This window comes from Solanum stenotomum, chromosome 5 (genome assembly GCF_019186545.1).
Source record: "Solanum stenotomum isolate F172 chromosome 5, ASM1918654v1, whole genome shotgun sequence".
Lineage (NCBI taxonomy): Eukaryota > Viridiplantae > Streptophyta > Magnoliopsida > Solanales > Solanaceae > Solanum > Solanum stenotomum.
In genome coordinates, this window is record NC_064286.1 from 30054922 (window position 1) to 30127010 (window position 72089).

The 72089-nt window shown below is 36.9% G+C and overlaps 1 protein-coding gene across 1 annotated transcript; it reads left to right on the top strand.

The window, feature by feature from the left end:
* The first annotated feature begins 24501 nt into the window (after positions 1-24501).
* On the top strand, positions 24502-31924 carry LOC125863846 (uncharacterized). The gene is made up of 3 exons (XM_049543829.1): positions 24502-24839; positions 25008-25256; positions 31855-31924. The coding sequence occupies exons 1-3, from the start codon at positions 24502-24504 to the stop codon at positions 31922-31924; spliced, it is 657 nt and encodes a 218-aa protein (XP_049399786.1).
* Positions 31925-72089: the final 40165 nt, after the last annotated feature.

Genomic DNA, 72089 nt, shown 5'->3' on the forward strand with positions numbered 1-72089 from the left:
TATTCCGGTAGTACTTGTCATTTATGACTTGATAAATTGGACATGATGAGCTTTTATGTTGTCCTTAGTATGCATGGGTTTAATTGTGGTTATATGTGTTTGATAATAAAACCCAACTGAGCCATAATGTGTTTTATGGTGTGTTGGACGATTTAATGAATAGTGGTGTTTAAGCGATGGTTAGAGATGTTGAGTGAGTAGACTCATTTGAAAGAGGATAAAAGTGTAATTCTCCGTGGTTTATAGTCCCCTTGTGTGATGGATGTGGAAAAAGTTGAGTGATAACTTGCTCTAACCTTAGAATTGCAAGAAATGTGCTTATATAGCAAGGTCGTTGAGTGTTTTAGATGTTCAAGATTTGGACAGGCTTGAAAATCTCACCTTAAGAGGTGTAGTGAGTTTGAAAGCTTTAGTCCCGGTTTGGTAGGCTCATATGAGACCTTGAGTGGGGTAATAAGGTTGCTTGTCAGCAAGAGTGCTTTAATGAGAACCTCTCTAATTTAGAAGTACCAATTGGGATCTTAGACTGGCAAGTTAAGAAACAGAAGAGTAAGAAAGTGCTTCCATGAAAATATTGATGAGCGGTATTTTAGTAAGGGTTTTAGTTGAAGGTGCTTATTTGGGAGGCCAAGGGCCAATGAGATGTACCAATATCCCTATGTTGCCTTCTATTTCTCCTCTAGCTTATGATGATAAGCTCTCCTTGACTCATTTCATGATTGTGGAGTCTTGGATGTTATATGCGTCCTATGATTTCCTTGTCCCATAGAGTTACTCTTGTTAACCTTGGTAGGATTTGGATGCATGATTATTAGACCTCTATTGGTTTTAGAGCCCGGTAAGGTTATAATGAGCCTTGGTAATGCTTTGAGTTTGTTTCAAAGGAGTAGTATTTGAGGTTTTAGCAAAAGAGGGCTTACTCACAAGGGGGAGATCATGTGCTTAGATAGAAATATTGATTGAGAGTCCCGATATCCTCATCCTTTTCTTTTATTCCTATTCTACCTTGAGACTAAGAGTTCCTTTTTGGGCTTGTTTTATGTCTAGGAGTCATGAGTGTTTTAAAAATTTCCATGATCTCCTTATGTTATGCATGTTTTTGAAAGATCCTTGTTTTGTATAAAATGGGTTTTTCATGATTTACATGTTCCTCATGTTGTTGTGCATTTTAGTATGGTGATGGCATATTTGACTTCATAAGATGATGTGATGAACATGCTTTGTTATGCTTATGATGAAATGGCACATTGGCTCCATATTGTTATGTTGAGCTTGCTTTTAGTGAGAAAATGCAAATCCTCCTATGATTATGTTATTGATGATGTTTAGAAGTGTTGGTATAGGTTAACTCCTAAGGGGGAGATGGTGTGCCTAGCTAGTAATGTTGTTATGTTCTTATATGTTGCCATGACTTCCTTAAATGATGCATGTTCATGAAAACTTGTGTTTTGAAAGGAAATGAGTTTATGTGAATTGTTTCCCTCAGGTTGTAGTTCTTTGAGTAAGAGTTGCCTATTGTATTTCATGAGAAGGATATATGAGCAAGCTTTAGTTGGAGTTGAGAAATTCCTCCTTGAATAATATGCATTGTTTTGAGAAGTAATTGCATATGAGCTCCATGAGAGTATGTTGAACATATTATGACTAGGAGATGGAAATTCCTCCTTGGAGATGACAAGTTATGAGAATATCATGCATAAATGGATTGTTAGAAGTAGTTCATACTACATTGTGTTGCATTGAGTATATTGAGATGGAGTGATATTTCCTCCTTGAGTATGTGCATTATTTTGATGTCTCATGCATGATGAGATGCTAGTCTTGAGTTTTTATTACCATAAGTATTTAAATTATCATTCGAGGACGAATGTTCCTAAGGGAGAGATAATGTAACGACCCAGAAATCTAGTAGGTGAAACTAGAGCCTCACGAGTGTGTTGATGAGTTTGATGTGGGGTTTAGGAATGTAAAATGACTTCCTGAGTTTTGGTTGAGGGGTTAAACATCCAAATACGACCCCCCAAGGACCAACCACGGGTCCTTGAGGAGGACCCTAAAGTCTAAACCCCAAGGCTGTTTAGGTTCCAAAATTCTGCCTAAAATGTGTGACCCACGGAGGGGACCTACTCCACGTAGGGTGGTCAACGCCCCGTGGGCCAAAGGGGTAACCAAGCAATCTGCAAGATCTACCTACATCCCACTAGTACGAGACGTGATCTGACCTACACCCATAGGTGGTGGCCGTAGGTCATCACTGCAATCTGCCCAAAGTCGGCTTGTTTAAGAGGTCCTAAGGTAAATTCCTATTTTAATTATATTAATGTGTAGTCGTTTTAATAGACTTATATAAAGTGTTTTATGCCATTAAACCCCTAATTAATTCATTATATTTCAAGACCCCAATCAAATCTGTCACGACCCGAGAGTACCCCCTAGTCGTAACATGGCGTAGTTGACCCCGAAGGGGCACATACAAGCCCTTAGCACATTCATAATATAAGACAATAGAGAATACGAGAAAATTAAAAACTTTTACAATCAATGCCTTATTTCATAAAATCAAGCAAAAGTCTTTACTAGAACCATTGTCACAAACCATCTATTTAAACTCATGAATAAAAGTCTTTGGGTCGCATCCCATACAAAGTCTAAAACATATAAATAAAGACATAAAGGAAATGTCGTTGTTGTCCTCGAAGCTATGAGGACTCACAAAATTCTTCAACTCTTCTAACTCCTTGAAACTCTAGCCTCCAATAGTAACTCAAAGCTCCAACCCTACATTTGGTTAGAATGTAGGAAATATGTGTTAGTACAAAGGTACTAAGTATGAAAGCTAAATAACATCATAAGAGCATCTCAAATGGTTATTTAACATAAGACATAGCATATGAGATAATAACATAATCATAACATAACCATCATAACCATAGCATAGTTTCCCATATAAGCATCATATAAACATAAGTCAACATAAGACATAGTTACTAAGCATAGGAGATACATCAAGTTCATAACATAGCCTCTACCTCATAGTCACATCCTTCAACCTTAGGTCTTTTCATACTACAAGAGAACTACTTCTACAAGCCACCTCCAAGTATACTTGTGCTATGCAAGGATCGCATCTCATACTACCATCCAAGCTAAGTACTACTCTTTAGTCATTCTTGGTCATAGCACACTATTCATATTCAAAACTTAGGTCTTCTTGTCATCTTAATTATAACCTAGGTAGATGATCATATTTTATGATCCTTTGTGCCATAAGGATGTCATACTTCTAAGTAACCTCAAGTCACACTTGTGCAATGAATGAAAGGCATCCCATACTACCCTTCACCTTAAGCATATTATTGAAGTCATCTTAGTCATATTCACCCTACCTTGGCCGTATTATTAGTTTAACTCTCAAACTAAGAAACCTCTCATATTTAGTCAATTATAACTAGGAAAGGTAACTCTAGTCCAATCCTATCTCAAAGCATTTCTTTGGTAACCCTAGGTCATACCTTGTGCAATGCACTCATAGCATCCCAGAATACTAATCATGCTAGGTATTACTTTTAGGTCATTTTTACTATTTCTTCTTGGTTTGGAACCTAGTTCCTCTCTTAGATTTAGAACCTTATAAGGCACTCTATCTCAAGCACATTCCACATTAGATTAACTCCAGGAGATACTATTTTAAGTATGTCTAAGTTAACTAAAACAGATGGACACTATGAGATACTTCCTTAAGCATGTCTAAGTCCATATATTCTCATGAACACTATGAGATACCACTCTTGGTATGTCTAAGTTCATTACACTCATGAACACTACGAGCTATTTCATTAAGTCTTAGTCCATTATGCTTAGGAAACTATGAGATACTTCTCAAGCATGTCTTAGTCCTTAGGATATGAAGTCCTCTACTAGGAAACCTTGACTCAACTACGTGAAGGATCCCGTCTCATGAGACCTAACTTTGGGAAAACCCACACTCTACTACGTAAAAATTCCCCTTTTTTCTTGGATAGCCCTCACATCTACTAGGTGTGGCTCTCCTTTCTTCTTGGAGTCTGGACCCGTGTGGCACTCACTCTCATTGTCATATCCACTTGGAGCTAAGAATACACCCCAAGGTGTACTAGTTAAGCCTTGCTTAACACTTTTATCGCATGGAAGGATATCCTTGACAATCCATCCATGCTCAAGTGATAGTCAACACAACAACCTAAGAACACAATATACCATTTTTTTGGTGCGGAACTGGTAGTTAGTGGATTCATGGAAGTGATGATGTGGTAGCTGATAGTTTGGTAGGTGAGTATTTTATTTTAAAGCTTTTACTATAGTATTTTTTTACTAAGTGTCTTAATCTTGATATCTCTTTAATATTATTTTTTGGTAGTGCTAAATTCATGGTAATATGTAATAATATTTATTGTAATATTCTTCCGATAGTTGTTTTAATCTGAATATTTCATTAATATTATTTATGATATATTCTAAATATGACATATCTTGGGTTCTTTGATACATACATAAATTTTCTTCCATTAATTGTTCTAATAATTTCATATCTTCCATAGCTTCTGTCCAATATTGTAAATATTCGTATTTCATTTTAGTCTGAATTTATTTCTAAATCGTACCATTCTATTCTTTCATTATCTAAATATAGATCTTGTAAATCTATTTCATACCATTCTTGATTTAATATATCTTCTGATTCGTAATCATTAAATATTTTTTCCCATATTATTCTTCTTAATTCAATTATTTTTATATCCTTAAGTACATATAATATTAAAGTTTCATAATTTTTTATCATTTCATCATGCATATATGTAGTCATGTTCGTTGTCTATGCAGATTTTATTTTCAACTATTCCTTCCTATCATATTTATAATTGATTAAATTCATATTAAATCATTATGAACTAGATTATCTTTATCATGTTTTCCTGTCACTACTAGCATCGTACTTTAGCGGATACTTCCTTCTTATCAGCGCCTCAACTTTGTTTACTCCCCTAAACGGCTTTCCTCGCCTACCGGTTTCAACATTAGGATGGCATAGTATAGAAGTTTTCTCCCTGTTTCCAGTGTGCTAATAAACTAGAAATCATGATTCAAATAATTCTAATACATAATAACTAACATAAATTTATTCAATCACATATATGATATTCAGGAATATATGAAATTAGTTCCGCATATATTTTGAACAAAATACCTTTGCTTCTTGCTTTGCCATGCTATCTGAAATATCTGACTGGATTTCAGATTTCTCCATATTAACTTTTAAGTGTTTAATATCTTAAGAGAGTATTTTGAAAAGAGAGGATTTTTATGTAAGAAGAGTTTTATTGCTTTAGGCATTGCCTGCCTTTTAACATTTACATCCGATTCCTTATATAGACATACAAACTAAATACTTATCCTAACACGTTTTTTACACTTGTCCTCTACTATTTACTACTATTCATGACTACTATTCATGAATAGTTTCTATTTTATCTTATTAAGACTTATTTACACCTAACCTTTACACTTGTCTAATATGCACATGCATGCTACTTTGCTTTACGACTTATTTACAATCTACACTATCTACATTTGTCATTATTTGACAAAAGACCCATACCTACTTCATATCTACCTTATGACACATATCTTGACAACTTTACATATCTTGACAACTTTACATTATTACTTCCGTTCTTATCTTTGACATAACTTTTTCCGCTCCTATCTTCTTCTTGTTTTCTTCCTCGTTAATTATTCCAGCTGGACATCTGGAATTATATTATCTTCTCCGTTGCACTTTGAACATATATGGTCCGGATATTTATGACCAATTAATTTACAATATCTGGTTAATAATTCTGCTGAAATAAATCCTTCTTTTAATGCTCGTGTCGTAGGTCGTTCTTCTGGCTTTAGTAGTGATAAAATCCATCTTTGGACTTCATCCATATCTGCTTTCCTTAGCTCCCTTGAATTAGAATAAATCATTAACTGATCTCTTGCATAGTAGCTCCATATAGCATTTCCATTTAAATAATTGTTTGCTAACTCTTGTATGATAGTTGATATACCAATTATTCTTTTGTTGGCATAAAAACTTGGTATCTCTATTTTGCATATCTCTTCTTGTTGTCCGATATCCTCGGGTATAATCATATCTTTGGTTAACCCTATCTTGATAACTTGTATTGGAGGTTTTATTTCCTCGTATAATATCTCTGCTGTTGCCGTATAAAACTTTACAAAGAATAGATTTCCCTTAGTAACTCTCTTATAAGTAATAAATGCTCTATATAGTTCCGGTATTCCGCTTAGTTCTTCTCCGTCATATGTATATACAGTATTTAGTAATCCATAGTTATAACATGTCCTAACTAAGTTGGCGTTAGTTTTTGGTTGTGCAATTAGTTTATTATAACCTTGCAGTCTTTGGGTTAAATAATCTTGGTTTGGTTCTTTTGTAGTTGATCTGGGGTTGCGGTTTAAATAGGTTTGAATTTTGTGGATATTTTCAATATAGGTCCGTGTGATGTAATTATATGTCTTTTTCTCACTTTGGTTTTGCAAACTATCTGCGTATGTAGATGTTTGTGGTTCTATGGACACATGTTTAGGTGTTCTTTGGGTAAATGGTTTTGCAAATAGCTGGTTTAAGTTAGCATTTTTATGTTGTTTATCGCTAACTTGTTTGCTTGTACCTGCAGCTGTATTTAAACAAACGTTATGGGTTTTAAGGAGTTTCCCATCGTCTCCTTTTAGCTCTGGATTTTTTCCGTCTTCCGATCGACGTAGCTCCGCATTTTTATAGTCATGCTGCTGACTAGCTTTAGACTTCATATTATCTTCATTAATTTTTAGCTTTTGTATCTCGTTATCCATACTGTCCACTTTTATACAAAGTGTAGTTATGGCTTTGAGTATCTCTTCCATTGTATTTTCGTTCTCAGTCTGAGTAGCTTTGTCTTGATAAGTAATCTGCAATAACATTCTTATCAGTTTTTATTACTTCAATTGTAAATGTGAAATTTAATATATTTAATACCAATCTCCTTATTTCTTTTGTTGTTACCGAATCTTGTATTTTTCTTGTTAGCCACCATTTTACTTGTGTATTATCTGTTCTTATAATAAATTTGTTATATACAATATATGGTTCAAATGATAATAAACACTTATATACTGAATATAATTCTTTTCTATTTATTTCCCATTTTATTTCTGTATTATTAAACGTTCCTGAATAATACCTGCAATGATGTTCTATCGTAGTGTCATCATACCTGTATTTTAATATTCCTCCATAACTTTTTTCACTTGCATCTGATTCTATTATATAAGTAAATTTTTTATTTTCATCTGGAAAGTATAGTTTAGGTAAGTTTTTACATAATAATTTTACCTTTTGTATTTGTATTTGGTCTTTTTTATCAAACTGATATTCTATATCTTTCTTTAATTTTTGTTGTAATGGTTTTAAATTCTCTGCTAATTTTGGTATGTATTCTCTTACTTGATTTACTAGTCCTAAGAATGATTGTAATTTCTTTTTTGTGTCTAGTTGTTCATTTGAGTTAATTATTTTTTGTACTATATGTGTTTGCATTTTTATTCCGTTTTTATCAATTTGTATTCCTAAGAATTCTATTTGATTTTTCATTATATCAGCTTTCTTTTTACTTAGACTTATACCTGAATATTCTATGATGTGTATAAATTTTTCTAATAATCTTATATGTTCATCTTGTGTCTTAGAATATAATAATATATCATCGATGTACACTACACAATTTTCTATTTGTTTAAAGTAATTGTCCATAAAGTGTTGATATCTACCTGGTGCGTTTTTATATCCAAATGGTAATACATTCCATTCATAAAATCCTTGTGGTACAGTGAATGCTGTTAGTTTTTTAGATTCTTCTTCTAGTTTTAAGTGGTAAAATCCTGATTTACAATCAAATTTGCTAAAATAATTATATCCTTGTATTTGTCTTATCTTTAGTATTTTATTTGGTATCGGATAATTATATGTTTTAGTTTTTGCATTTAAATTTCTATAATCAATAACCATTCTACTTTTTCCTCTTTTTTGTTCACTATGTTTATTTACGATAAATGCCGGGCTTGTATGCTTACTATTGCTTTCTTGTATATATCCTTTTTCTAGTAATTCATCTATATGTATCTTAAATTCGGTTAAATCATTAAAATTATACTTTAATGGTTTTTGGGTTATTATACTGTTATTATCAATTAGCTCAATTTTTACTTTTGTTTTATGTTTTTCCCATCCTTGTAAAGGATCCTCACTATATAATAATTCTAACTTATCTTGAATTATTTTTACTTTATCTATAGAGAATATAATTAATTCTATTTTAGGGTCTTCTTCTTTTATATTTTCTAATTTTTGTGTAATTTTTTCACTTCCTTTTATCCATTCTGTTGTTTTTCGTTTTTTATTATTTACTCTTTTTGCTCCTATTTTTTGTTTACACGGTGTCGTGAACCACCAGTGTGTTTTTGTTATTATATGTGGGTATAATTTTTCTAAAAATGGCATTCCTAATAGCATATCTTTTGTAGTTAATTCAAAGTTATATATTTCTTCTATAGTTAATATCTTATCCCATATTTGTACTTTTATATTTTTTGCCTTATATGTGATCATGCTTCCTTCATTATTAAATCCTGTTACTACTATAGGTGTTTTTAATTTTTCCCACTTATCTTCTGGTAAACAATTATATTTACATATATTAGCTTCTGCTCCCGTATCTATCATTGGTGTATAATATCGGTTGTAATATCCTTCTATTATTATCTTCGCAAGTATATATATTTTCATATTTTTATCATACTAAAGTCCTTTTTATTATTACCCTTTTATTTTCATAATTTATTGTTAATTGTTTGTCTTCTAGATTATATGGTTTTACTTGTTCTAACCATTTTATTCCTAAGATGATATTTTCATTTCCTTGATATATTTTGAATTTTATCACTATTGGTACTCCTCCGATGATTATTTCCTTTTCTGTAGTTTCTTCGGTATATATTAATGCTTTTGGTAGTTCGGAGCATGATTGTTCAATAGTTATTATTTCATCTTCCGTCACTAATTCTCTTGTAATATAATTTTCTTCTCGTCCTGTATCTATTAGTATTAAATATTTTCGTTGTTCCATTATTCCCGTGATGTAGTAATGATATGGTTTTATGTCTTCTTCCATTGATTTTAGTGGGGTTTTATCTATTCTCCTTGAGGTACTCATTTTTGATGATATTTGGGGTATCTCATTGTTTATTCTTTTCGATGTGCTTAGTCTTTCTTTTACTATTTCTAAATCTTCTTCTATATCAATTTCATTATAACTATAATCATTTTTATCTATGACTGTAACTATTCTTTCAAAGGGATCTTCTATTTTTATTTTATTTATTTTATTTTTTGCTGTTATTTTGTGTTTTGTCGTTAAAACATATAAGTTTTTACATCTAGCTGTAAATATTTTACTTCCCGGGGCTAGTTCTATTCCTGACATTTTCCAATATAATACTAATGATTTATCTATATTTCTGTCATTTACTGCTACTGAGTAATTAGCACTTATTATAAATTTAAATTTTTGGTATATGAGGTTACCTTTTACCGCACTTATTATGCTTTTTTCTATAGGTTGTATAATTCTATCATCTGCTAAGTATATTTCTATGGGTGTATCTATTCCTTCTCTAAAACATGCTTTTATTAATATTTCTGTTCCTCCTAAATGTACATATTTAATTGGATTTTTAGCCTTAATATCTTGTATTTCTTTATTTATTATTCGTTTATTTATTATTGGTATTTTAGCTTTTCCTTTAGTGTATTTGCAATCTATGATATGTTCTCTTTGACTTACTACGTAATATTCTTCTTTTTGTCGTTTAAACCAGTTTCTTATTGTTGGTATTTCGAATATTTTTGCTACACTTAGGTCTAATTCTTTTCCTTTTATTTGCTCAAATATATTATTATCAAATATTATTTTTTGTTCTGTCGATTCTTCATCTTGATATTTTTCTTTAGTTATTATTTGTATATCTTTTTCAGTCATTGATATCGTATTCATTATCCGATTCTATTACTGAGCTATTTTCTATTTCATTTTCCGATAATTCATATATACTATCATTGCTTTCTAATTCATAATCTACGTACTCTATTTGTGTATATTTTTCATCGTCTATTATTATTTCTGATATTTGTTTTTTCTTTGGATTTTTAGGTAATTTACAATCTCTAGCTATATGTCCTAATTTTCCACAATTATAACAAGTACATTCCGTTAGTTTTCTTTTTGGTCTATATGGTCTTTTGGTTTTGTAGTTTTTTACATAGTACCTTCTTCTTGGTTTTTTATATTTATATTTTGATCTATATTTTTTATTATATTTCTTTTTATTTTTATAATATCTATCCGTACAACCAAATTGGGGTGCTGTCTTATTTTTGCAACATGCCAAGTTTTTTACTAATATTTTTTCCATTTTTATTTCTTCTTTATGTTTTTCACATAGTTCTATAAACCATCGTTGTAAGAATTTTATTCTAGCTCCTAAGGTATCTGTTAATTCTGCTTCATTCCAACTTTTTATTATTTTTGAATTAAAAGGTTCTGGTAATTTTGTAAAATATAATTTTCTTATTTCTTTACCTTCTTCTATGCTATATGTTCCTTTATAATAGTATTCTCTAAATGCACATGTATATTCATCTATGTAACACATATTACATATTGCTAATTTTGTCATTAGATTCCGATTTATGATTTTTTCTTTATTTTGTTCTTCTACCTCTGTTGTCATACTACTAAATTCATTTCTTATAGCTATTTCGTATTTATATAATATTTCCATGGTTGTAGTGGCTATTTCACCATCAAATTTTTTATTATTTCTTAAAGTTGTTAAGCTTTCATTTGTTAAATTTTGTAGCCATAATTTTACTGTTCCTATAATTGTTCTTTCTATGTATCCTGGTGCCTCTGCTATTACTATCTTGTTATCTATTAATTGTTTTGATATGTATCCTACCCATAATTGGATTGTTTTATTTATGTCTGCTACACAGTCTAAATCTAAAAATTCATGTTGTCCAGTTATTGGTTTAGGCGTCCATTTTTTATTTAATCTTTTATCCCATGTAGTTTTTTCTTTATTATATTGTTCATAATTTTTATTATAATATTTTGGATTAAAATTTTTTGGGTTTTTTACTCCTGATGTGCTAGGTTTTTCGTCCATGTCTACGTCTTCTGCATTTACTTCTAAATTCTTTGTATTATCTATATTTGCTAAAAGTTCCGTATATGTTTCACTTGTTTCCGAATGTTGTTCTAGATCATCATCGTTTATTTCATCAACTCTTATTTCGGGTAGATTATCTTGGTTATTTTCTTCTTTTTCTTCTAATTCATCTTGTAATTGCAATTTTTCTTTAATTTTAATTATCTCATTTGCTAATTTTGTTTTTTGTTCTTTTTCTTTTTGTTTAATTTCATACATTTCTTTTAATATTGCTAGCTCTTTTTCTAGCTCTATTATTTTAGTATTTTTTACTTCTTCTAATTGTTGTACTTCCTTTTTTGCTTGTTGTTTTATTTTTTCAATTTCCGTTCTTCTATCTATTTCTTCATTTTCTTTTGTTATTCTTACCATAGCAGTTAAACTATCTTCTAGTTTTACCGTTTCTTTTTCTAACATTAAACTTATATTATCACCTATTTTCTTATATCTTCTTCCTAGATTAGAAAATATTATCTTTATTTTTAATCCGTCATAATTTTCATATGTTTTTTCATCTATTGCGTATTCTTCTTTATTCATTTATAAATTATGTTGTAGTTTATATTCTAAGTTATTTATTTGTATTTCTAGATAAAAAATAGTCTTTCTTTGTGCTAGTATAGATTTGTGACAAATTCCTGCAAATATATTACTATTAAGTCTATTTTGCCTATGTTCTAATTCTTGTCGTTTTTCTATAATTACTTCATTAAGTTTTTGTCTATATTCGCTATTCTTGTTATTCATTGTATTTTTAGGTATTGAATATATTTATGTTCTATTTTAGATATATTATTTATTAATTGATCTAATTTTTCATTATCAGTCTTTGTGATATTAAGTTGTTTATATTCCGGATATAATTTATTTAATTTTCTTCTTATTTTTCTTAATTTTCTACTTGTATGTTTCTTACCGTGTTTCTTATTATCCATAGCTCTGAAATAAAATACTCACCTACCAAACTATCAGCTACCACATCATCACTTCCATGAATTCACTAACTACCAGTTCCGCACCAAAAAATGGTATCAGAGCTATGGATAATAAGAGACACGGTAAGAAATTTTTTGATGCGAAACTGGTAGTTAGTGGATTCATGGAAGTGATGATGTGGTAGCTGATAGTTTGGTAGGTGAGTATTTTATTTAGAACATTCAATGTTGCCTCTAATGGCCTAAATCCACAGTGATCACCTTCAAAAACTTAGATTGGGGTTCATCAAGTAATTCACATGAAAACATCATATAATCATCATAAAAACATAAATCAAACATAATTTAATGCTATCCACTACTTTGGAATCACAATCAAGCCTTACCCATAGTGTGATCACAACCCTAACTAGATTGGGGTATTTTGGATTCACAATTGAGGGGTATCTATGGGGGCTCCATGGGTGGAAGAACCCATGGATGAAGGAGATTTACATACATTAAATAAAAGCCTCAAAAAAAGCTTGAATCCGATGGAGAAATGACCTAGATGCTGCCCCTCTTCTTCTTCTTCTTCTATTCTAGAGAGAGGATTTCTTAGAGAGTAATTTGGGGGTCTTTAGATGAATGATTTAAAGTGATTAGTTTGGGGGGGGGGTTATATTATACTTATATAGGTGTTAATTTAACTCATTAACTTACCTATATTAACCCCTAATTAATAACTAACCCAACCACTAACTTCTAACTCAAAACAAAAAACTGAAAAACTGGCTGCATCTACGTTTGGCCGTCCACGGACCGTAGATTGATCTACTGTCCGTGGTTTGGTCTCGTGGTTTGAATCTGGGATTCTAATTGTTGCAGGCCTCTAAAAAACCTAAGTATGGACCTACGTTCTTGACCTACGGGGCGTCAACCAACCTACAAGCCGTCAATGGCCCTCCGTAGGTCACCTCAAAACTGTCTTAGTGAACTGTTTTGGGGGTCTTGGTCCCAAACGATTCCATGACTTAATTTAGGGTATTTTTAGCTTAAATGGGTGATTAAGTAACTAAATAACCAACCCCATAATCCTTTAATAAATCAACCAACTAAACATCAAATCATCAACTTAAAACTAATACTCCAAAAGTTGGCAGCATCTATGATTGCCCATCCACGGATCGTGGATGGGTCTACGGGCTGTACTGTGCCTCCGTAGATTGGGGATGGGGCTCAAAATTGAAGAAAAGCCTCCCTAGTCTAAGTCCTCATCCACGCCCATGACCTACGGGGCGTGGATTGATCTACTGAACATAGATAGCAACCGTAGACCACCAAAGGCTGCTTTAGTAGACTGTTTTTGGGGCCATCGTCAAGGACCCTTCGAGTGGTCTTTGGGGAGTCGTACCCAAACGTTTAACCCCTAAACATGTCCATATAAGAAGGGGAACCATTTATACAAGTTTTAGTCCTGAAACAACACACCAAATTTCAACGACAAGACACTAGAACACACTAGTTCAAATGACTAGTTTCCGGACGTTATAGTAGTTTCTTGACGTTTGACCTCTAAAATCACGAAACTAAATTCAAAAGCCATAATTTATCATTTAGAAAAGTTTCCAACTATAAACTTACATGTGAGGCTCTAAAATCACCTACTAGATTCTATTAGATCCTAGCTTGGTCCAACTAGTTTTTACGGGGTGTAACAAAATCCCAAAACAGCCTCCTCTCCAAAAACTTCTCTCTATAACCTCCATTGAAGAACAAAGAAGGAGACCATGTTCAAGTTTGAAGAAGGGTGATTTTTCATATGAATTTGGTTGGACTACACCTAAGGTATGGCAGTTCTCATCGCTATCACCCAAGGAGTCCCTTCAAAAGCTTTTATCTCAAATCTAGAAAACCAAAATAGGTAGGGTTTCAACTCAACCCCATGGATTCCTTTAAAAGTTTCTTTTAAAGGTTTAATTATGATTTTTTATGAATATATTATCTATTTTACATGATTTTAACTTTAATTCCTCAAGAATCCACGAGTTCCCCAATCCTAGGTATGGTTTTTCATTACATTATGAATGTTGTTGCAAGTTGGTCTAATTGATTGGATGTGAGTAGATTATGGTGATATTGCATCATTTTAGTATAATTGAATATGTATACTTGATTAACTTAAGATCTTATGATGAAATTGATATAGTCTAGGGTTATGTCATGAAAGAGGCGAATTGAGGGTTTAGATGCGACCTTCTAAGATTGATGAACTTCTTGATGAATTTCCCAAGATTAGATCACCAATACATGAATTTATTATGAGTAAAGCTTGGGGACATGAACTAATTGATTAGCGCTTATATGATGGATCATGGTTGTGTAGTATTGAGATTGAGATTATATGTATTCTACACGACTATAATTGATCAAGAATGAGTCATGTGGTTAGGTTACCTTGAAAATTAGGTATACATGATGATCATGTGAGGCATTGCTTGACTGTAAGGATTGTAACATGAAGATGAGCTTTAAGAGTAAAAGCTAAAATGAATAAACTAAGGGTGTTAAGGCTTCAAGAAGGAAGCTATTATGTATATTGAGTTATATATGGCCCTATTGTGAAAAGAATTCACCCACATGACCTATAGTATGATCACATGAGTTTATTCATGAAGTGAATGGACTACTTGAGGCATGATTGTATCTATGTTTCATGTATTGAATGATAGATGTGTTGACTCAATATGACCCTTGAATGCAAGAAATGAGGTGTATGCATTATTATGATATTATGTGGATGTATATGAATACTTTGAGAATAAAGTGTTTATTATGATAATTTTGTTGTTGTGTCATTGGAAGGACAATCACACACACATACACACCCATGTATGAACATGACTAACATAACTAAGATGTTGATTGTATTATTGAATCTTGATAGTCCTCTTATCTAATGTGCTAATTCTAAATGTTTGGTTTGAGTTGATTCATAGCCCTTGAAGGGAAAATTATGAGGGTTTGAACATGTTGACAAGAATTGTGTATGAACTCATGATTCAGTTAGAAAGTGAAGATCCTATGACTATTGTGTAATTGTGGTAGTTGTTGACAGGTCATTCTCCCCTTACCCTTACACATGACTATGAATGAATTGTCTAGGACTATGATAATTTTGTTGTGTTGATGGAAAGGCTATTCTCTTTAATACTATGAACATGATGTGAAAAGTTTACTCACATATTAATGATTCTAAGGTTGAAAAAGCTATTCTCACCTAATGAATCCATGAGCTACCATGATATTGTATTGGATTGTGTGTTAAGTCACCCTTCCATAAACAATGAACTTAAGTAAAGGATTAACATGAATATTAAAGGGAATTATGCCTAGCACCAAATGGATATGGTAAGTGAGGTGAAGGCCCTCCCGTTAATGCAATAGGCCGAGTCATCTAAAGTAAACTCATGAGATGGAAGGTATCCCCTTAATGCAATAGGTGGGGTTTCTAGGAGCAATATCCCTATCCCATAACTATATGCCCACATAGGCTCTTCGCTAATGGATCCACCTATAAGCTTAACATGTTAGGTCTAACTTAGGCAAGTAGGACACCTCTTTTCAGTGTAGGGCATGACACAGGATTCCATGTAGCTCACATTGTCTATGTCGGTTAAGGCTTATTCTGTACATGACAAGAACATGAACCATGACATGAACAAGTAACATGAACAAGAACAAGAACATGGGTTATTTAGTATAGTTCCCCAAGAGGTACTACTTAGTGTGAATGGGGGTATGTGACTTCATTCATGCATTGTGCAAGTAGGCTTTGAGAGTGGGCATGGTAGGTTTCCCTTATGACATGATGATTATGAGTTAATGCATGCTTTATATGAACTATGAACTATGAACATGAACATGAACATGGTCTATACTTATGACCTTTTCATGAGTTTACTTAGTGTGAGTGGGGGTATGGGACTTCACTTATACATTGCACACGTAGACTTGTAAATGGGTTATGGTATGGTTTCCTTATGCTATGAAGATATATGATATATGTATTATTGATATGGATTGATGCTAAGAGTAACTTTAATTATTATAAGATATGAAGATGAATGTTTCCTTGTCTATGATTGTTGACTATGGATGAGAGCAAAGCATGATAAGTATGAGCGTGGTGTCCGTAAGGTGGTACTTAGTGTAGATGGGATTATGGGATCCTGTCTATTCATTGCACAAGTATAGCTTAGGGTTGCCTATGTGGTAGTTCTATTATGATGAAATGATTTTGGTATTTGACTATGTGTATGAACTATGTCTTGTGAAGGTTGGGATATGTATTATGTTTATGTTGGAGACTATGCCTGTGTTTATGATGATATCCTTTATGTTATGATGAATTGTACATGATTAGTATTATGAGCTACATTCTCCAACTATTTCAAAGGTAATGTTCAAAAATGGCATATAGCATGGTTCCAAATAAAATGTCCCTTTTATGCATGTTTTAAGGATTTTTATGTACATTTTGTGCTAACCCCATCTTTCTACATTTCCTATAAGTGTAGGGTTTAGAGATATTCGATTCCATCTTTGTGGCTAGGACCAGAGTAGATCAAGAAGAAGAAGATTGGTGAGTCCTCATAGTATTCGAGGACTTGACCATATGTCCTTTATGTCTTTATTTTATGTTTTAGACTTATGTAAGGGCTACGTCCCTAGTATTGTATTCAAGAGTTCTAATCCAAGTATTATAGATGGTTTGAGACATGGTGTTATAGACTCTCTCTCATTTTATAAAAGAATTCAATTGTAAAGAAAAGTTTTAAATTCCGCATTATTTTCCTATGCTCTTATGTTCAAGATATGCTATGAGGTTTGTATGAGACCCCTTCGGGGTCGAGTACGCTGTGTTATATCGAGGGAGTATCCCTGGGTCGTGACATAACTAAGCCTACACAGGTACCATGGCTCCCAAGAAAGCTCCGACTTATGCCGCATAGGGCAAGTTGAAATTAGTGACACCAAATGTTTGGCTTATCGATGAGGATACTGATGCGGAGACTGATCCTGCATATGTCCCACCTACTACTAGGACATCCCCCTCTGCACCACCCACTATACAAAATCAAACCTGACAGGTGATTTTAGATGTGGTCACTACACCCAGTCTGATGAGGGGGATACACCGATCAGTTCACTGGCTGGCTCTGAGTCCGCTTCTCTCTACAACTCCGGCTCTGCATCCTGCTCCATTTCTAATGGTGCCAACGCCTTATCCTCTAAGGCTGATAGTGTAAGAGATGTCACCACACGTCATAGTTCTGAGACTCCAACAAATCCAGACGAGCCCAACTGATGGTGTGTGAGTAGCATGTTCCAGATATACAGTGATGCCCGCATGCTGACTGAGAAGGAGAGGATGCATCGACTGGTCACCGTAGAGCGTCAGGTTCTTACAGGCAGCCTCCATACTGCACCCGCCATCTATGATCTCTTCCAGATGCACAAGTTTAAGTGGATGGCCCGTAGCCCAGGGTGTTTCATCGAGGAGATCATCAGGGAGTTCTATGCTTTCTACGCAGCCACCCTCAGAGGTTCGATTGATAAATAGGCCAAGCCCGCCGCTCAGCCTCTATTAACATCTACACTAGTGCACGGGGTTTGAGTTGACATATTTGGGAGCACTCTCCTCAGGTTTCTCTATGGCTTGGGCTACACTCTACCAATCAACACAGCCGAGTTTGACTATCGTGGGGACAATGTTTGGAGTGGGGTATTCTAGAGGAATGCAGATCATTGGGAGACTCTATTGCACTGGTTAGTTTGTCACCTTGGTACAGACGGAGAGTGCACTGAGTGGGTCAGCACCCCGAGCTTGAATATAAAGAAGGCCACCCTGACTTTTGTGGCCAAATTCTTTTGGTAGTTGGTGCAGAACTGGGTGTCCCCTACTATGGCAGACAATGTACTCACATGGGACCGCACAATTATGGTTGCATCCTTAGTTGCTGAGTTGGAGATGGAATTTGTTTGCATGTTGATTGTGGAGATACACGAGAGGGCCTTCAAAGCCACCACCATCTTACCTTTCCCATGCCTCATTTTTTCAGCTGCACAGGGATGTTGGAGTACCTGTTTGGCATTGTGACAAGCTGCTTTAGGCGACCAAGACGCTTGATATCGGCCTGATTCAAAATGAGGCCAATGTAGCTGCACCTTACAAAGAGCAATATGCCACCATTAGGAGTTGACTTGGTAAAAGATGTAGAGCAGATATAGGGTGAGGAGCCTGCCCCTCAAGCCATTCTCCGGCCACCAGTAATGCCCCAAGCTCCTCCAGAGCCACTCACTCTTCAGGGTCTGCTACCCTTCCTCTAGACCGTGTCCAGAAGCCGGAGGCCTAGATGGCTACACTACTTCAGCATGTGATGCCTTGGATGCAGCGTGAGATTGAGGAGTCCGTGACTAGAGTTGAGCAGCAGATGGAGCAGATGTTGGACCGTAAGATTCAGGCCGTTCACCAGCGCGTTGATGCATTTAAGTTGCGCTTGTTAGAGCGACCAGGCCCCACCAATAATGTCTTAGTTTTCTGGACAGAGTTAGTGAGTCTCCGAGTTGATCTTGATGCCCTCCTAGCTCCACCAGAGAGTGAGCCTGAGCCTGCCCCTACAACACTGGTTGATAATACGGTGTTGGATGAATTATTTAGAGATTAGATGCTACCTTCTGATTCTTCTCATCATGTTGGGAAGTGCCCCCGCTCCAGTCAGACTTCTGATGACACTGAGGCTGGGACAGCGAACAAGAGGGAGCGCTAGGAGTTTGAGGTGGCCCGGAGAGCATCCATAGTTGAAGAGGAGACGCACCAGCAACGGGCTAGGGAGATTGGTGTTGGTGCCTCTAGCAGCATGAGCACTACTGATGGTGCGACGAGAGTAGATGGTAGCACTACTGAGGGTTCTGAGATTGTAGATGCGGGCACTACTGAGGGTGACCCAATTTTTAATCTAGTAGGCTCTCAGAAATCGGACCCACCAACTTGTTGAGAGGTCTTCGACGCATATGTGATATAGGTTTGCTTCACCTAATCCTTTCTCTTTTACATTTTGTGCATTGGGGACAATCACACTCTATTTTTTTTGGGGGGGGGGTTAAATGGATTGTGAGTGATAGGGCAAAGTCTAAGTAACCCAACTCATAATCCTCTCTTGGGGTTTTCTTGCCTATGTTCTTTTTCCCCAAGCGACTCTTTTAATATCTATTGAACCGACATGTTTAGGAGTTACTAGAAAAATTCAAGCATGATGGCATAAAAAGCGTAAAATAATAATCCCTGTCCAAAAATGATGAAATGTTCTAGATCGATAGTCTTGATAAGTTGAATGTGTTGGATCTCAATATGACTTGATAAGAAACTGTTTTGACCTTTTGACTTACGCTAAAACTTGAACTGGGTAATATGATAATCCGATAGTGAAGCAATGTGCCAAGGGTGTGTAAGAAAAGTTGAATGTTCAGAGAGTTTGTGCCAATCTAGAACTTGCCCCGTTGGTCCTGCTATGATGATCTAGGCTAGAAGTTGGGAAGTGATTATAGGTCATTGTTCAAATTAATCCACTTAAGAGTAAAATGATCTAACCAAATGAAAGAATTATTCCCTTTTGATCTAAATATTTGAGCCTTAAATAGACCATTTCTTTTGATGCACCTAACTCACCTTCCCTTAAAATATTGTCTTGGACCTGGTCCCTCCTTGGACATGTGCACCTTGACTTACGCCAAAATCCTTAGTTGAGGGTGTCTAAGCCAAAAGTTACCTTGATCTTGTCCCTGGTTCTACATCGGACATTGTGCACCTCAACTAATGCAAAATCCATAAGTTGAGGGTGGCTATGAAAGAGGAAACCAAAATAAAAAAGGGTATGGAAAGAGTTGTGTGCTGAAAAGAAGAAAAGAAATAAAGAGGATGTGACTTTGTGCGAAAAAGAAAAAAATATGATAAGTGAAAGTGTGGAAAGAAATAAAGAAAAATAAAGGGAAAGAAAAAGAAGAAAGTAAAAAAAAAATAACAGTCACAATGTCAAAAGTCACATCCATGTTGAAAAGAGTAAAGGGAAAGAAAGTAAAATAAAAGGATGCCAAAAATAGGTCAAAGAAGAGGTAAAAAAAGCCAATGTAATGTCAAAGAGGCCAGAAAGTCACTAAAAAGTATCCAAATGTACCACACCTAACCCCGAGCCTACGTTACAAGCTAAGAAAGTCCTATAGTAATTTTAGCAAATAGTTTGGAAAGTCTAAGCAGTGAAAATAAGGGCAAACCTATGGTATTGAGCACTAACTGTACTTGAATTCACTTCTGAGCGTGAGTGTTGAATGAATCCTAAATCTCTTCAATTCATATCTTCTATGTGAAAAGTATTTCATTTGAAGTGAGGGAACTAGTTTCATTGTCGGAAAGTTGGTATCTTTGTGATTATGAAAAGTGTATGTTAGGGTGTCTATCGGTTGATCTTTGTCAGATATTGAGTTAGCTTGTTGAGTCTAAGAGAATGATTTGCACTAAGAAAATGGAATGGATTGAACTAGCCATGTGACTGCTTGATATTGAATGTCTGCTTCTACACAGGTGTCGTTTAGAGTCTTAGTGCGTCGCTTGAGGACAAACAACAAGTTTAAGTTAAAGGTGTTGATATACCGTGATTTTAGGGTATTTTTAATAAATTTCACTTAAGAGTTGTGTGTGTCTAGGGCCATTTTGTATTAGAATTAATGTTTATTCTGTCATATTTGAGGGAAATAGGCTTTGATGTGGTCGAGAGAGATGACAACTGAATTTCTGCAGAAGGATCCACCCATGGAGGTGACCTACAGACCTTAGGTCAAGTCACGGTCCATCATGGGTTGGTGTGGAATGATCATCATGGAAGTCTAACTTAGTGTGGAACAACAAAGGCCAATGAAGAAGTGTAGGTCGACCCACGAGCCGTCTTGCGCATCCGTCGATGAGTGATATACCATGAGTTTACGGTATTTTTAATACATTTTCCTTAAGAGTTGTGCGTGTCTAGGACCATTTTGTATTAGAACTAATGTTTATTGTGCTATTTTTGTAGGAAATAGACTTGGACGAGGTCGAGAGAGACACATCAGAAATTCTACAGAAGTGGCCACCCACAGAAGTTACCTAAGGACCGTAGGTCCACTCACGGTCCGTCGTTGGGTTGGTGTGGAATGATTGTCAGGGAAATATGACCAAGTGTGGAACTATGAAAGAGAGTGACGGACAGTAGGTAGACCCACGAGTCGTCCTGCACAACCGTCAATTAATTTAGAGATTTTGAGTTCCAGTACCTGAGAAAAAGTTCTATGTGTGGAGCCACGGAAGGGGACCCATGGACCGTAGATAAACCTATCGTCTGTACTGCACGTTTTTATCGTTTGTGCCTTAAAATTGAAGGTTCCAGCTTCTGAGGAAAAGTCTGAGTCTTGAGCTACGGAAGGGACCTATAGACCGTAGGTCGATCCATGTTCCATAGGTCAGTCTCGTCGATCGAAGCCAAGTCCAAAAATTTATTTCCTTATTTCGTTTACTTTTTGGTTAGGACAAATTTTTCTATAAATAGTGTATGGAAACCTCATTTTTGGGGGTTAGACATTACTGTTAACTTTTAGTTCTTGGGAATTAACTTGCAAACATTAGGAATTTGATTTCCAGATTTCGGTTAATAAAGATTTTAATTTGAATTTATCTTGGAGATTACGACTTTCTTCTACTCACATGAATTCTTCTTCTAAAAATATGAATTGTGTTCTTCCAAGCATGAGTAACTAAATCCACAAATAGGGTTAAGGGAACCATGGGCGATTAACAAAGTATGAATAATAACTAAGTAATTCTTTAATAGTGTTGATGCATGCATTGATAAATCTTTCGTTTAGAAGTCTTTTTAATGAGTGCACGCATTAGAACTCACCTTGTTGCTACGTGCCGGACAAAAGAGGTAGTTAATAAGAAAAGAATTATCAACAGAGATTTAATGTGATACTATCTAATAGTCTAATGTCAATTGGTGCGAGGGTGAAAACTAAGTCATACATTGATGTGATGTCTAATATGAGGTAAACAAATATAATAGTGAGTTAAGTTTAAGTCTAAACGATGTTCCTCGTGGGATCAACCAGAACCTACTAGTTGGGTTCTTTATTTGACAACGATTGCTTATACTTCTTAAGGGAGGTGTAATTTGAGCATATCAAATTTTGGCGCCATTGCCATGGAATAAAGCTTTTAGATATAGTTTAACTACATTATTGAACTTTAGTTAATTATTTCTTAATTTTACTTTTTCATTTGTTTTTGTTTCTCTCAGGTTCTTACTCTAGTGTATGCCAAGTACACGAAGTTGAGCCGCACCACTGACTCCATACAATCAAGAGTTGTTCAAAACTTTGCGAAAGATCAATAATCAAGGGATCCAAGTCAATCCTCTCAGAGAAAATCTATATGATGGAGTTGAGTTGCAGCCTCTTGGGGTTGTATATGAGCATGATGAGGATTATGGTGGAAATCTATTGGGATATGTATTTAGAATAAAGAATCCACCAGAACCAATGTTGCGTGATAACTATAGGGTCGACTTCAATACCATTGAATCCGAAGGACCTATTGTTCTACCTGATCAACCTCCGGGGCATACATTCGTGGTGACTAGTAGTCTGATGCAGATGCTTACATCGAGGGGTTTGTTTTCTCATATGGCATCGGAGGATCCGCATGGGCACATGGCCAAGTTGAGGATTGTTTGTAAGGGTTGCATGGGTCGACTAGAATTGGACATAGATGTCATAGGGTTGAGAGTTTTCCCTCTATCGTTGACCGGTGATTCTGCGGTATTATTTTTTGAGCTCCCATATAACTCCATTCATTCATGGGATCAATTGCACAAGGGTTTGTAGTTTCCATTGTCAAAGAATCTGAACCACGAAGATAAACTCAACAACTTCGTGGCACTACTTGGAGAGTCTGTGAGTAGTTCGTGGGATAGGTTCAACGCATTCATAAGAAGTGTTCCAAATCACCGCATTGATGATGAGTCGCTAAAAAAATACTTCTATAGAGGTCAAGATGACAATAGCAAGGTTGTGCTTGATACTATCACAGAGGAATCATATGGTGAGTGCACTTTTGAGCAAATCGCTGAGAAATTGGAGAAAATCTCCTGAAACAATAAAGCCTAGAGCAGCAGAAAGTCAGAAATCGGGAGAAGCACTTTTCCACTTCAATCTGCCGATGATATTCGTGAGGAGATGTCTCAGATAAGGACAGAACTGGGTTTGGTATTGAAGCATGTAAGCGGAGGTCTAGAAAAGTTAAATGTGGTGAATTACGTGACTAGGATTCTCCCACCACCGGTTGAGGAATGTTACTATGAAATGGATGCTTATTTGGTGAATGATCAGACGGAGGGTTTTCGAGCCAATGCCTAAGGTTCCAACTTGGATAATTGGCACCAAGGGAAAGGAATCCAAGGTCAAAACTATGGCAACTACAATCGAGAGGGCCAATATGTTCAGGATGGGAACTACAATCGCGACAACAACTACAACCAGAACAACTATGGCAACATAAATAATAGGGTTGGGCCTTATGTTCCTACTCCAAATCAACAATCTGTAAATAGGGAAGTTGGGGGTAGTATGTCCCGTACTGAGGATATGATGTAGAAGAGGATGAAAAGGATTAATTCGACTGATGAGAATGTGAAGGAGGTGCAGAATGACTTGTCTGGTATTGATTAAAAGGTTGAAGCCCATGCAGTGTCGGTCAAGAAACTTGAGTTGCAGATGAATCAGTTGTCTACTACCGTAAACCCACGTCATCTTAGCACACTTCCTAGCAACACCATCCAAAATCCGAAGAATGTTGGGGCATTGTATGGCAGTCACTACTCTAGGGGGTAAACAAACCATTGATCCACCTATGTCGTCTAATGTTGAAGTTGTGGTTGAGAAAGATGATGATGAGATTGAGGTTAGTGGAGAGTCTAAGAATACTATAGAGAAGGAAGCAGAGATAACTCAAACAGTTGTGCCCATGTCTAGACCTTCACCTCCATTCCCACTAAGGTTGGTGAAGAAGAATGAGGAAGGAAAATACCATAGGTTTATCGCTATGTTGAAATAACTTTTCATCAATGTCCCGTTGATAGAAGCTTTGGAGCAGATGCCTAGGTATGCGGAATTTATGAAGGATTTGGTGACTAAGAAAAGGATCGTTAGTTTTGAAGATGATGATAGGTTGCTAGATTTTAGTGCTATTGCTACGAGGTCACTTGTGCAGAAGAAGGAGGATCCTGGTGCCTTCACTATTCCATGTACCGTGGGGTTATTGCATTTTACTAAGGTGTTGTGTGATTTGGGTGCTAGCATTAATCTAATGCCACTGTCTATTTACAAGAAGTTGGATTTAGGGACTCCAAAATCGATTGCAATGCGATTACTTATGATCTATAGAACTGTGAAGAGGCCCATTGGTGTGCTCCAATATGTACTTGTGAAAGCGTAGTCGTTTATTTTTTTTGTGGATTTTGTGATACTTGATTATGAGGTTGATTTTGAGGTTCATCCTTGGGAGACCATTCCTTGCTACTGGGCACACCTTGGTCGATATGAAAAAAGGCAGATGAAGTTTTGATTGAATACTAAAGAGGTAACTTTTAATATCTGTAGGTCCATGAAACAGGAAAGAGATCTCAAGTCAGTACCAGTGGTAAATCATTTTGTGGAGCAAGGTTCTGATGTGTCTATTGAAGAGAGGTTGGGTGTTGATGAACTGGCAGCGGTAATGATGAATTTTAAGGGTGATGGTATTGAAGACTGTGATGAATTGGTCGCCGCATTTGATAAGTTCGAATTTCGTTCCAAACCAAAAAAGCTTGAGTTAGATATGAAGAATCGCGACTCTCCACTCACAAAACCGTCTGTCGAAGAGGCTCCAAAATTGGAGCTTAAATCTCTACCATCACATTTAAAGTATGTATTCTTGGGGAAAGAACGTACTTTACGAGTCATCATTGCAGCAGATTTGAATGACATACAAGTAGATGCATTGGTTTTGTCTTAAAGAGGTTCAAGCAAGCTATTGGGTGGACTACTGGGGACATTATTAGGATTCCTCCTGGCATTTGTTCTCATATAATCCAACTCATGCTGGATCACAAACCTAGTATTGAGCACCAAAGGAGACTGAATCCACCTATGCAAGAGGTCATGAAAAAGGAAATTATCAAGTGGTTGGATGATGGAGTCATTTACCCCATTGCAGATAGTAGTTGGGTTTGACATGTTTCGTGTGTGACCAAGAAAGGTGGGATCGCTATGGTTCCTAATGTGAAAAATGAGCTTTTTCCGATGCGGCCAGTTACTGGATGGAGAGTATGCATGGACTACTAGAAACTAAATACTTGGACAGAAAAGGACCAATTCCCAACGTCGTTCATGGATCAGATATTGGACCGCCTTGCTGGTATGTAATGGTATTACTTTCTTGATGGGTATTGAGGCTATAATCAAATCTCCATAGCTTTAGAAGACAAATAGAAGACCACATTCACTTGCCCTTACGGGACTTTTGCCTTTAAACAAATGTCATTTGGGTTGTGTAATGCTCCAGCGACCTCCAACATTGCATGATGTCGATATTCTCTAATATGGTGGAGAACAGTATTGAGATATTTATGGATGATTTCTCTATGGTAGGTTACTCATTTGATGGTTGTTTGGATCATTTGGTCGAGGTACTTAAACAGTGTGAAGAGTGCAATCTTGTGCTCAATTGGGAAAAGTGCCACTTTATGGTGAAAGAAGAAATAGTTCTGGGTCATTAGATTTCTGAGCAGGGTATTAAGGTTGATAGAGCAAAAGTCCAGGTAATAGAACAGCTTCCACCACCTATCTCTGTTAAAGGTGTTAGAAGTTTTCTTGGGCATGCATGCTTCTATAGGATGTTCATCAAGGATTTCTCCAAGATTGCACATCCATTGTGGAAATTTCTCGAAAAATAGTGTAAGTTCGATTTTGATGATGCTTATATGAAAGCATTTGGAGAGTTGAAGGAAAAGCTAGTTTTCGCACCTATTATTATTTCACCGGATTAGAGGCAACCGTTTGAGGTAATGTGTGATGCGAGTGGAGTGGCGCTTGGTGTGGTTTTGGGACAGAGGCGAGAGAAGATTCTTCATCCTATTTACTATGCTAGCAAAGCTCTAAATGTGGCTCAAAAGAACTATACAATGACTGAATAGGAACTCCATGTCGTGGTTTTCGCATTAAAAATTTTTGATCCTACTTGCTTAGTACTAAGGTCATAGTGCATACTAACCATTCTGCATTGAGGTATTTGATGGATACGAAGGATGCAAAACCGAGGTTGATCAGATGGGTGTTGTTGCTGCAAGAGTTTGATTTTGAGGCGAAAGATAGAAAGGGGATAGAAAATCAAGTTGCCGATCACTTGCCCAGATTAGAGGAAGAAGTTATGCTCAAGCTAGGAGATCGGGCTGAAATTGATGACTCTTTTCCAGACGAACAGGTAACTAGTTGCCAAGTGATCTGGTTCCATCAGATTTATTTTTTCACCAAAGGAAAAAAATTATGCATGATGTGAATAAGTTCTTTTGGGATGAGCCTTATTTGTTCTTTATTTGTGCTGATGGGATTATTCGTCATTTTGTGCCCGAGGTTGAGATGATGAGTATACTAGAGGCGTGTCATTCATCATCTGTTGGTGGGAATCATAGTGGTATTCGGACGCATAAAATCTTGCAGTGTGGGTATTACTGGCCTACCATCCACGAAGATACTCATGATTTCACCAAGTCTTGTGACCGTTGCCAAAGAGAAGGAGGAATTTCAAAAAAGCAAGAACTTCCTATGAATTCGATATTGGTGATTAAGTTGTTTGATATATGGGGCATTGATTTTATGTGTCCATTTGTGAGCTCTCATGGGATGAAGTATATTCTTGTTGCGGTTGATTATGTCTCAAAGTGGGTGGAAGCAATTGCACTTTTCAAGAATGAAGGTAAAAGTGTCACCATATTCCTGAAAAAGAGTATCTTCTCCAGATTTGGTTGTTCAAGACGCTGCTTGAGAAATATAGTGTCCGGCATAATGTAGCCACTCCTTACTATCCAGTCTAGTGGGAAAGTTGAAGTGTCTAACAGAGAGATCAAGCAGATTCTTCCTAAGACTGTGAATGCTAGTAGAACCGATTGATCAAGGAGGCTTGATGATGCTCTATGGGCCTATTGCACCGCGTCCAAGACTCCCTTAGGTATGTACCCCTATTCACTTGTATATGGAAAGTCTTGCCATTTTCCGATAGAGCTAGAGCATAAGGCTATGTGGGAGCTAATGAAGTTGAATTTGGATTGGGGCTCCATATCGAATCAGAGAGTAATTGACATGAATGAGCTCGATGAGTTTTGCTTAAGAGCTCAGGAAATTTCAGCCTTGTACAAGGGGAAGATGAAGAAGTATCATGATCAAAAGATTGAAAAACGTGAATTTGTTGTGGGTGATCTGGTGCTTCTATTCAACTCCAGGTTGCGCTTGTTTCCTAGCAAGCTCAAGTCTAACTCTTGAGCTACGAAAGAGACTAAGGATCGTAGGTCGATCCACGGTCCGTAGGTCAGTCTCGTCGATCGAAGCCGCGTCAAGGAGTTTATTTCCTTATCTCATTTCCTATTTATTTAGGACAAGTTTTTCTATAAATATAGTATGTAAACCTCAGTTTTGGGGGTTAGACATTATTCTTATCTTTTAGTTCTTGGTATTTTCTTGGGAATTAACTTGCAAACTTTAGCAATTTTTTTTTCGGATTTTAGGTTTATAAAGATTTTAGCTTTGAATTTCCATTGGAGATTATGGGTTTCTTCTACTCATTACGTAAGTTCATGAATTCTTCTTCTACAAATAAGAATTGTGTTCTTCCAAGCATGAGTAACTAAATCCACAAATAGGGTTGTGGGAACAATGAGCAATTAAAAAGTACGAATAATAACTAAGTAATCTTGAATAGTGTTAATGCATGCATTGATAATTTTTTCATTTAGAAGTCTTTTTAACGAGTCCACGCGTTAGAACTCGCCTTGTTGCTACTTGCCGGACCAATGAGGTAGTTAATAAGAAAAGAATTATCAACAGAGATTTAGTGTGATACTATCTAATAGTCTAATGTCAATTGGTGAGAGGGTGAAAATTAAGCCATACATTGATGTGATGTCTAATATGAGGTAAATGTAAGGGTTAGTAAATTATACACACGTAGCCAGACTAAGATGATGAGTCAAATTTCCTATTTGGCGGACCAAGCACTTAGGGATACATAGCTTACCAATTTGCATATGATACACTAGGATATGATTACTATTATTAGGATTACCGCTTTATGAGCTTATGAGGAACAAATACACCCTAGTTTCTCTCTCTCATTGATAACAACCAAAGTTTGAATCTTGCTCACTTGTTCTCTAAAAAACAATCAGTTATTTGTTACACAACCCCCCCCCCCTTTACTTGTCTCGGAAATAAGTTGACTAAACGAATATAATAGTGAGTTAAGTTTAAGTCTAAACCATATTCCTCATGGGATCGACCCCAACCTACTAGTAGGGTTCTTTACTTGACAACAATCACTTATACTTCTTTAGGGAGGTGTAATTTGAGCGTATTAATGAGATCAAAGATTTGGAGTTCTAGTACCCGATGAAAAGTTCTAAGTGTGGAGCCACGGAAGGGGACCCCTACAGTCTGTACGACACACCTGTCGTGTGCATCTGAGAGTTGAAGGTTCCAGCCTTTGTGTAAAATGTTCTAAGTATCAAGCTACAGAAGGGACCTACGGACCATACATCTAACCACGGTCCGTAGATCGGTCTTGTCGATCGAAGTCGCGTCTAGAAGTTTTATTTCCTTATTTCATTTCCTTTTTGTTTAGGACAAGTTTTTCTATAAATAGAGTATGTAAACCTTATTTTTGTGGGTTAGACATTATTCTTAACTTTTAGTTCTTAGTATTTTCTTGGGAATTAACTTGCAAACTTTAGCAATTTGTTTTCCGGATTTTAGGTTTATAAAGATTTTAGCTTTGAATTTCCATTGGAGATTACAGGTTTCTTCTACTCATTATGTAAGCTCATGAATTCTTCTTCTACAAATATGAATTGTGTTCTTCCAAGCATGAGTAACTAAATCCACAAATAGGGTTGTGGGAACAATGAGCAATTAACAATGTATGAATAATAACTAAGTAATTCTTGAATAGTGTTAATGCATACATTGGTAATTCTTTCGCTTAAAAGTCTTTTTAACGAGTGCACGCTTAGAACTCGCCTTGTTGCTACTTGCTGGACCAAGGAGGTAGTTAATAAGAAAAAAATTATCAACAGAGATTTAGTGTGATACTATCTAATAGTCTAATGTCAATTGGTGCGAGGTGAAAACTAAGCCATACATTGATGTGAAGTCTAATGTAAGGTTAAAGTAAGGGTTAGTTAATTATACGCACGTAACCAGACTAAGGTGCGGAGTGAAATTCCCTACTTGGAGGACCAGTCACTTAGGGATACATATTTTACCCATTTACATGTGATACACTAGGAAATGATTACTATTATTAGGATTACTGGATTAAGAGCTTATGGGGAACACATACACCTTAGTTTCTCTCTCTCATTGAAAACAACAAAGTTCGAATCCTTCTCGCTTGTTACTTAACAAGAATCAAGTTATTTATTTCACAACCGCCCCCCCATTACTTACTCATCTCGGAAATAAGTTGACTAAAGGAATATAATAGTGAGTTAAGTTTAATTCTAAATCGTATTCTTTGTGGGATTGACCCCAACCTACAAATTGGGTTCTTTATTTTACAACAATCATTTATACATCTTCAGGAAGATGTAATTTTACCGTATTAGCCATTCGGTAAAGAGGAATAGAAATAGGTTGCGTATTTGGGAGAAGGTCAATACCAAAGTCTATTTCCCTCTCGAGAGGAATACGAGGTAAGCCATCTGGGAACACTTTCGGAAGCTCGTTAACAATGGGGACCAACTGGAGAGTAGGGGTTTCAGAATCTACATCCCTCACCGACTTTAGGAAATTTAAGAGGGAATTCCCTCGCAGATAAACTGTTGGTCAAGTTCAGCAGCAGAATGGAGTAGTGGTTTAGCGGGTGGAAGTAATCATGGTAGAGGACGTCCATAAGATGGATGATAAGGTAATCAAGGAGGCTGTGGAGGCCATGGTAATGGTCAGGGAGAGGAGCAGCGCATCCAAGAAGGTGGGTTCACCATAATAAGGACGAAGCTTAGTGAAGGCATCATATGTTTTCACTAGGTTTTTGTCATTTCATGCCCCTATATATGTTGCTACCCCTGTTGGAAAGTCGGTTGTACTAACCCATGTGCATCATGATTGTTCTTTGTTATTTATTGACCTATAAACTTGAATAGATTTAGTCATTTTATACATGCTAGACTTTGATGTGATCTTGGGTATGCGTTAATTATCCCCTTATTTTGATGTGATAAATTATAATTCTAAGACAATGACTCCAGATATGCCAAGGAGGGAAATATTGGACTGGGAAGGGGTGTACATGCTTAATCCATTGAAATATTATATCATTTATTCAGGCTAGAAAACTAAGTAGGGTAGGGTGGGTTGCCTATTTGGCTCTTATTTGAGATATTAGTGCAGAGTCTCCTTCCATTGAGTATGTCCTATGGTTTTCGAGTTTTTAGAGGTATTTCCTATAAATCTTCCTAGCATGCCCTCCAAATAGGGATATAAAATTCTGTATTTAGTTGGAGTCAAACACTCAGACAATCTATTTTCCTCCCTATCGCATGGTTCTAGTAGAGTTGAGAGAGATTAAGATTCAGCTTTAGGAATTTCTTGATAAGGGTTTTTTTCATCCTAGTACTTCTCCTTGGGATGCTCTTGTATTGTTTGTGAAGAAAAATTATGGTAGTATGAGGATGTGTACGTATAGGCTACTGGCAATGAATAAGGTTACCATTTGGAATAAGAATCTCTTGCCTCACATGGATGATTTTTTTGAAAGTATGGTGCGTCTATCTTTTCTAAGATTGATTTGAGGTCAAGGTACCATTAGTTAAAGATTAGGCATGGGTACATACCTAAGTCATCCTTTGGGACACGGTATGGGTCGACTAATGCTTCTGCAACCTTTATGAGTTTGATGAATAAATGTCTAAGACATTCTTGGATTCTGTTTTTATTGTTTTTCTCTATGATGTTTTGATTTACTCCAAGAGAGAGGTGGAATATGCAGACCGTCTTTGTAATTTTCTAGGTATCCTTGGAAACATAAATTGTATGCCAAATTTTATAACTATGAATAATTGATGCCTTCACATGCCTTTCTTGGGTATGTAGTTTCAAAAGAAGTGGTGATGGTTGATGAATCTGGGATTTTGACTCATTTAGGGCTTGTTTTTCATAATATTAGTGTCATCGATGCCTTTGTGTTAATGCTAACTTGCAGATATAAAGGCAAAAGAGCAAGGCAAGGACATTATCGAGCAAAAATGAGTGGAAAAGATGAAAAAAGCTGAACATAGTAAATACTAATAATCACCAAATCCACTCGGTGACTCACCGAGTGGAAGTTCAGCTCGCCTAAAGTTAAAGACTGCCAACCTCGGGGAGAGGCCAACTAAGCGAAGGATTTGGACCTTTGGCGAACCGTCGACTGGATCGATCACAAAGGCTTTGATCGCCTAAAGTTATAGGGTTAGAAAGATGAAAAGTCAAGACAAACTAGCGATGGAAATGAGCCATTGGTGAATCGTCGACTTGGTCAGCAATGGTCGACTAACTCCGCCAAGTGACCCTGAAGGCTTTTGAAAGTGTATAAATTGTTTTCCAAAAAATAGGAAAGGACATTCTGAAGATCCTGAGCAATCCTACCATTGTCGAACTTAGCTCTTTTGTTTTGGACATTAATTTTCTTAGTTTTTAGGAGTTTTCTAGTAGTTTGTAGTTGGGTTTTGCAATTGAAGCTAAATTGAAGCATTATAAAGATTTAGAGATTAATACCCAGCTTATGGAGAACATAATTGGTATTGATTTCTTACTTTTTATGACGTGTGGCTAAAACCCCCATTCTTAGGGGTGTGATTATGTGATTAATTGTCTTAATTAGCTTATAGGCATTATTTTTTACTGATTTAATTGCAGATTTGACCTGGGTTTAATTAATAGTTGTGTATTAACGCATGAATTGTAGTTTCAAATGCAATTCTAACTTAATGTTCTAGTCTTGCTTTAGAAAGAGGTTTTAGAACTAAGGTTATTGATTGATGATTGTAGTGATTGGGTATTCATTGATTCAATTCAAGAGAGTGAATCTAATCTTGATCCTACCAATCTAGCTCGAGAGTAGATTAATTGAGGTATTGGGCAGTTTATATTATTTTGCTTGTCGAGGTTCGAGAGAACTCGCTTTATTCGTAATAGTTGTATGAGAGAAAGCTATTGCATCTATAGTCTAACTATCCACTATGATTCAGTAATTGTTAGTAAAATATAATTACGCGTATAGAAAAATTAACCTTTAATCGATCTCATCCCCAAGTATCCCTTATCTACTTGATTACTCTCATGTTTAACACAGTTTTTAACTAACAAACCTTACCCTCTCTTTAGACACTTGTTGTCAATCCCTTTGATTTACCTAAATGATTTCGATAATTTCTATTCCTACAATCGATTAGAACATGTCTTTCACTTCGTAATTGAATTATATACCGTATCACTCCATGTGGGATCGATCCCAACTCTTTCTTAGGTTTACACTAGATTACGATCACCTACACCTTGAATTGGATGAGGTATAATTGAGCATTTATCAATGGTAGATCCAAAAATATAGAGGTAGTTAATAATTGAGTTCGTCCTAGAGAAGTCAGATGTTTTGGGGGATTGATAACAATTATCACAGGTTTCTCAAGAACATTTCTTCTATATCCACACACTTGAATAGGTTGACTTAATAGGAGGTAACTTTCGAGTGGTCAAATAAATGTGAAGAGAGCTTTCAAAAGTTCAAGGATATTTTGATTACAATGCCAATCTTGACATTGTTGACAAAAGGCAATGATTCTATTATTTATTATGATGCTTCACATTCGGGTTTGGGAGGTGTGTTGATCTTGGAAAAGAATGTCATAACTTGTACTTCCAGAAGATGGATGGAGTTTCTCAAGGGTTATGATTTGGCCTTACAATATAATTCGGGTACAACTAATATGGTGGAAGACATATTGAGCTGGAAGACAGTTAGCATGGGCAGTTTCACTTGCTTCGGAATATCAAAACGACCATTAGACAAGGAAATTCAGACTTTGGAGTCTAAGTTTATGTGGTTGTGTATCGTTGAGATTAGTGGGGTGCTAGCCAATATTGAGGTTAGACCCACCTTCAAAGAGAAATTCATGACTAAATAATTTGAGGATAAAAAGTTGGCCAAGCTCAAAGTTAAGGTGGTGTATGGGGAAACCCAAGATGACACACTCAATATTGATGGGGTGTTCTAGTTTAGAGGAAGGATTTGTGTTCCTCGAGTTGGTGATTTGATCCAGAGTGTGTTGGTAGAGGCTTATGGTTCTCACTATTTTATTTATCTTGGTGTGACCAAGATATATAGGGTATTGAGGCTACTTTATTTGTGGAAAATATGTAGAAGGACATTGCAGAGTATATTTCCAGGTGCCAAAATTGTCAATATGTAAACTATGAACACTAAAGGTATGAAGGTTTACTTTAGAGGATGCTCATTTTCCTAAATGGAAGTGGGAGAGGATAGCCATGGATTACTTTATGGGACAACCCAAGACTTGGGGGAAATATGGTTCCATTTGGGTTATTGTTGAGAGGTTGTATAAATCAACCCATTACAGTTCAGTCAGAGTAGACTTGTAACAACCCTCAAAATGAAGTAGGATAAAGTAGAGCCTCACATGGGTTTTATGCATTAATAACTTGTTAAAATAATGAATAATAGCCGTTTTAGTCAGTTTTAAAGAGTTTGGAAGTCAAATGTCAAGGGACGACCAAGATGTTTGGAAACTAGTGTTTTACGTGTTGGTGTGTTCTAGTATGTTGTTCATCTTTTTATGTGTTGTTTGGTATCTAAAATCAGTGGAGGCGACCCAAGTGTGTTAATAAATGTTTTTAGGGTCAAAATGTTCGGGTACGACTCCCTGGGACCACCCTAATGGTCCCCGAGGAGGACCCCATCCATTGGCCAATCAAGCTGCCAAGGCAGCTTGAAGTTGTGCATGGAGGGAGTGGCTCCACGTTGCGGACCTGCTCCACCAATGGCCAAAAAGTGGTTTCGCATCGCGGAGATACCGTAGACTCTACAGTCTCAAAATTTAATTTCCAGAAACTTGTGGGAACACCTCTGCATCGCGGACTAATTCCCCGACCAAATCTGCGAAAATAAAACTCAAGTTTGACTTGTTTAAAAGGTCTAACTAAGTGAGGGGTAGTTTGGGGAATTATTATAAACGGTTATTCTACCTATTTTAGGGTATGTTAGGTTTGGTAAAACCCCAAAACTTAGAATTATACCCCATTCTTCAAATTGATCCTTTCCTCTCAAACTAAATTCTCTCAAAAACTCCATTGAAGACCTTGATAAAGCTCAAGCTAGAAGATGGGTTTTCAACTGATTTGTTCGTCAATTTCACAGATCTTCAATAATTAAGGTATGGTAACTCTTGATTCTTGAATAACCTCTCATTCAAGGAGTTCTATCAAAGATTTTCAAAACTGATTCGAAGACCAAATTCCCAATTTTCAATCTAAACATGGGTCCTTTGTCAAACGATTTTCTAAATAATTCTATTGATGAATTAATGTGGATTAAGCTTTTTAAGATAATTTTCAAAGGAATTCTTGATGAACCCATGATCCCCAAATTCTCGAAAAATCGCTTATGATGTGGGTCTTTGTGAATATGATTTTTATTGGTGAAATTATGTTTAGATTAGATTGAATTGATGTTTCGTATGATTATCTATACTTATTCATGTTGAATTGTTGGTATATTGATGAGTTTAGAATTATGGCCTTATGCGCAAAGTTATGGGTTGATCCCTTTGTTTATAGAATTGTACTTGGATTATGTTTATGTTATTGAATTACATTGTTGGTTCCTATTGCTATCTATGTCAATTGGTTATGAATTGGTCAGGATTTATCCATGGTTATCAAGGATTGGAGAATTGGTAAGTTAACCTAACTTCTAGTCTATAGTATGAGAATTGATGTTGTGTGGTTTGGTCCACTTATGATGGCGGTGTTTACTTCTTGTCTAACTATGCATGTTGAGATCATGGCCTTGAAGGCAACATATGTGAAGTGAATTGATGATCATGATGCATATGCTTATGAAGTTGTGCTATGAAGGTTATGTATGAAATCCTCAATGCTAGCATGATGTTTAAAGTGTGTTGATGATGAGGAGTATAATGTGAATGATAATGTTAGGGATAAGGTGTGGTCTACATGATTGATTATGTTAAGTACTATTGTGGAATGACCCCTACTTATATGACCCCTATATGAATGTGTGATCATATGCATGTTAGGAGTACCTATTCAATGTTGAATGTGTTCTTGTCTCCTATGATGAACTGTGGGTGTGTGGTCTAGAATCCCTAGAGGGCTTTATATGTAAATTGCTCATGATTTGGGGACATTGTGAATGTGTTGTGATCCATTGAAGGGAAGTGCACTAATATCAATATTGTTGATATTATGTCACTATGAGGACCAATATGCGCACACACACTCTACATGTATAGCTATGAATATGATGTGTTATGGTGTCTATTGAAAGGTTAACTCTTATATGCACCCTTACATCTTATTATGCATGCAAAGTGTATGATTAACAAGGTGTGAATATGTGTTGTATAAAGGTGTTTATGTGAAAGGCTTTCTCACATATGTACACACACATGAATGAATGAATGAATAAGGTTTATGATATTCTAGTGAAAGTGAGTCTCTTGAAAGGTTTCCTCAATTGTACACTTAACTAGACTATGTTATGAATATGGCGTGACTATGTGAAATGTCATTCTCACATAATGTAGGTTCTATGATGAAAGGTCATTCTCATCTTAGAAACCTTTGAGCTATATCATATGAGGGATTAAGTCCCTCAAGCCTATTTTATGAACTAAAGTTAAATAAAGGGTTAAAGATGTTTAAAAAGGGAGTTAGAGCTTAACACCGAGTGAATATGAAAAATGAGAGTGGGGGCTTCACGTTTAGCAAGTCCATCTTCCCACAAGAGAACCTTCACGTTTAGCAAGTCCGAGTTCCCAACATAGATGTTGTCTCATGAAATGGAAACCTCCACGCCTAGTGAGTCAAGGTTTCTAGTTGCAATCTCCTTATTCAATAACTACGTGCCCCCATAGGTATTAGCTTAGTGGATCCACTAGATAGATATTATGTATGTAGGTCCTACTTTGGCAAGTAGTACCCTCTCTTATTATGTATGTAGGTCCTACTTTGGCAAGTAGTACCCTCTTTTGTCGGTGTGGGAGTAGAACACTGGATTCCATGTAGCTCACATGGTCTATGTCTGTTATGGCAATGTCTCCCAAAAGTTAAGAAATAAACTAAGATAAGAATATGAACTCTAGTCATGATTTCTTCAAGAGTTATTTAGTGTAGGTAGGACTATGGACCCTACTTATGCATTGCACAAGTGTACTCTAAGGGAGGTTTTGATTAGGCTCTTTATGTAATGAAGACTATGGTCTATGTATGTTAATATGAAAGAATGTTAATGTTGACTTTACCTATGTCAAGACATGAAATTATGCATGTGAATTACACTTATGACTTCTTAATGGGTTTGCTTAGTATATGTGGGTGTATGGGACTCCATGTGTACATTGCACAAGTGAGCTTGTGAAGGGGTTGCGAGGGTGGTTTACCTATGATATGAACTAAATGGGTTATAACTAATGATGTAGTAAAGGAATGAGTCCTTATATGATGTTATGAAGGATGTTGGTCTTATGTCTAATGTTAAATGAAGATGTTATGACTTGTTGAATATGATGTTCTTAGTCTATGGTGGCTTCCTAGGAACACTTGGTGTGAGTAGTGTTATGGAATGCTACTTGCACATTTCACTAGTGTGACTTGGGGGTTGTCTTAGGTGATGGTTCCTATGTGAAGACTATGTCTTATGGTGTGCTTATGACTCTATGAATATATGTAGTTCGATTGATGAAGACTATATGTAAGTTCACCATTGGTAACCTTAAGGTGATACATTGCACCAAGTATTCCCTAAGGGTTGCTTGAGGAAAGGAGTTAAGATAAAGAGGAAGGTAATGTATTGTATGCATTGAATGTGCCTAAAATGTTATAAGTGGCTCTATGTGCTATTATGAATGGTTTCCATGTGTATGATGATGTATGTGGTTTATATTGTGCCTATTGTACAAAGTGTTCTTGAAGTTTCTCTAAAAAGGCATGATGCATGGTTTCCAACTATATGTCCTTCTAAAAGCATGTTTTTCATGGTTATCATACTTAGTGCATTCTTGTACTAACACCATTCTTCTTCATCTTTTTACACCAAGTGTAGGTGGTGGTGGCTAAAGGGCCTTTCCTAGAAGTGATGAGCTTGACTTACTATTACCATGTTCGGGTGTGTCCTTAAAGATTCAGGGACATTTATGTTAAAGAGTTTCCTTAAGTTCAGTGTACTAGATAGTAGTTTCTTTTGTATTGTAAGGGCAATCTCCCTCTTGTGTTGTAGTCGTGTTTTAAGATGGCTACCTTGGGACGTAGTACTCCGATTTGTATTAAAGGTTTAAATGAGGTGACTATTTAAGTCTTGTGTTATATTATGAAAAAGTTTTAAATTTTCTTCTATTTTTTTTTTATAAATGCTATGATGAATGCTAAGGGCTTGTATAAGACCTCCGAGAGGTCGAATATTCTGGTAACGACTAGGGGGGCTCTTGGGTCGTTACAGGACTACAAATCCTAATTTTTGATGAAGACTTGGGTAAAGGGGAGAGTGAGGTTTCACGGGGTGCCCCCTCATCTCAAATCACGACACTCAATTTACTTTGATGTTTTGGGGTAAGTTGCATGAGGCATTGGGTACTCAATTCACTTTCAGTACAGTTGTACACCCACAGACTAACAATCAGTAAGAGAGGACTATTCATGTATTGGAAGATCTGTTTAGGGAATGTGTAATTGATTTGAGGGTCCATTGGGATCAGTTTCTACCATTATATGAGTTTTTCTATTATAATAGTTATCATTGCAACAATGATATGACACCATTTGAAGCACTTTATCAGAAGGATGGATATATCCCATGGTTTAGTTTGATCTTGGAGATGTGAAACCTTTGGGTGTTGATTTGGTTTGGGAAGCTCAGGAAAGGATGGGGGGATTCAAGCTAAGCTATAGGTAACCCAAATTAATTAAAAAGAGTATGTGGATTGAAAGGTAAGTGACATGGCTTTTCAAGTTGGTAAATAGGTTCTTTTGAAGGTGTCACCTATGAAAGAAGACATGAGGTTTTGTAAAAAACGTAAGCTTACCCCTCATCACATTGGTCTATTTTAAGTTCATAAAGGTGTCAGGCCAGTGGCTTATAGGTTACCGCTGCCTCCCAACTTCTGTAGGGTTCATTCAGGGTTTCGTGTGTGTATGATAAAGAGGTACCATGGGGATGGAAACTACATCACTAAATGGGACTCAATCATGTTGGACAAGGACTTGTGATATGAAGAGGAACCCGTTGCAATATTTCATTTGGATATATGAGGAAAATGTGATCAAATCAGTAAAAGTTCACTAGAAACATCATCAAGTTGAGAAGAAAGGATACTTGGGAGATATAAAGGGACATGCGAGACAAGTATTCTCACTTGTTCGAGATTTTAGGTACTACCCTCTTTTCTACTTTAGCCCAATTTTATTGGTTGGTCACTCGGGGACGGGTGATGGGTAAATTGATATCTATTATAAAGACCGGACATGATATTTATGAGTAGGTCCATAAGGAATGAATTTGAGCCAGAAAACATTCCAGTTATTGACTTAGAATTTTTTTGCTAGGCCAGCTTTAGATAGGATTTGAGCTAGGTAAGAACCAGGGTCATCCGAGAATGGAATGGGTAGACTTTAAGGGGGATAGGTTCTCTGTCGAGCAACTTACCCCGTTTCAAATGAGTTTCTCTCCGACACCCACTTGCCGCATGAAGACCAACCTCCACCTTAACCCACTCACTCTCTCGAGCTGAGTGTGTGGACATGGGACTAGGGTTCACTCTTTCGAGCTAAACCTCATGTCGACCCACTCACACTGGCCATCAATTTAGTGGTCTTACTTTTACGACCTTTCTCTCGAGCAAACCGAAAACACATGTATGAGATTATATTTGCAACTACAACCTCATTAAGTACATCCACAACCACTAAACAAAATCACATTTAAACTACGAATAGACTATCATGAAGCAAGACCCAACAACTACTCTAACCCATATTTACAAAATCACACCCTAAGAATTGGGGTGTTTGCTACGCATGTAAAAGAGATAAAGACGTATACCAGTATCAGTTTCCATCAATGGGTATGCAAGATTATGTCTTAAATCAAGCCGAAGGTAAAGAATCCTAGAGACCCAAGTCCGATTCCTTGAATTTGAAACCCTTTGAAAACTCTAAGTTCTTGAAAACCCTCTCTAAAACTTAGAGAGAATATCTCCAAAACTCTGTCTCAAACATAATAATCTAAAAACTAGGTAAAAAGAAGGTAAAAATTCCCTCTTCAGAATAAAAACTGAACTAGTATTTATAGTTATCAGAACATGTGCTCTGAATGATCTTTCAGCGACGTTAGTGGGAATCGCCTATGCATTCGGCGATCCGCCCTTTGGTCTACTTCGTCACCTTTCATCAGTTGCCTTCAGCATCTTTGTGTCCTGGATAATTGGGCGATGTAGCAGTACTTCGCGGAGTCGCTCGGCGATATGCTGACTGCTCGTTTTCACCGCCGATTTGCTCCTTTCCTTCAGGGCTCAGCACACTGGAACAAAAGGCAAATTTGCAATCTATTGGCGATTTGCCGAATGGGTTCGGTGATTCGCAGATCTTCGTTCTTTTAGCTTCTTTTGCTCCTTCTTGCTCGATAGTGTCCATGCTTTCCCTAGAACTTCAAATACCTGAAACTTAAAGGTTTTCATTAGATATAGAGATAAAACATGTATTTGAGGACACTAATTTCATCAAAATATAGCCCTAAATGAGTCCAAATCGTGGACTCATAAAAAAATGGAAAAACTTTCATCATTTTGTGTACTAAAACTTTTACGAAAGAAAGGAATTTCGACAAAGTAAACTACATGATTTGAGTAAAGATTCAAATATACCTTTTGAAAGGTTTAATTGAAAAGCCCTACTGAGAAATAAAGACGTCTTAAAATTGACTTGAAATTGATGAAATATTTATTAACGCCGGCTAGGTAGGTGTGAAAAATAATTTTCAAGAAACAACAAGATCAACGTGAATTTGAATGATGACCTAATATTTTTTTAAAGCTCTATTGAACCTAGAAATTGAGTGAGTTTTAACGTATTTTGATAATGGAGTCAAAGAGTATTTTGGAAGACTTAAAAATTGAGTTTATATGCTAAATGACGTTCTAAGACTTTGGATTGGAATAAATGTCACGACCCAGGGGTACCCCCTAGACGTCACACCGCGTACTCGACCCCGAAGGGGTCAAATACAAGCCCTTAGCATCATCATAACATACGATCATAGAAAAGTAGGGGAAATTTAAAACTTTCTTTAAAACATTCAATCGAAAACATTTCATAAAAGCGGAAGTCTTTACTAAGTTTGTCTCAAAACCATATATGAATAACATGAATAAAAGTCTTGGGACGCAGCCCATATAAAGTCTAAAACATAAGAAATGGCATAAACGGAACATAGCGGGTTTGTCCTCGAAACTATGAGGACTCACCAATTATTCAAGTCTTAAAATGGCTTAGAAACCTAGCATCCAAAGCAACGCAATCTCCAACACCCTACATTTGATTAGAATGTAGGTGTAACGCCTCGTACGAAACTAGTAAGACCTAGCTAAGGCTTGACTGAATCTATTAGGTTGACCTAGAGCATCACATGTTAGTTTATGTTTGGAAACATGTTTAAATGATGAAAAATGGCTATTGAAGTTAGTTTGGTCACTCGAGAGGTCAAACGTCAAGAAACGACCATGACGTCCGGAAACTAGTCTTTGGTGCTAGTGTCTTGTCATGGTGTTTGGTGTGTTGTTTGAAGTTTAAAACCCATAGGACTGACTCTTATTCATATATGGACATGTTTAGGGTCCAAACAACCGGGTACGAACCCCCAAGGACTACCCAAGGGGTCCTTGAGTAGGACCCAACCTTTGGCCAAGAGCTGTCAAAAAATAGCTTGACCTACGAAGGGTAGTGACGGGCCGTCACTTGACCTACTCCACGTAGGTAGGTCTCGTAGGTTGAGACTTAGTCTCCCCACCAAGAACTCCCCAATCTCCCTCTCTGAACCCAATGACGAGAGCACAGCACGGGCCGTAACTCCACTTACGGTCCGTAGGTGGGTGGCCGTAGGTGCTGCCAATTTCCAGCCTTCTAGTCTTAAGTTGGTGATTAGGGATTAAGTTAGTTAATTGACTAAGGGCTTAAGAGGTTGTTTAGCTAGTTGATTACTAACCTTCATAAGCTAGCAAGACCTTAAGCTAAGTCATGAAATCATTTAGAACCAAGACCTTCAAAACAGTCCCCTAAAAAGAGTTTTTAGTTTTAAGTTAGGAGTGAGGTCAACTTTAGATGGTCATATCTCATAGCTCAAAATGAATTAGGAGAGCCATTACCTATCCAATGAAAGGTATATGAGTCCTCTTTCTAACGCCAATGAGTTTTCCCTATTCAGATCTTGGAGTAAAACGTTATTCCCGAAATAGTGAAGCACTGTCAGAACTATGAAGGCCAAACGACGGTCCGTGACTCCACCTACGGTCGGTAGGTGGAGGGCGTAGATGCTGCCAGTTTTATGAAGTTTTTAGTTAAGAAGCGGGTTAATATTTTAATTAGTTATTAACTAGGGTTAAACGGAGGTCGGTTAGGTGGTTAATTAATGGACTATATAAGCTTATAGGATCCTAAACTAATCCATTAATTCACCACAAGTCAAGACCCCAAAACATAACCCAATTCTTTTCCCTCTCAAAATTCTCTCTCAAAACTCTCTCAACTCAAGACTCCATTGAAGAACCTGGAAGGATCTTAGCAAGGGATTGTAGATGGGAGGTTTCACACGAAATTCATAGGGTTTAACTAAGGTATGGTTGTTCTTCACTCTTGGGATCCCTTTCCCCAAGTGGTCCTTCCAAAGATGGTTTTCAAAGTCCCCTAAATTGTAGATTTCAATCCCAATTCGTGGGTCTCTTTCTAAAGTCGATTCCATTGATCTATAATGGTTATTTATGATTATATATGAATGTTTGTGATTGAATTCATGTAACACTTATGGTTTTTGAATAATTCCCCACAAGACCCATGATTTCCCTTTTCTTTCTCAATTCTAAACCCTAGCTTGTGTTAAATGATGATTGAAGGATGAAAATCTAGTATGTTATGATGAAACTTATTATTGTATTATGAGGTTATCCTATATGACGTACGAATATCAAGAAAATAGGGTTGAATCTTGAGGAAAGCCTTAATGGCTATGAATGAAGGTTTTCATTAGGTAAGTAGCCTTCTATTGAATTGTTGATCCACTTGTGGGGGAGATGTTTACTTATTATATATCCTTTGAATGAATGGTTTGATCCACTTATGATGGAGGTGCTTACTTGTTAGTATGAATTGTAGTGTTGAGACAAGGTCCCTCTTCCCTACAACCCCAGATATGACTAAGTATGATACATTATGAATATGAATCAAATGTTACAAACATGGTATGGTCTATATGTTGAATTTTATGAGGTTCTCTTGTGGAAGGACCCTACCCACGTAATCCCTAAATGATACATGCCATGATTGATGTACTTGAATGATGAATATAAGATATGTGACATACATGATCTAAGATCCTTAAATGCAATATATGGGAAATGAGCATGAGTTGGGATATTATATATATGTTATGACCCCCCCCCCCCCTGTCATTGACAAGGGAGNCGTCATTGACAAGGGAGGTGTCTATGATGTTAATGTTGTTGTCGTTGTGCCATTGTGAGGACAATCATGCGCGCACACACTCCATGGATAAATATAAATATGATATGTCTATGGTGTCAATTAAAAGGCTAATTCTCATATGCACCTTTACATACTATTATGCATGAAATGTACATGACCATGAAGCTATGACTATGTATGTTAGGATGTATGTATGTATGTATGTTATGGTATGATTGCTATATGAATAAAAGGTAGTTCTCATGATTATAGTATAATGTAAAGTGAAAGGTTTACTCACTTTCTAAATGTTTCTAAGGTGAAAGGATTGTTACTCACTTATGAACACATATGAGCTACTATGGTAAGATGTCTACATAAGAGTCTAGTAAAGGGTAATGTGAACTTATGTGATGACTAAAGATGATTACAAAAGGGAATTAGATGCTTAGCACCAAAAGGGCATGTAAATGAGATGGGGGTCTCACATTTAGTAAGTCCGGATCCCCACATGGGTTTCCTCACATTTAGCATGTCCGGATTACCCATGGTATGTGTTGTCTCATGAGATGGAAAACCCCATGTTTAGTAAGTTAGGGTTTCTAGAAGCAATCTGCTTGACCCTTAACTATGTGCCCACATAGGACACTAGATTAGTGGATCCACCTAGATAGCTATGTACGAATGGTTACATCTTAGGGAAGTTTTAACCCTCTCTTTTCGGTGTAGGAGTAGAACACCGGATTCCAAGTATCTCTCATAGTCTATGTCGGTTATTGCAATATTTCCCTAATGTAAAAGTAAAAGTAAACGTAAATGAAAGTGTGAACTCTTACTAGGGCTTTCTTAAGGGTTTCTACATAGTGTAAGAGAGGGTATGGGACTTCTCTTGCACATTGCACTTATGGGTTCCTAAGGGATGGTTGTAGTAGTGTTCTCTTATGATTATGATGATTATGACTTATGTATACTGAAGCTATGTTATGTATGCTCATTATGAAGATGGTTTACCTATGATATGGACTATTTGAATTATGACTAAGATGTATGATATGAACATGTTGTATGAACTATGCCTTAATGGTGTTGTTCTATCTTATTATGATTATTATGAATAATGCATGCTTTAATTGTATTATGTTAATGATTGACTTTTCTTGATATGAACTAATGTTTGTGAATGTCACCTTTACTATGTATATGACCAATGGATAAGACTAATGTATTATAAGTATGAGTATGGTGATCCAAAGGTAATACTTTGTGTAGGTAGGACTGTGGACCCTACCTATGCATTGCACAAGTAGAACCTAGGGTTACTTATGTTGTTATTATATTATGAAGTAATGGTCTTAATGATTGAATAGGCATGAGTAGTATATCTTGTAATGAGTAATATTGTATTAAGATTATGTTTAGAGACTATGCTTATGGTGATGTTATTATCCTTTGTGCTTTGATGAACTACATGTGAATTGCTTGTGACTTGTGATTCTCCAAGTCTTTCAGGATGATGTTCAAAATGCGCATAAAGCATGGTTTCAACTAAATGTCCCCTTTTAAGCATGTTTTAATGGTTTTTATGCATGGCTTCCATACTTAGTACGTGTGTTGAACTAACCCATATTTTAATCTACATTTTTACAAAGTGTAGGGTTTGGTGATGTGATGTCTTATGCTTGGAAGTTGGGTTTCTAAGGAGCTTGGGAATGAAGACTTGGAGAGTCCTCATAGTTTCGAGGATGAACCTACCTCGTACTCTTATGTCTTTATGTCTCTATGTATTATGTCTTTAGACTTGCGTAAGGGTCGTGTCCCTAGTAATTATTATGTTAGGGTCGTGTCCCTGAGTTGTTATGAAAGAGTTGTTATTCTAAATGTTATAGATGATTTGAGACATAGGGTCATAAACTCTCTCTTATTTTACGAAGACTTCGATTGTAAAGAAAAGTTTTAAATTTTCCGCTATTTTCATATGCTTTAATGTTCATGATATGCTAAGGGCTTGTATAAGACCTCCGAGAGGTTGAGTACCCCGTGTTACGACTAGGGGGTGCTCTCGGGTCTTTAGAAACTTGGTATTAAAGCATAAGGTTTTGAAATGGTCTTAGGATGTCTCAAACCACGTCTAGTAAAGTCTTGTTCATCGGTGTGAGTCGCGACACATCAATGAGCAAGAGGCTATAGGACGTTAGGATACTTCACTTCTTCATTCTCTAAGTTGTGTCATAGATCTGTAAGCTCTCTTTCTTATTCCTTGTCTTATGGTGTTTAGAGTAGGACCACTTGAAGGGTTCTTGCTAGAAGGAGCGAGTGGTTGTGATGCCAATTATGTCTATGTGACTTGTGAACTTTGATGAAATAGATTGATGATTAATGCTTAATAATTGCCTTTGTGTTGGTTAGAAGAACTTGTGTAGGCTTACTTCCAAGGGGGTATATAGTGTGCCTACCTAGCAAGGTAATTGTGAGGTCATGTTTGATTTATGTTGTGTTTTAAAGTTGACTTTGAGGTTGCATGTACCACCTAGTTAAGGTAAGGTAGAAGAGTGTAGGTGTTGACCAACTTCAAAGGGTTAGTTGTCCTCTAAGATTGATCTTAAGTATGGTCATTTGAGTAAGGTACTTAGATGATACCTAGGCATAGTTGGTTGGTAGACCCCACCAAAAGTGCTGATGAGGGTTGAAATAGTCTAGAGTTGTCTTGATCCAACTTTAGTGAAAGAGAAAGGTTTCTTGGTCAAAACTCTTCTAAGTTCCTCTAAGGTTTAACCAAGGAAGGATGTCTACCCCTAAGTCTCAAAGAGTGAGTGGTAGTGGATCTTAAGGGTTCTGGTATGTGTTATATGTTTTATTGAATTTCGAAATTTATATGGGTCAAAGGTAGAGGAAGATCCTCTAGAGTCAATAGATGAGATATCTAAGGTGATGAAAATTATAGGACTAATTCCGATAATACTTGTCTTTTGAGACTTGATAACTAGGATATGGTGAACTTTTGCGTTGTTTTTAGTATTCATGGGTTTAGTTATGGCCATATGTGGTTATTGGTATAACCCAACTTAGCCCTAATGAGTTTAGAATATGTTGGATTTTGATGAATAGAAGTGCTTAGGTGGTGCCTAGGGTTGTTGAGTGAGTAAACTCCTTGAAGGAGATTAAAAGTGTAATACTTTATGGCTTAGAATCATGTTGTGTGGTGAGTGTGAAGGTTTAGTTATGACATGCTCTGACCTAAGAATTTAGAAGAAGGAATGTTGTAATGAGATAGTTTAGGCTTACCCCAAGTGAGGGATAATGTGCTTAGATGGTAAAGTCAATTGAGCACCCTTGATGTTTATGAAATAGGTTTGCTTGGATTCTCACGTTATGTGGTTTAATGAGTTTGAACAACTTAGAACCGGAGTGGTAGACTTATATGAGACCTTAAGTGATATCCTAGTGAACGCCTTAGAAAGGGATGCTACTAGGGTTGACTTGGAATGCTTTTTGGATGAAGGTACCGGTATGATTGGTAATTTCATGTGAGAGTAAGTGCTATGTTGAGTTCCGGTATTACCTTATCTTGTATGATGCCTTATGAGGCTATGAGGCTTAGAGTTCCTCGGATGAATTAATAGAGCCTTTTACAGATTTTACCTCGGTTAATGGTTTAAAGGTTAGTAAGAAGGGTTTATGGAAGATGTCCATTTACCTTGTTGCCTAGAAATACTCTTGTTGACTTGGTGGAACTTGGCAAGTTAGACCTTGATGTAACTCTTAGTATTGATGGGTTGCATACTTGGTGTGTTTTATTGATGATAGGGCTCGGATAGTTAGAAGAAATTGGTACTCTTGAGTATGTATTAGTTTTCACCTTTTGAGTAAGATGACATTTGAATGCAATTTCTTCCTATTTTAGATTTGGTACTTATTGTGTCATATGAGGGTGGTATTTCTAGATGATGAGGACCATAGACTTTTTCAAAGAGGGCAAAATGTGAGTTTTGTGACGTCTTGAGGAGTGCTTGAAAGAAGTTTTCATGAGGGTGGTAGTGAAGGTTTCCTCCTAAGGAGGGGATGGTGTGCTTAGAAATCATGGCTTGTTGAAATCCCAACATCCTCATCTGTTTCTTCCATTCCTATTATAGCTTGAGACCAAGAGTTCCTAGATGGGGTTATGTTATGTTTTAGGAGTCATGTGTGACCTAGGTTTTCTCATGATTTCCTTATGATAAATATGTTCTTGTGAAGTCATGTTTTAACGTAAAATGAGTTTTCATGTCTCATGTTCCTTATGTTGATAGGAAATTACAGTAAGAAACCTATGTGATTCATGAGGTGAATGGTTTAAATGTGCTTTTGAGAAGTAATGGCATAGTTGGCCTAAGATGGGATGATAAGCATGATTTGAGTTGGAGAAGGAAATTCCTCCAATGAAATGTAATGTGTCTAAGTTTCATGCATATTGAGTTCGTAGAGGTAGTCCTATTTTCTCATGTTGCATGATGTGTATTTTAAATGAGGATTTTTCTCCTATGTTATGCATTGTGTGTAATATGACATACTTGACTTCATGATGTGAATTAAATGAACATGCTTGAATGTGTTCTTATGAAATGGAATGTTAGCTCCTTATGTGGTGGAAACTTGCCTAAAGAGTCGAGTAGGTAGTTCCTCCCATATTTATGTGAATTAATAAGGTTTGTCCATTTCCATAAATAAAAAAAAAAAAACTTGTGTTTTTGAATAAAGATGAGTTGTATGAGTTGTTTCCCTCATGTTGTAATGCATTGGTTATAAGTGATCTATTTTACTTCATGAAAATAAGATATGAGCATGTCTTAGTAAGGAGTTGAGAAGTTCCTCCTTGAAAGAGTGCTATTGAACATGGAAACTTGCATATGTGCTTAATGATGTATGGACCATATAATGACTAGGAGATGGTAGTTCCTCCTATGAACATGAGAAATGTTGATGTTGGTGTGTTATGAATAGGAGAAGGTAGTTCCTCCTTGAACATAACCAAACATGATAATGTCATTCATATGGATTGATAGATGTAGTTCCTATTTCCTTATATTTGCATTGACTATGTTAAAATTGGAGTTTAAGTTCCTCCTTTCAATATGCTCGTTGTGTGTGGTGTATTTTTTTTTTTTGAGTTGTACATCACATTGATGATTACATGCTTGTTGGGCGGCTAGTTTGAGTTTTGATTCCTTATGATGTTTAAGTGTCATTCGGGGACGAATATTCCCAAGGAGGGGATATTGTAACACCCCGTACAAAACTAGTAAGACCTAGCTATGGCTTGACTGAATCTACTAGGTTGACCTAGAGCCTCACATGTTAGTGTATGGCTGGAAGCATGTTTAAATGATTAAAAATGTCTATTGAAGTTAGTTTATCGACTTTAGAGGTCAAAAGTCAAGAAACGACCATGACATCCAAAAACAAATCTTTGGTGCTAGTGTCTTGTCGTGGTGTTTCGTGTGTTTTTTGAGGTCTAAAACCCATAGGAGTGACTCTTATTCATAAATGGACATGTTTAGGGTCCAAACGACCGGGTACAACCACCCAAGGGGTCCTTGAGGAGGACCCAACCTTTAGCCAAAAGTTGTCAAAAAATAGCTTGACCTACGAAGGGCAGTGACGGGCCGTCAGTTGACCTACGCCCCGTACGTAGGTCTCGTGGGTTGAGACTTAGTCTCCCCACCAAGAACTCCCCAATCCTCCTCTCTGAACCAAATGACAAGAGCACAGCAGGGGCCGTAACTCCACTTACGGTCCGTAGGTGTGTGGCCGAAGGTGCTGCCAATTTCTAGCCTTCTAGTCTTAAGTTGGTGATTAGGGATTAAGTTAGTTAATTGACTAAGGGCTTAAGAGGTTGTTTATCTAGTTGATTACTTACCTTCATAAGCTAGCAAGACCTTAAGCTAAGTCATGAAATCATTTAGAACCAAGACCCTCAAAATAGTCCCCTAAAAAGAGTTTTTAGTTTTAAGTTAGGAGTGAGGTCAACTTTAGATGGTCATATCTCATAGCTCAAAACGAATTAGGTGAGCCATTACCTATCCAATGAAAGGTCTATGAGTCCTCTTTCTAACGCCAATGAGTTTTTCCTATTCCGATCTTGGAGTAAAACGTTATTCCCGAAATAGTGAAGCACTGTCAGAACTATGAAGGCCAAACGACGGTCCGTGACCCCACCTACGGTCGGTAGGTGGAGGGCGTAGATGCTGCCAGTTTTATGAAGTTTTTAGTTAAGAAGGGGGTCAATATTTTAATTAGTTATTAACTAGGGGTTAACGGAGGTCGGTTAGGTGGTTAATTAATGGACTATATAAGCTTATAGGACCCTAAACTAATCCATTAATTCACCACAAGTCAAGACCCCAAAACATAACTCAATTCTTTTCCTTCCAAAAATTCTCTCTCTCAAAACTCTCTCAAATCAAGGGCTTGTAGATGGGAGGTTTCACATGAAATTCATAGGGTTTAACTAAGGTTTGGTTTCTCTTCACACTTGGGATCCATTTCCCCAAGAGGTCCTTCCAAAGATGGTTTTCAAAGTCCCCCAAATTGTATATTTCAATCCCAATTCGTGGGTCTCTTTCTAAAGTCGATTCCATTGATCTATAATGGTTATTTATGATTATATATGAATGTTTGTGGATGAATTCATGTAACACTTATGGTTTTTGAACAATTCCCCACAACACCCATGCTTTCCCTTTTCTTTCTCAATTCTAAACCCTAGCTTGTGCTGAATGGTGATTGAAGGATGAAAATCTAGTATGTTATTATGAAAGTAATTATTGTATTACGAGGTTATCCTATATGATGTATGAATTTCCAGAAAATAGGGTTGAATTTTGAAGAAAGCCTTGATGGCTACGAATGTAGGTTTTCAATTGGTAAGTAGCCTTCTATTTAATTGTTGATCCACTTGTGGGGGAGATGTTTACTTATTATATATCATTTTAATTAATGGTTTGATCCACTTATGGTGGAGGTGCTTACTTGTTAGTATGAATTGCAATGTTGAGACAAGGTCCCTCTTCCCTACAACCCTAGATATGACTAAGTATGATACATTATGAATATGAATGAGATGTTATGAACATAGTATGGTCTATATGTTGAATTTTATGAGGTTCTCTTGTGGAAGGGCCCTACCCACATAATCCTCAAATGATACATGCCATGAATGATGTACTTGAATGATGAATATTACATATGTGACTTACATGATCTAAGATCCTTAAATGCAATATATGGGAATTGTGCATGACTTGGGATATTATGTATATGTTATGACCCCCCCCCTTCCTTGACAAGGGAGGTGCCTATGATGTTAATATTGTTGTTTTTGTACCATTGTGAGGACAATCATGCGCACTCATACTCCATGCATAAATCTGAATATGATATGTCTATGGTGTCAATTGAAAGGCTAATTATCATATGCACCTTTACAAACTATTATTCATGAAATGTACATGACCATGAAGATATGACTATATATGTTAGGATGCATGTTTGTATGTGATGGTATGATTGCTATACGAATGAAAGGTAGTTCCCATGATTATAGTATAATGTAAAGTGAAAGGTTTACTCACTTGCTAAGTGTTTCTAAGATGAAAGGATTGTTACTCACTTATCAACACATATGAGCTATTATGGTAAGATGTTTACATAAGAGTCTAGTAAAGGCTAATGTGAACTTATGTGATGACTAAAGATGATTACAAAAGGGAATTAGATGCTTAGCACCGAAAGGGCATGTAAATGAGATTGGGGTCCACATTTAGTAAGCCCGGCTCCCCACATGGGTTTCCTCACATTTAGCAAGTCCGGATTACCCACGGTATGTGTTATCTCATGAGATGGAAACCCCCACGTTTAGTAAGTTAGGGTTTCTAGAAGCAATTTCCTTGACCCTTAACTATGTGCCCACATAGGACTCTAGCTTAGTGGATCCACCTAGATAGCTATGTACGAATGGTTACACCTTAGGCAAGTGTTAACCCTCTCTTTTCGGTGTGGGAGTAGAGTACCGTTTTCCATGATTCTCTCATGGTCTATGTCGGTTATTGCAATATTTCCCCAATGTAAAAGTAAAAGTAAAAGTAAATGAAGGTGTGAACTCTTACTAGGGCTTTCTTAAGGGTTTCTACATATTGTAAGAGAGGATATGGGACTTTTCTTGCACATTGCACTTGTGGGATCCTAAGGGATGGTTGTAGTAGTGTTCTCTTATGATTATGATGATTATAACATATGTATATTGAAGCTATGTTATGTATGATCAATATGAAGATGGTTTACCTATGATATGGACTATTTGAATTATGGCTAAGATGTATGATATGAACATGTTGTATGAACAATGCCTTAAATGGTGTTGTTCTCTCTTATTATGATTATTATGAATAATGCATTGTTTAATTGTATTATGTTAATGATTGACTTTTCTTGATATGAACTAATGTTTGTGAATGTCACCTTTACTATGTATATGACCAATGGATAAGACTAATGTATGATAAGTATGAGTATCGTGATCCAAAGGTAATATTTAGTGTAGGTAGGACTATGGACCCTACCTATGCATTGCACAAGTAGAACCTAGGGTTACATATGTTGTTGTTATATTATGATGTAATGGTCTTAATGATTGAATATGCATGAGTAGTATATCTTGTAATGAGTAATATTGTATTAAGATTATGTTTAGGGACTATGCTTATGGTGATGTTATTATCCTTTGTGCTTTGATGAACTATGTGTGAATTGCTTGTGACTTTTGATTCTCCAACTCTTTCAAGATGATGTTCAAAATGTGCATAAAGCATTGTTTTAACTAAATGTCCCCTTTTAAGCATGTTTTAATGGCTTTTATGCATGGCTTCCATACTTAGTACGTGTGTTGTACTAACCCATATTTCATCTACATTTTTACAAAGTGTAGGGATTGATGATGTGATGTCTTATGCTTGGAAGTTAGGTTTCTAAGGAGCTTGGGAATGAAGACTTGGAGAGGCCTCAAAGTTTCGAGGATGAACCTACCTTGTCCTCTTATGTCATTATGTCTCTATATTTTGTGTCTTTAGACTTGTGTAAGGGCCGTGTCCTTAGTAATAATTATGTTAGGGCCGTGTCCCTAAGATGTTATGAAAGAGTTGTTATTCTAAATATTATAGATGATTTGAGACATAGTGTCATAGAATCTCTCTTATTTTACGAAGACTTCGACTATAAAGAAAAATTTTAAATTTTCCGCTATTTTCATATGCTTTAATGTTCATGATATGCTAAGGGCTTGTATAAGACTTCTGGGAGGTCGAGTACGCCGTGTTATGACTAGGGGGTACTATGGGGTCGTTACAGTAGGAAATATGCGTTAGTACAAAATGTACCAAGTATGAAAGCTAACATACCAACATAAAACATAATCATAAGAGATAATAACTTATTCATAACAAAACTCCAATAAAGTATCATAACATCACAACTCAACATAAGGCATTCATAATTTCATACTTCACCCATTAGTCCTTCATATTCAAGTGAACTACTTCACAAGCCACCTCCAAGCATACTTGTGCAAGGCAAAGATAGCATCCCATAATACTACATTTTCTAAGTACCTCTCTTTGGTCATTCTTGGTCATAGTCCACCTTTACAGTCAAGACCTAGATTATCATGTCATAAGAGCACTACACTCCTAAGTAACCTCAAGGCACACTTGTGCAATGCATGTGGGGCATCCCATAAGACCACACATACTAAGCATATCTTGAAGTCACACTATTCATATTTACCATCTCTAGGTGTCACTATAGACCTACTTCGTATTGACAAGGAACTATCAACTTAAGTCAATCATATCATGGAAGGCAACGATAACAACAATCCAAGATAGGCATACAGTACATAAGCGGACACTTCATAAGTAGCTTCAAGTCATATTTGTGCTATTTATGAATGACATCCCATACTACCATTCACACGAAGTACTCCTTTAGGCTAGTTTATTCAATGCTTACTATCTATCATTCTAGACTATCAAAGAATATCACATACTAGGCTAGACCTAGCTACCATGGAAAACACCTTACCACACAATCCAAGTTATCCTAGGAAGGATACAAGTATACCAACCTGGTCACTATGCAACATTCAATAGGATGCAAGCTACCCTTAAGGGACTGTGAATCGTCAAACCTAAGCTATCCTTAGGAGAGTATGATGTCTCAATCCTAAGCTACCATGAAATGGTCTTGTCCTAACCAAGTCAAGCTACCATGAAGTGCATCCTAACAATGCTAGTTCAAGCTACCCATAGGAGAGTTCAGATTCTCCATCCTATGCTACCATGCCTATACTAATGCAAACTACCATGAAAAGCATCCTACCAATGCTAGTTCAAGCTAACATTAGGATAACTTAATTCCTCATCAAATTCCAAGCTACCATGATATATACCAGCACAAGTTACATAATTCAACTATCAATGAAGGAATCATAAGACTCAATCTCAAACTATTCTCTTCTAACAAGCATGATTCATTTTAGGAAATTAGCCTTTCACTCTAGCATCATTCTATGTGAGAAGACCTTTCACATTCTACATACATGCAAGCTATCCCATCATATTAGACTTCCTATATAAGCCCTAGTGATCAACATTATGACTTCAAGCATAATTCATCATAGAGTCCTAATTATAATCATTCAATTCATATTCTATCATACATGCATAATTCTAATTCAATTCATGACTTCATATTCCCATTCTTAGGTAAGTTCTATTCATGGTGATAACTCTAGAAAATCTATCAAGAACCATCAATTTCTCATCAAAAGATCTAAACACACATACTTAGGAAATTAGGGCTAGACAAGGAATTCACATAAATTCTTCATAATATCATGAATCAACACTACAATAATCATATATGAGTAGTATCCAACACTTTGGAATTATACCCACCTAAAACCCATACATTGGAAGTAACCCTAGCTTAGATTGGGGTTCTTCTTCACAAATCTTCGGGGTTTCTATGGGACTGTATGGGTGGAAGAACCCATAGATGAAAAGCTAAAAATACCTTTAATCAAAGCCCTACAGCAAGCTCTCAACAAAGGACATTGTTTTTGACCCAAGCTTCAAGCTCTATCTCCTTCTTCAATGGAGGTTCTTCTTAGAGAGAGAAATATTCTATGGAGAGGATGACGATGGGTTTTCTTTTGATTCTAGATTGAATGACTTAAATGATGTAAACTTAGGTCTAACAAGCTTATATAGTTGCTAGGAAAGGAATAGAATAATTTAGGGTCAACTTTGGTAAATAACTAAGGACCATATACGTTTTAACATAAAATTTACTAACCTTCACGTATTACCTCACCCTTTGCACCCCCATGGCTCGCCAAAGGCACTAGGCTACTCGCCAAGTGGACCCTTGGCTCGCCTAAATTTCCAGCAACCTCAATAATGGGGGAGTTCACTTAAGCAATCTAGGGGGCTAAATGGGTAATTCGCCAAGTAGGTTGGCGAGCTGTGACTTAGCTCACCATTTGGTCCAGCACCTAGGCCAAAAAGGCAGTCCACTAGGCAACCTAAGGTTCCCTTTGGTGCATCGCCAAGTGCCTTGGGTCATCAAACTGCCCAATCGCCAACTAGGCACCTAGGAGGACAAGTTCTTTATCACTCTACCTTGGTATCTCAGGCCCTTGCAACCCTATACCAATCCATAGATAGTATTCTAAACTACAGGGTGTTACATGTATCTTGATGTTCAACTACTAAGCCCCTCATTCAAAGTACGGAAAGTCTCATCTATGACTCTATTTCACATACATCAAACCTTAGATCCCTAGCTTGAGGCTCTAGTTTTGTCTACTAGTTTTCGGGGTGTTACAATATCTCCCCCTTGGGAACATTCTTCCTCGAATGACTTTCCTAAACACTTCTTAAAGGGAACAACTCTAGACTAGCAGCCCAATATGCATGGACTACATCTAAATGGACACAACCAAGGAGGAAAACTTCAACTCCAAGCTACGCATAATCAATGCAACACAAGGGGAGTAGGAACTACATCTACCAACCCAACATGCATTAAATTCTTTATCTATTCTATTTCAAGGAGGACCTACCATCTCTTAGCTACAACATGCTCAACACACACTACATGGAGCCTACAATGCATATTGACTCAAAGATGCTACAACATGAGGCAAAACAATGCATGTAGGTCCTATCCAACAAGACCTAGGCATTTTCATGAACATGCATATGAAAAAATCATAGCAACACATAATCACATAATAACCTCATTTGGTAGGCACACTATCTCCCCTTTGGGAACAAATCTACACATGTCTTTCTAAACATCATTCATAGCAAGGAGAACATCAAGTCCAATCATAACAGGTCATAAAAGACAAGAAATCTAGAGATTTTTCTAAAACATAAAAGAAGAACATATCGGAAGGGATATGAGGAGATCACTCTTGATCTTCTATAGATTGGAGAGCATAAGACCTATTCTTATTTTGAGGCTCTACCTCCTCACTACTAGAGGCAACTTGCTTATCCTCTCTTCTCTTAGACTTAAGAACCGGGCAATCTCTCATAACCACTACAACTCTCAAGATGGAAGTTTCTAGAAATGCCTAATTCATGAGCATTAAGGATACTCAATGACCTTGCTACCTAAGTACATCACCTCCCCCTTGGGAGAAAGCCTGTTCAAACTATTTTAGGCATCCCTAAACTTTCACATCATCACACAAAATTATTCTATACGAAGGTGAATTACACTTATACCCTTCTTAGAGTATTCTATTCACTTAACTCACCTAGGCATTTCTCAAAACACCATATTCAACCAATCCATCAACATACTTCAAAAATCCATCATGCCTAAATCGGATTCTACCAACAACCAAGCAAAACCTCATACAAACCATGCTAGGTTGGCACACTATCTCCCCCTTGGGAGTAAGCCTACACAAACTCTTCTAAACATCTTCATAACATAAAGGCAACAATAAAGCATCATCCATACTAAAGACAACATCAACATCTAACATCTCAAAACTTACCAAGTCACACAGCCATAATTGGCATATCAACCAACCTTTCTCCCTCACCTTTTGTGGAATAAACGCTTCTAATAGTTACATCCTAAAGACCATTGAATAAGGGATAAGAGAGAGAGCTTATAGATCTATGGCACGACTTGGAGAATGAAGAAGTGAGATTATTCCTAAGCATGTAATAGCCTCCTATTCATAAATGTGTCACGACTCACACCCATGAATAAGACTCTACTTAGACGTTGTTTGAGACATCCTAAAAGTTATCCCAAAACCTTATACTTTAATACCTAGTTTGTGACGATCAAGGGCTACCCCCTAGATGTAACACGGCGTACTCCACCCCGAAGGGATCTAATACAAGCCCTTAGCGTCATCATAACACATGATCATAGAAAAGTAGGGGAAATTTAAAATTTTCTTTAAAACATTCAATCGAAAACATTTCATAAAAGCGGAAGTCTTTACTAAGTCTATGTATCAAAACCATCTATGGATCACATGAATAAAAGTCTTGGGACCCAGCCCATATAAAGTCTAAAACAAAAGAAATGACATAAAAGTAACATAGCGAGTTTTTCCTTGAAACCATGAGGACTCACCAATTCTTAAAGTCATCAAATGCCTTAGAAACGTAGCCTCCAAAGCAACACAATCTCCAACACCCTACATTTGATTAGAATGTAGGCAATATGCGTTAGTACAAAATGTACCAAGTATGAAATCTAACATACCAACATAAAACATAATCATAAGAGATAATAACATATTCATAACATAACTCCAATAAAGTATCAAAACATCACAAGTCAACAAAAGGCATTCATAATTCAGCCATTAGTCCTTCATATTCAAGTGAACTACTTCACAAGCCACCTACAGGCATACTTGTGTAAGGCAAAGATAGCATCCCATAATTCTACTTAAACTAAGAACCTCTGTTTGGTCATTCTTGGTCATAGTCCACCTTCATAGTCAAGACCTAGATTTTCATGTCATAAGAGCACTACACTCCTAAGTAACCTCAAGGCATACTTTTGCAATGCATGTGGGGCATCCCATAATACCACACACACTAAGCATATCTTGAAGTCACCCTATTCATATTTATCATCTCTTGGTGTCACTATAGACCTACTTCGTATTAACAAGGAATTATCAACTTTAGTCAATCATATCATGCAAGTAAACTATAACAACAATCCAAGCTAGGCATACATTACATAAGTAGCTTCAAGTCATACTTGCACCATGTATGAATGGCATCCCATACTACCACTCACACTAAGTACTCCTTTAGGCTAGCTTACTCAATGTATAATATCTATCATTCTAGACTATCAAAGAATAGCACATATTACTCTAGACCTAGCTACAATGGAAAACACCTTACTATGCAATCCAGGCTATCCTAGGAAGGATACAAGTATACCAACCTAGACACCATGCAACATTCAACAGGATGCAAGCTACCCTTAGGGAAGGATGAATCCTCAACCCTAAGCTATCCTTAGGAGTGTATGATGTCTGCATCCTAAGCTACCATGAAATGGTATTGGCCTCACAAAGTCAAGCTACCATGAAGTGTATCCTAACAATGCTAGTTCAAGATACCCTCCAGAGAGTATAGATTCTCAATCCTAGGCTACCATGCCTATAATAATGCAAGCTACCATGAAAAGCATCCCACCAATGCTAGTTCAAGCTAAATTTAGTACAGATTAATTCCTCAAATCCCAAGCTACCATGAGATCTACCATCCCAAGCTACATAATTCAACTATCCATGAAGGAATCATAAGACTCAACCTCAAGCTATTCTATTTTAACAAGCATGATTCATTTTAGATAATTAGCCTTTCACTCTAGCATCATTCTATGTGAGAAAACCTTTCACACTCTATATACATGGAAGCTATCTCATCATATTAGACTTCCTCCTTAAGCCCTAGTGATCAACATTATGACTTCAAGCCCTACCTTCAAGCTTTATTCCACAATCATCATACTAGTCTAGATGACAGGACACATTAGCCCTAAGCCTTAGTCATAGGCAATTCTAAGCTTAATTCATCATAGAGTCCTAATTATAATCATTCAATTCATATTCAATCATACATTCATAAGTCTAATTCAATTCATGACTTTATATTCCCATTTTTAGATAAGTTCTATTCATGGTGATAACTCTAGAAAATCTATCAAGAACCATCAATTTCTCATCAAAAGATCTAAACCCACATACTTAGAAAATTTAGGTTAGACAAGGAATTCACATAAGTTATTCATAATATCATGAATCAACACTACAATAATCATATATGAGTAGTATCCAAAACTTTGGAATCATACCCACCTAAAACCCATACATTGGAAGTAACCCTAGCTTAGATTGGGGTTCTTATTCACAAATCTTAGGGGTTTCTAAGGGACTCTATGGGTGGAAGAACCGATAGATGAAAATCTAAACATACCTTTAATCAAAGCCCTAAAGCAAGCTCCCAACAAAGGACCTTGGTCTTGACCCAAGCTTCAAGCTCTATCTCCTTTTTCAATTGACGTTCTTCCTAGAGAGAGAAATATTCTATGGAGAGGATGAAGATCGGTTTTCTTTTGATTCTTGGTTGAATGACTTAAATGAGGTAAACTTAGGTCTAATAAGCATATCTAGTTTCTAGGAAAGGAATAGAATAATGTAAGGTCAACTTTGGTAAAGAACAAAGGACCCTAAACGTTTTAACTTAAAATTTACTAACCTTCACATCTTACCTCACCCTTTATACCCATATGTTTCACCAAGGGCACTAGGCAACTCGCCAAGTGGACCCTTGGCGCGCCCAAATTTCCAGCAAGCTCAATAATGGGGTAGTTCACTTAGGCGATCTAGGGGGTGCGTAGGCGATCCACCAAGTAGGTTGGTGAGCTAAGACTTAGATCGCCCTTTGCTCCAGCACCTAGGGCAGAAGGGCAGTCAACTAGGCCACCTTAGGTGCCCTTTGGCGCATCACCAAGTGCCTTGGGCGATCAAGCTGCGCAAATGCCAACTAGGCACCTAGGAGAACAAGTTCTCTTTCACTCTACCTTGATATCTTAGGCCCTTGCAAGCCCATACCATTTCATAGATAGTCTTCTAAATTACGGGGTCTAACACGTATCTTGACGTTCAACTACAAAGCCCCTCATTCAAAGTATGGAAAGTCTCATCTACGACTCTATTTCACATACATCAAACCTTAGAACCCTGGCTTGAGGCTCTAGTTTGGTCTACTAGTTTCAGGGGTGTTACAATAATGGACCAATTATGTTCAAAGCAAAACATAAGTATATAAACACGATTCAAACAAGCACAAATAAAACAAAATTTGTAGCAATTAATACATAAACTATTGAACGCATCCTATTATACATGTGACCTTTTAAGACAAAGGTAAGCCTAATGTTTGAAGGATGTGTATATCATTTGTGAAACATTCCATTGCCCAAAAAATATTTATAAAAACCTTATGAACAAAATAAATGGGAATACATATTAGGGGAGAAGGAAATAAATATTAGTATTACGCAGGGGTACAATGGTAAACTAAACTAAGCTTGATATAAAATCTTCATTCTCGAACTTCTTGATGCATTTGCATTTTTTTCGGATGAGGAGGATCTTCCTTTGACTTAAACAATGAAACTACCTATAAAATAAAAATCCAACCTCAAGAGATAATGATACGCACAAATCGACATACATATTCTTCAAATTTAACAAATAGTTGAATGATCGTCTTATATTGACTAGTGGTCAATTAGACATAAAGTGGTCTTCTAATGGGTCAAACACGCCTAGGGTATTGGGTCACCTTAGTTAAAAAAGGCGATAAATTTGAGTTTTTCTTTTGCTCTACGCTAGTTGACTAAGAGTGGCTTTTGAAAGACAAAAAACCCAAGCGGATAACTTAGGCGGGAATTCACCACAACCATTGGTCGCCTGACGTACCAATAAATTGCCGATCATTCCGAAAAAAGGTCAAGTATAAAAAAGTTTGGCTGCGGCTTAACCAAACCATTTTTTGATATACTACATTTATGTTCTGGTGACGGAAATGCATGAATAGAATATTACAGTTAATATTCAAAATTTAAACACATAATTGTATAAAGTAACAATTAATACAATAATAGTTAGCCAAATGATAAAATCCTTTTGGTTAGAACCTAGATGAATCCCCGGTGGAGTCGCCATTCTATTACGACCCGATTTCGAAAACTAACGGTTTGAAACCATTTCACAACTTTGGAAAATTTATTATTTTTTAGAAAAATGATTAATTTAGGAGTCGGGTAAGGGTTCTAGTAATTCTCTAAAGAAGGTTTAGGTATCTTAGAGAATCCGCTAACACGCGTTGAGAAACGGATTTATAATTTGCCTAATTTCTAAGGAAAAACATAAGATTACTTGTGAAAAATCTTGTTTTTAAAATACTTTTTAACTTGACATTTTATCCAAGTTAATATTTTGAACTATATGGTTAGGTCAATATCATCAACGTGGATTCAAAGTTAATTTCTAACTATGAAAGAATATGGATAATTCTTGTCACTCCCCGAGCCTACACCCTGGGTGGGACTTGCACTCGAGAACCATTGCTGGTCCCAAGCAAACCATTGGCCTGGCTTACTTACTCAGCAGTAGACTTGACTTATAAAAGATAACTCAAATAAGACTTAGAATGCTATAAAGAAAATGTTCAACTTGCCAATAAGGCAAACTCAAGTCTCAACATAAGATAATGAAAATGAAAAGACTAAAAAGCTAACATTTAACTATCTATGTAGCCTCTAAACAACTGAGATATATGTCAGGACCAGACCCACAATATCCTAATGAACTAAAACTACTAAAAACAATAAAAGGGGCCCTCCGAAAGCAAGAAGGCACACGAACAAACTCTGGAGCTCAACTAGAATCAACGATGCACTGGATGTTGATCCTGGTTACCTATATCTGCATCATTAAAAGTTGCAGGTCAATTGGTGTCAGTACATTGAATGTACGAGTATGCGAGGGAAATCCTAAAACAAGACATAAGCTTGAAAGGAACTGAAAGAACATACCTGGCTCAACTTAACTTAACTTAACTGAATTCAATATAAAGCAATAAAGTGAATGCAATATAAAGAAAAGATTTTAAAACATGGATGCCAACTCTGTTTATTTAAAAATACAATATTACTCTGTGTGTATGCAAAGATACGATATAACTTATGAATTGTACATAAAAATACAAATAAATTATTTATATAAGAATACAAATACTTCGGTGGGAGTTTCTTTAACCGAAAACCATCACGTAGGAGCTATTGTGATAATACAACGTTTTGCCTCACGCTGCCAGGGCCTTCTTTTACCTTGCCGATGGTATAGAACCTGACTACTAAGTGGATCCACTAGTCTATGCTAAAAAGCACTAAGGAATCATCTAAAAAGTGTGAACCTTTTCTACAGTTGTTGGCGACATGGTTTATGGGGGCTAGGAGTTGTTTGAACTCTCCCCTATATCGATGCTCAATACTGTTCCCAAAATATGATACTAGCTCTTATGTTTAAAAAACATACTTCTATTTGTGATTTGACATAATTGCTCAAAAACATAGCTCAAGGGCTATCTTGAAAATAAAAGTTTCCTCTCTTGCTTAATTTTGAAAGAACCTACTCTTTTCTGAAAACTAGCTCAAAAGCTCTTTGGAAATCAAGGTTTCCTTTTCTTGTTAAAATCTGATAGCGTTTTAAACTCTTTGGGAACAAATAATCCCTCTATAATTTTTAAAGAAATGAATTTCAAACTTTATTCCGTACTCCTTACTCAACTTGAACTTTAAGTCTTAAAATAAAGTTAAAACATTTGGAAAACTATCTAGACTTGACTCTTACTTCTCTTGACTTTGATCTTAACTTTCCTTGAATTGGATTATGGATTCAATGTTCATGATCTCATGTTATGGATAATTTCATGATGTTTAGACGTACCTTAGAGTATAGAAATTGACTAGTAAACATAGGTACGTTGCTAAGGAACTTGTACGGAAAGAAGGGGGGAAATGGAAAGACCTAGCGTCCCTTGAACTTTGAAAGGCGCAGGGCGCTAGCCTTAATACTCTAGAGGGTGTGGGTCTGAAGGACTGGCTGGCGCGGCACCCCAGAGCCCAAACTTCAGAGGTCCCTTCTTGGGGCACTGACAGGGGTGGAGCCCCAGGCCCTTGCCTAGTGCAATTCGACTTTTCTCCTTCATTTTTCGTCTCTAAACCCCCTATTTCAACTTGGTTCTTTACCAAAATACTTAGAATCAACTATACCATCAATATATACAATATTCTATTCGAATTCACACCTAAAATCACGAATTTGGATCAACAATTCAAAAATTTCAACGAATCAAATACTCAATAGAACTTCAACAAAACCCATCAAGAACTCAATTTCTAAAACCCTCAAGAACATAAATTCGCTGTAATAAATGATGATTGATACGTGGGTAAACTAACCCAATGCTATGTGATCTCACATACCTCGTAGGGATTACCCCTTGACTAAATCCACGATCTTAGATTCAAGAACTTGACGATTTCCTTGAACCTTTCTCTTCTCTAAAACCCTGACTCAAATTTCAAAAGTGTAAACTGACCAAGTTCAGTTTAGACCCCTAAGTAATTAGCAAAAATGAATTAGAATAATAGGGTAAGGAAAAGACCAAATTACCCTTCAAAAATCTGGTTTAGACTTTCCTTATTTTAACAACCAAACTTCAAATGGGAATATCTCACTCATACGAACTCGGAATCGTGCAAACTCAGTGGCTTTGGAAAGATAATTCCAAGATCCTTCCTTGGTATTGAAATCACACCTAACTCATCCTGAGCTAGGAGTTACGGTCGTTTTAAGTTGACCCAAAACTCAGACTTCACTTAATTTTTGTCAAATTTCTAGATTTTTATTCTTTCCAAAAATGACTATTTCCAAGTCTAACTCTTTCTAGTTCTTTCAAATAGCGAGATGTTACAATATCTCCCCTTTGGGAACATTCGTCCTCGAATGAGATTAATCTTAGTAGGCTAATGGTGTAACATCTAACACTCAGTTCAAACACCCAACAATCAAAATTCAAAAACAACATGCCATTATATAAATTAAAGAGTACTAAGAAGAGAATTAGTACCTTGGTCAGGAATTTCTCCGGGATCAAAGAGATGTGGATATCTCTTCTTCATATCTTCCTAAGCTTCCAAAGTAGCTTCCTCAACAAACTGGTTCCTCAAAATGACTGTGACTGATGCTACTTCCTTAGTCCTCAACTTGCAAACTTGGCAATCTAGAATCCGAATCGGAATCTCCTCATAGGACAAGCTATCCTTGATACCAATACCTTTAGTTGATATCATTAATGAAGGATCACCCATGCACTTTTTCAACATAGAGATGTGAAATACCGGATGAACCGCTGCTACATCTTGTAGTATCTCTAACTCATAAGCTACATTGCCAATCCTCTTGCATATTCAATAAGGACCAATATAATGGGGATTAAGCTTCCCCTTCTGATGATTCAACAAATTGGCTAAAAAGAACGAAGAAGCTGAAGCCTGAGCATCGCCAAGCACACTTGGCGATTCGCCGAAGGGATTCACTCCGCCCTTTGTTCCAATGTGCGAAGTCCTAAAGAAGAAGGATCAAAAGGCGATGAAAGGAGCAGTCGGCGCTTCGCTGAATATTTTCGTGAAGCAGTACTATACCGCCCAATGGTCCAGAACATTAAGATTTTGAAGGCAAGCACGAAATGGCGATGAAATAAAAGAAGGATGAGTCGCCGAGTCTTTCGGTGACATCAACTAACCTCGCCGAAAGATCCGAAAGCATTATTTTCTGAAGTTTATAAATACTAAACTTATTATGAATTTTAGAAGAGTCGAACATTTATTTTAATTTCCAGAAGAGAATTGTACTTTTTGGGATATTTTCTCTCAAGTTTGGAGAGGGTTTTGTGGGAGACTTAAAGAGAGAAGGATTTCATCTTCCCCATGTTGGAAGTGGGTCTTCTCCATTCTTCTTCCTTTCGTTAAATCAAGGTATAATATCTTATACCCATTTGATTTTAGTATTATTTTAGGTGTATTTTGTTATTTCTTGATGTGTGGCTAAAAACCCCATTCTTGGGATGTGGTTTAGTAAATATGTGTTGATATTGTTGTTAGGACTTGCTTGCTGATAGGTTAGATGTATTTTAATGTTGATTTCACCTAGTGGTTGTGGTTTAATTTAATGGGTTTGTAGTTGCAAATACAAAACCACCCATGTGTTTTCAGCTTTCCCGAGAGTGAGGTCGCGAAACCAAGACCATTAGACTGATGGCCTAAGGAGTGGGTGGACATGAATTTTAGCCAGAGAGGGTGAACCCTAGTCCCATATCCTAAGACTCAGCTCGAGAGATTGTGTAGGGTAAGGCATAGGCTGGTCTTCATGCGGAAAGTGGGTGTCCGAGAGGAACCCATTTGAAATGGGGTAAATTGCCCAAGAGGAAACTTATTTCCCTCTAAAGCTTAGCCTAGTCACTATTATCTTGTAAATTTCCTAGCGAAAATATGTACCCAACGATTTATCTCAACTTGTATTGCGGTCACACCCCAGGAACTTTCTCCCATACTTGATTTTCTTGTTTACTTTTTCTGTTTTTGCTACTTGTGACAAAACCCCCAATTGATAGTTGACTCTTTTTTGTCACCCCCTTTAATTTACAATATTTTTGTTCGTTAAAGTCATTAGCTACGACTAATTAGAACTAAATTTTATTTTTCTATTAATTCTCCAAACCACTCCATTGGGTTGCGACCCCAACCTTTAGTTAGGTTACTATATTATCAACGATCGAAGACACTCGTACCGTAGGTTAGTGTCATTGGTCACGATAAGCATCAAAAAGGTGCCGCTGCCTGGGAGTGGTGTTATTTGAGAATTTTTTGACTAGTAGAATTTTTGTTCTTCTTGTTGTAGTTTACTTATTTAATTGACAATTTTGTTTTGAGTATTTGTGTGCCACAACAGGCCATATGAGTGCAAACGGGGACAATAGCTTCCAAGCGGGTCACTCAGCGGGTGGTGTTTTTCAGCGAGACAACATTGATTATTATAATAGTGTTTTTCACCCTGCCGGTGTGGGCGAGATGGGTGAAATTTGCATACCACAAGCTGACGAGAACGTAATGTTCGAAGTAACCAGTGCAACACTCAAATTGATACATTCAAGAGGTTTATTTGGAGGGTTAGAGCATGAAGATACGCATGATCATGTACGAAGCTTTGTGGAAGTGTGTATCCCTTTATCATTGAAGAACCTATCTCAACAATTCATACGGTTTCGCTTATTTCTATTATCGTTGACTGGGGGAGCCACTAAATTGTTGATTGAGCGCCCAAACAACTCTATCAAATCATAGGAGGAGTTGGTTCTGGCATTTCACGAAAGATTCTTTCCTCCATCAAGAATGATGAAACTAAGAGATGATATTCAAATTTCAATAAAAAGTAGGGTGAACCAATTCACGAGTGATGGACAAGGTTCAAAAGATCATTGTGTAGGTGCCCAACGCAAGGGCTACCAGGTGAATTGATGCTCCAATACTTTTACTGTAGTGTGGACTAGGTGAATAAAGGAATAGCTGATCAATTGGTGCAAAGAGGAATAATATTACAATCATTTGAAGTAGCCTCATTTCTCCTAGATGGTATGACTAAAGTAAACCAGGCGTGGTATTCCAAAGATGATCAAGTCTCCCCACTATGTTTCTGATTAACGCAAAAACAGATAGAAAAAGAAAGGGAAAGAGATGAAAACATCAAGAGTTGTTATATCAAATGGAAATTCTACAAGAACATATGAAAGGGACATGTGGGGTATTTCAAGTGAGGAGGGTTCTTCTTTTGGTTACTCAAGACCAGGGGAGAATCAAGGTTGGAACTCTAGAAGATACGAGGAGGGTTCCCACACACGCTATCAAACGTGGGGTGGGAATCAAGGTTGGAGCTATTATAGAGGTGAAGAACCAAGGAGATATTGGCAAGATTGGGCTGACCAAGGTGGTCAAGAGGAGGACCATACTCACTTAAGTGAAATCCCAAAATCTAACGAGAATGCAAGTGGTCCTCGGGTAAATGATTTGTTATCACGCATACTCGATAAAGTTGAGGGCTCTGATGATTTCCTAAAAGGAATGAAAGATGACTTTTCATCTTTGAACAGTAAAGTAAATTCTCATGCTGATGCCATCAAAATCCTGGAAGGTAAATTGAGTCTGTTATCAGCTCAATTAACATCCAAAACACTCATGGACTATATTGAAAGAGAGCTGGAAGTGGTTACTCGTAGCTGTAAGGAGGCAATAGGGGATATGATAGAAGATGAGGATCATCAAAAATATGAAGAGAGTCAAGGTGTGACGGAACAAGATTCGCCTATTCAACAAAGTCATAATAAAGAACCATGGGAGGAAGCAAATCAACAAATCCAAGTTCCAGAAAACATTCATCCTTTACCCAAGATACCTCCACCATTTCCCCAACGTTTGAAAAATAAGAATGAAGATTAGAAGTTCAAAAAAAAATTGTCAGTATTCAAGAGCTTATCAATTAACCTTCCTCTAGTAGAAGTATTGTTGGAAATGCAGGGATACGCCAAATTCATGAAAGAACTGGTTACAAAGAAAAAGAGCTTGTAATATGAAATGATTGAGGTACCCTATAACTGCAGTACAATTATGACAAATGATTCAATCACTAAGAGAGAAGATCCTGGAGCATTCATAATTCCGTGCACAATTGGCATGTTCCAATTTGCTAAAGCCTTGTGTGATTTAGGAGCAAGTATCAACTTGATGCCCTATGCAATATACAAGCAACTTGGTTTGGGTGAACAAAAGGCAACTACAATGCGACTCTTCATGGCTGATCGATCAATCAAGCACCCAGTGGAATACTCTATGACATATTGGTAAAAGTGAATCGATTCATCTTTCCGACTGATTTTGTAATTCTAGAGTGTGAGATCGATACTGAAATTCCCATTATTTTGGGAAGGTTATTTTTAGCTACCGGGAGAGCATTGGTGGATGTTGAAAGAGAGAAATTGATGACGAGGTCTGAATGATGACGAGGTGACCTTCAATATCTGTAAGTCTATAAAGCAACCAAGTAATATCCATGTGGTGTCTACTGATGATGTGATAGATAAGGCAGTGGCAAGTGTGGGTCATTTAATGTGCAAGAATGAGCCCCTTGAATCTGTGCCTTCTAATTATGATGAATCTGAAGTTCAGGGTTACGAGGAAATGGTAGCTGCTTTATCAGGATTAGGAGCATATTCAAGGAATCCAATCAAATTGGATATCAATATGAAAACAGGGAAAGTTCCTGCTAAGCCATCAACAGAAGAACCACCAAATCTGGAGTTAAAAGCCCTACCCTCTCATCTCAAATATACCTTCTTAGGAGCAATAATACTTTAAGGGTAATTATCGCCAGCAATCTGCTTGAAAGGCAGGTGAAATCGCTCATTGAAGTATTGTGGAAGCATATAAAAGCTATTGGACGAACCCTAACCGAATAGTTGAAATTCCTCCTGGCATTTATACCCACAAAATCCAGCTCAACAATGAATGCAAACCTAGTGTGGAACATCAATGGAGTATGAACCCTCCAATGCAAGAGGTGGTAAAAAAGGAAATCATCAAGTGGCTTGATGCAGGGGTTATCTACCCTATTGCAGATAGTAAGTAGGTTAGTCCGGTGCACTGTGTACCGAAAAAGGGAGGTATAACCGTAGTCCCAAATACAAATGGAGAACTTGTACCAACAAGACTAATTATTGGGTGGAGAGTATGCATGCACTACCGAAAGCTTAACTCATGGACCAATAAAGACCACTTTCCAATGCCTTTTATGAATTAGATGCTTGATCGGTTAACAGAAAGAGGGTGGTACTATTTTTTTGATGGGTACTCCGGCTACAACCAAATCTCTATTGCGCCAGAAGATCAAGAGAAAACCACTTTTACTTGCCCTTATGGAACGTTCACATTCAAAAGGATGCCATTCGGGCTATGTAATGCCCCAACAACATTTCAGCATTGCATGTTGTCTATTATTGCAGATATGGTCGAAGACTCTATAAAGGTGTTCATGGACGACTTCTCACTCGTAGGGGATACGTTCGAGGAATGCTTGATTCACTTAGGACATGTAATCCAAAGATGCGTAGAAATGAAGTTGTTTCTAAATTAGGAGAAATATCACTTTATGGTAAAAGAAGGTATTGTTCTTGTGCACAAGGTGTCACAAATGGGGCTGGAAGTTGACAAGGCAAAAATTAAGGTCATTGAGAAATTACCCTCGCCGATTTCAGTAAAGGGTGTTTGCAGCTTCTTGGGGCATGCATCATTTTACAAAAGGTTCATTAAAGACTTCTCAAAGATTGCACTCCCATTATGCAAACTCTTAGAGAAGGAAGTGAAATTCCACTTTAATGATGCTTGTGTGGCTGTATTTCAGTGTTTGAAAGAGAAACTAATATTCACTCTGATTATCATCAGCCCTAATTGATCCGAATCTTTTGAGTTAATTTGTGATGCCAGCAGTATCGCAGTAGAGGTTGTGTTAGGGCAAAAGCGCAACAAATTGTTTCACCGAATCTACTACACAAAAAGACTGTAAATATTGCCTATCAAAATTATATGGTCACCGAACAAGAGTTGCTTGCAGTAGCCTATGCATTTGAAAATTTAGGGTGTATTTGCTAGGAACCAAAGTAATCATACACACTGATCATGCCGCACTCCGTTATTTGATGGCAAAGAAAGAAGCAAAACCACGATTGATTAAGTCGGTACTACTATTACATGGATTTGATTTTGAGGTGAAAGATCGAAAAGGATGTGAAAATTAAGTGGCTGATCATTTATCAAGGCTGGAAGCAAGGGCGAATGTTGAGCATGAAGTTAACATAGATGACTCTTTCCTAGATGAACGGGTGTTTGCAATATCCCTAAAACATAGGCCATGGTATGCAGATTTTGCAAATTACATTGTGTGTGGGCTGATGCCGGATGAGTTGAACTTTTACCAATATAAAAGATTCATGTTCGATGTTAAAAAGTACTTTTGGGATGAGCCATATTTGTTTGGAGAGTATGCTGATCAGAAGGTCTATTCCGGAAGAAGAACTGGTAGAAATTCTCCATGCTTGCCATACATCTCCAGTGGGAGGTCACCATGGTGGTGCTCGCACCGCTGCTAAAGTTCTCCATAGTGGATATTACTGACCGTCACTCTACAAGGATGCACATGAGTTCGCAAAGAAATGCTCTAAATGTCAGCAGCAAGGTGGAGTGTCTAGAAGACACGAATTACACCTCACTCCTATTTTAGAGGTTGAGCTATTTGATGTATGAAGGATAGATTTCATGGGCCCATTTGTGTGCTCGTTTGGAAATAAATTTATCTTAGTGGTTGTAGATTATGTTTCCAAGTGGGTGGAAGCCATCACATTTCCAAACAACGAAGGAAAAAGCGTTATCCAATTCCTGAAACGCTACATCTTCGCAAGATTTAGCACTCCGAGCAATCATAAGAGATGGGGGATCCCACTTTTGCAATAAGTGGTTCACAATGGCACTTAGTAAATATGGGGTGAAACACAAAGTGGCAACCCAATATCATCCCCAAACAAGTGGCCAAGTCAAAGTGTCGAATCGGGAAATCAAAAGTATCTTTGCAAAGACAGTAAATGTCAATAGAAGTGATTGGTCTAGGAAACTTGATATTGCACTATGGGCAAAACGGACTGCTTACAAAATACATATAGGGATGTCTCCATATTAGTTGGTTCATGGTAAGGCTTGTCATCTACCCATTGAGTTAGAACACAAAGCATTGTGGGCATTGAAAGCCTTAAATTTGGACTGGTCAAAAAGTTCAAGGGAAAGAGAAGAGCAGCTAAATGAACTAGATGAATTTAGACTCAGATCATATGAAATTTCAGCCATCTATAAAGAAAAGATGAAGAAATGGAATGATGCTCGGATACCCAAGCCAGACTTCAAGGTAGGAGATTGGGTTCTGCTATACAACTCGCGACTTAGACTCTTCCTTGGATACCAAATGGTCTGGACCGTTTAGAGTAATGCGATGTTCATCAATGGTGCCATATAATTTGAAGATTAGGAAGGACCTCTATTTACAGTGAACGGTCAACGTCTGAAATTGTATCTAGGAGATTGTCAAGAGATTTAGTTGGTTGAAGTGGTATATTTGGAAGACGCCTAAAGGCGCTGCTGCGTCGTGCCACGATGTTAACTAAGGCGTTGTTTGGGAGTCAACCAAAAATCCCTTTAATTGCTTTATTTTTATTATTATCAGTACTTATTTCCAGGTAATAAATGGTATGTTGTTTGTGCAGGTGAAATTGCAAAAATGAATGAAGAATGGCAAATAATAGATCTTGTCGGTGAGTCGCCGAAGGGGTCAGTGAATCCGACCTTATCCTCCATTTAATTCAAGACATCATAAAACACTGATGTCTGTTAAACTCGGTGAGATTTGGAGATTATTTGCGAATCGCCAAAAATTTTGGTGATCTCGATGAAAACCGCCATTTGGATCTTCACAATGACTGAAGTTTCTGTAAAACTTAGTGAGTTGAGTGATCACACAGCGAATTACCAAGAGGTTTGGTGATTAGAACTAATATCGCTAAATGGACGAAAAACTGGACAGATTTTTCCAGCCAAAGCAGTTCAACAACCATCTGAGCAGCGCAAAAGCCTCACTTTGATTGCCTACATCGTGATATCTTGTTCTCCGATGCATCTACTGGCGTTACTGTGTGAGGGGTACCTACCTTTCGAGCAGCTCATGATTTAGTTGAGATGACTAAGGCTAACCTCGTTACAGTAGCTGAAGCACAGCACCAGAGTCAGGAGGGAGACACTCTGGATACTGATGCCCAAACAAATGAAGCGACCTATTAGCGAGGACCTTTCTCTATCCTCATCTCTATCTTGCTTACACCTATTTTTGGATTCTTATTACTTTCATTTGAGGACAAACACTCTTAGTGGTGGTGGGGTGAGACCCACCTTGTTTTGCTTGTTTCGGATATTTGTGTTTTGTTGTACATTTGGGTTATCTGTTTTATATTTTTAATAATGTTTTTAAAACTGCATTGCGATTGTTTGAGATTGTGGCACCGTTTCCGCTTATTGTTAATTGCAAAATGACTTTGACCCTTCCAAAAGTCTTTGAGTTTTTTGCACATTTTTGCCACCCTTCGTGAGTTGAATGTTGTT

Bases quoted from the DNA above. Each gene is read 5' to 3' on its own strand.
- LOC125863846 (XM_049543829.1), top strand. From the start codon at position 24,502: ATGCCTAGGTATGCGGAATTTATGAAGGATTTGGTGACTAAGAAAAGG. The intron at 24,840-25,007 runs GTAGTCGTTTAT...TAATATCTGTAG, and splicing joins CAATATGTACTTGTGAAAGC to GTCCATGAAACAGGAAAGAG. The intron at 25,257-31,854 runs GTCTGTCGAAGA...GCTAACTTGCAG, and splicing joins GACTCTCCACTCACAAAACC to ATATAAAGGCAAAAGAGCAA.